Source organism: Pseudorca crassidens, chromosome 1 (genome assembly GCF_039906515.1).
Source record: "Pseudorca crassidens isolate mPseCra1 chromosome 1, mPseCra1.hap1, whole genome shotgun sequence".
Classification (NCBI taxonomy): domain Eukaryota; kingdom Metazoa; phylum Chordata; class Mammalia; order Artiodactyla; family Delphinidae; genus Pseudorca; species Pseudorca crassidens.
The window spans coordinates 144,811,022-144,882,452 of NC_090296.1; the positions used below are offsets into that span (position 1 = coordinate 144,811,022).

General features: G+C 41.5%; 2 protein-coding genes across 3 annotated transcripts in view; one reads left to right on the plus strand and one right to left on the minus strand.

The window, feature by feature from the left end:
* The first annotated feature begins 9,529 nt into the window (after nucleotides 1-9,529).
* On the plus strand, nucleotides 9,530-60,288 carry TICRR (TOPBP1 interacting checkpoint and replication regulator). 2 transcript variants are annotated; one of them, XM_067696598.1, is made up of 22 exons: nucleotides 9,530-10,301; nucleotides 14,952-15,231; nucleotides 16,283-16,527; nucleotides 17,846-18,080; nucleotides 18,986-19,115; nucleotides 22,730-22,869; nucleotides 23,705-23,923; nucleotides 26,392-26,543; nucleotides 27,153-27,250; nucleotides 28,292-28,385; nucleotides 28,476-28,555; nucleotides 28,728-28,964; nucleotides 29,485-29,578; nucleotides 31,177-31,234; nucleotides 34,281-34,427; nucleotides 50,837-50,927; nucleotides 51,944-52,005; nucleotides 53,422-53,556; nucleotides 54,173-54,330; nucleotides 56,110-58,282; nucleotides 58,408-58,533; nucleotides 59,406-60,288. In XM_067696598.1, the coding sequence occupies exons 1-22, from the start codon at nucleotides 9,639-9,641 to the stop codon at nucleotides 59,516-59,518; spliced, it is 5,730 nt and encodes a 1,909-aa protein (XP_067552699.1). In that variant the 5' UTR covers nucleotides 9,530-9,638; the 3' UTR covers nucleotides 59,519-60,288. The 2 variants fall into 2 exon arrangements, with proteins under 2 accessions (XP_067552699.1, XP_067552709.1); XM_067696608.1 differs by having other exon boundaries at nucleotides 16,289-16,527.
* A 6,525-nt stretch (nucleotides 60,289-66,813) lies between these two features.
* KIF7 (kinesin family member 7) overlaps nucleotides 66,814-71,431 on the minus strand; it is a 16,829-nt gene continuing 12,211 nt past the window's right edge. Inside the window, 7 exon segments of the mRNA XM_067696624.1 lie at nucleotides 66,814-67,707; nucleotides 67,911-68,057; nucleotides 68,143-68,341; nucleotides 68,507-68,713; nucleotides 69,433-69,648; nucleotides 70,765-70,941; nucleotides 71,135-71,260. Of these exon segments, the coding sequence (XP_067552725.1) occupies nucleotides 67,334-67,707; nucleotides 67,911-68,057; nucleotides 68,143-68,341; nucleotides 68,507-68,713; nucleotides 69,433-69,648; nucleotides 70,765-70,941; nucleotides 71,135-71,260 (1,446 nt within the window). The 3' untranslated portion in view covers nucleotides 66,814-67,333.

Sequence of the window (71,431 nt, forward strand, 5' to 3'; positions counted from 1 at the left end):
TATAACAGTTTTATGCACATTGCTTTGGTTTTATCAGGGAAGCTAGGCAGGCTGGCAGTTCCCAGAAGAGGTGGGGAAGCCACCGTCTTCTCTTTGTACCCAGAAATACTGCCACCAATGGATGGTTTCCTCCAGAGGCCACCAGCTAACCCTGGAGTACTGACACCCTGGGCGGAACCGACGGCTGGGTAAATGGCTGCTGTGGAGGAGAAACAATGTCCTAAAAGACCCACCCTTTACCCAGACCCACCAAGGACACCTATTCTTCATGTCACTGCCAGTAAAAATTCCCATCTTGAGACTCAATCCAGTTCAGTTAGAATCTGTGGAGGTGGGACCAGCTTTGGGTATTGTTTAAAAGTCCCCAGGTGCTTCTAATGTGTAACCAGGGTTAAGAACTACTGGTCTAGTCCAACCTCCCCATTGTAGAGATAAAAACACACAGGGGGAAATAAAAACAATCTCAGAAAGGTTAAAAGAAATAAATATTTAAAGTGACAAGGAGAATTTAGTGCAAAATAGGTGCCCCAAAGAGGGAAGCTATTATTATTTCATTATTTCTATTATTGCTCTAGACAGGGCTGGCTTCAGGGACAGGCGACTTGCACAGCCACACAGGCCCTCAGGCTTGGTTTAATGCTCTGCTGTTGCTGTTTTGAAATTTTTAATTTTTTTTAACAAGGGGGTCCCACATTTTTCACTTTGCACTGGCCCTGGCCCAATATCGTACAGCTCTTGAAAGCAGAATGGATCATCACCCCTCTAAAGAAAGATGAGGAACACACTCAGAGCTCAGAGGCTTGCTGGGTGTGGGGCTGACCTGGGTTCATTGCCCAAGGAGGTTCCTTCTCCTGTTCATTCCATCACAGGGAGAAGGCTGCCTTTGCATCTCTTGGAAGAAGCAGTGTAAGAGCTTCAGAGCTCCCTCTCACTATCTGTGAGAGGCCCTCTGAGCCTCAGTTTCTTCATCTGTAAAATGGAGGAAATAATGCCTGTGAATTATTGTGAGGAGTGTCCAGAAGCATGACTGTCCCTCTAGATGCTGGAAACATGTGACTTCCCATCCCTTTATTGGGAAGAGGGGGATCCTTGTGCTCCCAGTACAACCTTGTCAAGTCCTTTTTTTCCCCCCTGGGAGGCCCATCATTAAGTTCCCAGACTTCAGCTTTTCTCATACAAACTAAGAGGAAGTAGTTCTGGGGAAAGGTTTCGTTCTGGAGCAGGGTGTGTATGCTTCAGAGCCCTTAGTGAAGTGTTGCTGCTACTGCCCTCTGGTGGTAATATATCTGTATCTGCCCAAATTCCTAACATCCTTCCGGGAAATATAAAAATGCTTGATAACACACTACAATTCAATTAAAAAAATAATTTATTGCTACTCTGCTAGACACTAGGGATGCAAAGATGAATAAAACACAGTTCTTGCCCTCATAGTTTAGAATGTGAAACAAACTCCTAAAGAGGTAGCTTGAATTATAGTGCAGTGTGATATTTTAATAAAAACAATGACTCCCGACTTCTGGTTCCAAACAAAATGGAGTAGACATATTTATTCCTAGCCTTCCCACTAGTAAAAGCTAAATATCCCCCTGGACATTCCACATAAACAAACAGAAGAAGACTCTGAGAGGTTGAGAGAAGAGGCAGACTGGCTAGGGCTCTCTTGAGACCCAAGAAATGATATGGCAGTGAGTACCCTGGGTTTCCTTTTTGCCTTTTATATCTAACTGGATACTGGAGAAGCTGGCAACCTAATACGTCAATGGAGGCAGGCAAAAAACAACAAAACAACAACAAAGCCTGCTCTCTCTAGTCAAAAGACGAGGAAAGAGGGCTTCCCTGGTGGCGCAGTGGTTAAGAATCAGCCTGCCGATGCAGGAGATACGGGTTCGAGCCCTGGTCTGGGAAGATCCCATGTGCCATGGAGCAGCTAAGCACCACAACTACTGAGCCTGCGCTCTAGAGCCCGCGAGCCACAACTACTGAGCCCTTGAGCCACAACTACTGAGCCCTTGAGCCACAACTACTGAAGCCCGCGTGACTAGAGCCCGTGCTCCGCAACAAGAGAAGCCACCGCAATGAGAAGCCCGCGTACCGCAACGAAGAGTAGCCCCCACTCACCGCAACTAGAGAAAGCCTGCGTGCAGCAGTGAAGACCCAATGCAGCCAAAAATAAATAAATAAATAAATACATTAAAAAATAATAATAAAAAAATAAAATGAACTGCTTAAAAAAAAAGAATGAAACAGAGGCTATCACTACAAACATTGCAGACATCATAAAGATAATAAGAGGATACCGCAAGCAACTCTACCCACATAAATTTGATAAGTTAGACAAAATGGACCAATTTCTTGGAAAACACAAACTACTATAAATCACCCAACATAAAATATATCATTTGAATAGCCCAGTAACTAATAGAGAAGTAGAATTTGTAATTAATAAACTTCCCAAACTCATTTTGTAATATTTAGTTGTGATAAAAATACAAAATATAAAATTTATCCTCCTAATCCTTTTTAAATGTACAGTTCAGTAGTGTTAACTGTATTCACATTGTTGTATAACAACTGCCCAACTCATTTTATGAAGCCAGTGTTCCATGATACCAAAACCAGACAAAGTTAATGTAAGAAAATAAAGCTACAGACCAGAATTCTTTGTGAATATAGATGCAAAAACCTTCACAAAATATTAACAAGGAGAATTCGTCCATACATAAAGATAATTATATACTATGACCAAGTGGGATTTATTCCTGATACCCAAGGCTGGTTCGATATTAAAAAATCAGTCAAGGGACTTCCCTGGTGATCCAGTGGTTAAGGCTCTGCACTCCCAACGCAGGGGACAGGGATTTGATCCCTGGTCAGGGAACTAGGATCTTGCATGCCGCATGGCATGGCCAAATAAAATTTAAAAAAAGAAAAATCATTCAATGTAATCTACCATGTATACATACAAAAGTCTCATGATCATATCAATAGAAGCAGCAGAAGAATTCGACAAAATTTAACACCCATTTCTGATAAAAACTCCCATAAAACTAAAAATAAAGGGGAAATTTCTCAACTTGGCAGAGAACATCTACAAAACAACTAACAACATACTTAATGGTAAAAGGTTGAATGCTTTCCTCCTAAGATCAAAAACAAAGCCAGGGGCTTCCCTGGTGGCGCAGTGGTTGAGAGTCCGCCTGCGGAGGCAGTGGGACACGGGTTCGTGCCGCAGTCCGGGAAGATCCCACATGCCGCGGAGCGGTTAGGCCTGTGAGCCATGGCCGCTGAGACTGCGCGTCCGGAGCCTGTGCTCCTCAACGGGAGAGGCCGCAACAGTGAGAGGCTCGTGTACCGAAAAAGAAAGCCAGTATGTCTGCTTTCATCACTTTTACTAAGCCAGCTCAATTAGGCTAGAAAAGGAAATAAAAGGCATATAGCTTGGAAAGGAAGTTGTAAAACTGCCCCTATTTGCAGATGGCTTTATGGGTTACCTAGAAAATCCCAAGGAATCTACAAGAAAAACAAAAAACCCCCAAAACTCTCATAGAACTAACACATGAATTTAGTGAGGTTGCAGGATACAAGATTAACATGAAAAAATGGATTGTTTTTCTATATGCTAGCAATGAATACTTGGAAACTGAAGTTAAAAATACAATACCATGTGCAATTGCTCAAAAAAAAAAAAAAGACTTTAGGTATAAACCTAGCAAAACACATATAGGACTTGTATGTTGAAAACTACAAAACAAGTTTTCTTTTTAACCAAAAAAATCAAAGATCTAAATAAATGAAGAGACATTACCATGTTCACATATGTATTGGAAGACTCATAGTAAAGATGTCAATTTTCCCCAAATTGATCTATAAGTTTAAAGCAATTCCAGCAAGATTATTTCTAGATATAGGTAGGCTTTTTCTAAAATTTATATGGAAAGGCAAAAGGAACTAGGAGAGCTAAAACACTAGGAGAGCTGCCACATTATCTTACTATAGACAGAGGTTGTCTCCTCCCACTTTAGGCCGATACTCAATGCCTGCATTAAATTCTTCATGCTTTAGGGACTTCCCTGGTGGTCCAGTGGTTAAGAATCCACCTTCTAATGTAGGGGACGCGGTTCGATCCCTGGTCGGGGAACTAATACCCCCCATGCCGAGAGGCAACTATGCCTGTGCCCGCAACTACTGAGCCCACACGCTCTAGAGCCCGTGCGCCACAGCTAGAGAGAAGCCCGAGTGCTGCAACGGAAGATTCCCACGTGCCGCAACTAAGACGCGACACAGCCAAAAATAAATAAATAAATAAATGTTTAAAGAATAAAATAAAGTCTTCCTGCTTTAAATACCTAGAATGGTTTCTGAGTCCTGCACTGAACCCTCAGCCCTTTTTTTCCAGGCAATTCTCATCATCTTGATTTTAACCACTTACAGCTCTGTATATCCCCTAAGCTGACCCCATCTCCCACCCTTCCTTGATCTCCCTACAGTGTCTTCTGGAATGGTAGTGTACCAGGAACAAACTCCCCTATGTCCTCAGCCCTTCACCTTCCTGCTCTACTGGAAACCTGGCTAATGCCTGCAGATATTACTTCCAGTGTAGTTTCCTCAAGTAAGGGCTGTTTTCCCTTTCACACCCCTTATTCCACCTGGCCTGCAGGTGGCAGTAGCTATCCTCCTTTCCCCTTCTCCATAAAACCCCAGCCTCTGACATTAGACTATACCCTGCCTCCTTGTCACAGTCATCTGTAGATCTCTTCCTCTTCACTGAACATTTTGGCCACTGGCTCACTGTCTCTCTCCACCACTGCTCCTGTCATCATTCTTTTGTTTGTTTGTTTGTTTTTGTTGTTGTTGTTTTCTTTTATTTTTTGCAGTGCGCGGGCCTCTCACTGTTGTGGCCTCTCCCACTGCGGAGCACAAGCTCTGGTCGCGCAGGCTCCTGGGCCCAGCCGCTCTGCGGCATGTGGGACCTTCCCAGCGGGGGCACGAACCCGTGTCCCCTGCATCGGCAGGCGGACTCTCAACCACTGTGCCACCAGGGAAGCCCTGTCATCATTCTTGGTAACTTCAGCATCTGTGAAAATGATCCATCCAACACTAGACCTCTCGGTCAATCATAACAATCTCCCCAAATTCCCCAGCCTCCCTTGCAGCTAGAGGTAGTGCTATGTGACCCATTGAGACTTAAGTCTAAATCTGATGGTGGGGTGGTTTCTGTGAAAGCTTTGCTTTCCTGCCGTGAGATCTGCTCTTTTCTTCCTAACTTGAATATGAATGGGGTGTATGCAGCCTTCTTGTGATTATGAGCATGTGGAAAAGGCAGGAGGATGGCACACTTGTTGGTCCTGACATCATTCAACCAAGGAACTCACACCAGAAGCCACTTACCTCCAATCTTCTTGTTATGTAAAGGGAAAAAAAGCTGTTTTTTAAGCCATTGTGGTCAAATTTTCTGCCCTCGCAGCTGAAATAATTTATAATCAGTAAACATCTCCCTGGCGCACATCCTCAAATCCCTCACCTTCCTCTTTCACCTATTGTTCTTGTCCAGCATCACCAAATCCTGGGGTGTCTAAGGCGGCAAGTCATTCCCCAATATCCGTTCTCCCCTTTTCCCTTTAGTAATAGAACCGCAAAGTTGTCACAGAGCCCATGGTCACCCAGAAAAAGGGAGGAGCCCATCCTTCTCACCCACCCAGACATCAGGCTACTGCACTACTGCAATCCTCTCCCTCCTCAACCCTTTTCTGTATCATCAGATTTTCAGTCTTTCTTTTTTTGGCCATGCTGCGCTGCTTGCAGAATATTCCCTGACCAGGGATTGAACCCACGCCCTCAGCAGTGAAAGTGCCAAGTCCTAGCCACTGGACCACCAGGGAATTCCCCTTCACTCACTTTTTTTTTTTTTTTTTTTGCGGTACGCGGGCCTCTCACTGTTGTGGCCTCTCCCGTTGCGGAGCACAGGCTCCGGACATGCAGGCTCAGCAGCCATGGCTCATGGGCCCAGCCGCTCCGCGGCACGTGGGATCCTCCCGGACCGGGGCACGAACCCGCGTCCCCTGCATCGGCAGGCGGACTCTCAACCACTGCGCCACCAGGGAAGGGGAGGGGAGCCCCCACTCACTTCCTGATCATTCCCAACCACATACATTGTAATGTCTCCTACCTTAAAAATACACACACACACACACACACACACACACACACACACACACACACACACACACAAGCTTTCCCTGGCTACCACCTCATTTCTCTGCTCTCCTTTATGAAAAATCTGTTGGCCGGTGAGAGCAGTGAGGTAGGTGTCATGGTCAGTGGGTGTGTGACAGAACTTGCAGAATGGGAGAGAATGGTTTGAAAGTAACTACCAGAGGCAGTAGTGGAGCATTCTTTTGAGAAATACTGCATTGCCAACACTCCTGATGGCAGACAGGATGGATGATAGTTTATGAAAAGAGATGGACCCTGGAGAATGAATTGAAAAATGATTGACTGGGATTCTGAAGAAGTTTTAGGAATACTTTAACCAATTAATTTTGCTTATATTCTTGTTTTCTTTCTTTCATATGTACAAGAGTGATAAATGATTTTTTAAAAATTATGTCTACATAAATCTAAAGGAGTTCTTTCATATATAAACCCCCCAAATTTGAAGTGATTAGAAAACATTGGGTTATTATAATTGGCTAACTTTTTCTTTTAGTGTGACATAAAATAATAAAATCTCACTACCTATATTATCCTACAGTTGATAAACAATAAAAACTCAGATAAATGTTTACCTGCTCTATGAAGCCTCTGCGAAATACTGTCTAGTACACAGTGAACACTCAATAAACTAGCTCTCACTATGACGATCTTCCAGTGGGGGTGGGAGTGTAGTTTTCTAGTGTCTAACTGGACAGACCAGTGCCTTAACCTTTTCTCTGGTAAGATTTTAAAAAAATTAAGGACATGTATATCTCTATTTTTCGTCATGATTTTGCATTTGGCTCCAATTTTGGAGCACTTTAGTCCAAATATTCCACCACTGTCCCCAGTGATGTGGAACATTTCCTCTGCTGTTTATTTCACAGTATAGATATAAGCATTTAGCAAGTTGCTGTTTTGATTGATATGTGACCTCTTTAAAATAGGAATCATTTTACTTTTGTCACTACAAGAAAGACGCTCAGCTGCTGAGTTTTCACTTAAATTAGTTAAGCAGTATGGCAAGGACGTTTTTTACTTTTATTTTAAATAAAATGTCTTTTAATTAAAGAGACTTTGAATGTGTTTGGGCCACAAGCTCACCCCCCTCTATTTCCCATTTATCACTAATGCCCACCATGTCTCATTTCCTTTACCTGTCTGGTGCCTAAAGGCATCCAAATTTTCCAGCAATGATAAAATGCTTCTCTCACACCCTCATCCTTCCCAGCCTGGTGTGAGGGTGGCATATCTGGAAACCCCAGCTCACTGTGATGGTTTCTTTTTGGATGGTTTCTTCTTTTGGAAATACTAAACATTCAGTTTAGCATTGAACTGTCTCTTAAGCATTCTGTGTATTTTTGTTTTTAATTCCTCCTAGGGAAAAATATTATTCTTCCTTTACATCCATTCCTCACTTCCACTAACAGTAGGCAGATAGGCAATAACTTTTCGTTAACTAAATAAAAGGGTAGAAGACAGGGAGCGAAAGAAAAACAAATATTAAATAAACAAACAATCTTTAAGGGAGATTGTTGAATGGAGAGGGAAGAAGAAATGTGGATTAAATAGCCAGATCCTGTCACTGTTTTCAGTGAAGACCTAACCAATCAACCTTACTCTTAAAAGTATACTAAGTCCCTCCTTATGAAGCTGGTTTTTCAATCTAGGTTGCAAGCATTGCACCCTGGGAACCTGCTTTTGGGAATCTGAATTTGATTCCATTTGTGGTTCTGCTGTGTATAAAATCATGGCAGAGATTCTTCAATTGCTCTGAGGTTCAGTTTCCTCTATTTATAAAAGCATGAGTTTAATAACTCTTTAGAAGTTTACTTTGGCGAATAGGGAGCAAAATCCTGTCCCAGGGCCTTTGCATTTGCTGTTCCCTCTTCCTGAAACCCTCTTCTCCCAAATGTCCACGGTGCCTCTCTCCCTATCCTGCATACTCCTACCTACTTCATATTCTTTTTTCCACTTAATTCTTCTCCAAAGATTTTATCACCACCTAACAGATTATATCTTTTACTTATTTGTTTGGCTCCCCTTATTGGAATGTAAGCTTCCCAGAGGAAGTATAGTTAGCTCTTTTGTTCCCTGTAATGACTATTTGTTGAATGATGAACAACACAATGGGTGTGTACAGTTTTAGTAAGCACCTGACACATTAAGACTAAAAAATGTTTGTGACTCTAAAATGACAGTCGGTGGATCAGGAAAAGTCCATGAATAAAATGAATTGACAATCTACGAAGTATCATTGGTGGTCTTTCTTGAAACAACTGGTTCAGAGAATCTCAGGATTGGAAGGATATTTAAAGGTAGGCCAGTCCTAGCTAGAGAGAGTTTAAATTCTCCTCTGCTGTTAGAACCAATAATAGGGATTTCTCCCATCTAGAGTCACAACCTTCTCTACAATTGAGGATTCTTCTATTTGCAACAAAAAGATCCTTTTCATTAAGAATATTCCCCCCCTCCTCGAATGTAAAAGTAAAATAAAAATATAGAACTTTAGAAAATTAAAAGAAAAAAAAACTTTTAAAAATCACCATCTCGTTACCCAGATACAATTAAAAACAACTTTCAGTACACAGTATTATCTTAACAGTTTAAAAATATACACATAGGCAGATAGAAAATTTGGGGATCTCATTGCATGTGCGGTTTTGCAGTTTTTTCCATCTAACATTACATATAAAAACATTACTTTAAAAAGCTGCACAATGTTCCCCTTGGGGGTGCACCATGCCTTATTTAATCATTCCCAAGCTGTTTCCTTTTTTTCTCAAATTAAACTTTTATCCTGATCTTCGATTACCTTCTTCAAGAGAAACGCTTAGAAATTACTAGGGCAAAGGAAGTGAACTTTTAATTTTTAATATTTTTTTCTTAAATTACAGAAAATTTAAGTCTTCCCCATCAGATCCCGCTCCATAGAAAGTCTAGGGTGGCTTTAAACCAGTTCGATTCAAACCATCCCAAATTCTCTTCCCCTACTATTTTCAGATCTTAGTAAACCTCTCCCCGTACCATCGCACGGCTCCAGTCCTCCTTCGTAAAAGAGAAACTTAAAGCCACAGGCCCCCAGCACCGCCTCTTTAAATTTTAAAACGAAGGCCCACGCCAATGAACGTTAAGTTTCTCTCGGAACACAGCGTCCCGCCCGCCGTCCCGCAGTCCACCAATCAAGCAGGGCTCTTCTCCATCACCCTTCCAATCAGAGCCAAGGATGAAAGTTGCTCACGTCCCTTACGTAAGGCAAGCGACCAATGGGAGCTGACCTTGGGGGTTAGCTCCGCCAATGCCAGCAGCCCTTGGAGAGCGCGGGAGGCTTTCGACCAGGGTTCCTGAGAGAAGCAGAGAATGGCGCTGGTTCTTTGAAGCGAGGGTCTAGGAGAGAGCGGCGCCGGCCCCGGCTCTAACCCTGAGGCGGCTGCGCGGCCGACATGGCCTGCTGTCACAACGTAATGCTGCTGCTGGACACCGCGGGAGGCGCCGCTGTTGAGAGCCCAGTCCGGCGGGTCGCCCTGCGCCTCCTCACCTACCTGAGTTGCAGGTTCGGCCTGGCCAGGGTCCGCTGGGCCTTCAGGTTCTTTGACTCTCAGGGTGCGCGGAGCCGGCCTTCCCGCGTGTCTGACTTCCGCGAGCTGGGGGTCCGCTCCTGGGAGGACTTTGAGGAGGAGCTGGAGGCCAGGCTCGGGGATGGCGCCCACGGCGCCCACCTGCCGGGCCCGGCGCCCAGGGCCACCCACACGCACAGTGCCCTTATGGAGACGCTGCTAGACTATCAGTGGGACCGGCCCGAGATCACATCGCCCACGAAGCCGGTTCTGCGTAGCAGCGGGAGGAGACTGCTGGACGTGGAGGGCGAGGCCAAGGAGGCCCAGTCTGCGCTCGGCGGCTTTGTGAACGCCGTCTTCCTCCTAGCCCCCTGTCCGCATTCGCAGAGGGAGCTGCTGCAGTTCGTGTCCGGGTGCGAGGCCCAGGCCCAGCGCCTGCCGCCTACTCCTAAGCAGGTGATGGACAAGTTGCTGCCCAAGAGAGTCCAGGAAGTCATGATAACCCGAAAAATCACCTTGTACTGGGTGGATACCACCGAGTGGCCTAAGGTAAGATTACACAGCGAACTCAGATTTTAGTACGTGGTGCTGGTGCTGATGAACCAGAACTTGACAGCATCTGCAGAGCAGCCCGTGGACCCAGAATGAGACTAACATGACCAACAGGTGTCCCTTCAGAAGGAAAGTTCTGGGGTCACAAAGAGGGACATTCATCACAACGGGATAGGTAGGTCCTCGGTACCTGAGTAAACGCGTTTGAGGTCCTTCACAATTTGGGCCCTATCTGTCTTCCCAGACTTAATCTTTCCTACACACGACCCTTATTCCATACTGTTGAAACAGTTTAATTGGCCAACAGGCCTTGACGGCTTGTTTTGTCTTAGCAGTGAAACGCCACTGCTCTCTCTTCTGTGCCAGTTTAAATCACACTCATTCTTTAGGGCCTTTGCCCACATGGCAACTACTCAATCTCAACTTCTGAATTTCCAAACACTTTTGTGGCACTTACCCTTTCTCCATTATATGTTCCAGTCGTGCAGTCCCTCACCTTCCATCTAGCCTAGAAATAACCTTAGAGGCAGGCACACACATCTCTGTATCTCCTGCAGATGTGTTGTTGCTTGTTATAGGTGTTCAGAAAATATTTGTTGACCAAATGAACAAATTCTTATGTACTTACAGTCCTAAATGGCTAATTTGGACTTTCGTTGAGGCAGTGGAGCTCCTGCTCCAGTGATAAGTATAAATTTCTACCTCCATCATTTTCTTTCTGTCACTTCACTTTGTCAATAAATAACTTCATTTGAGGAGCCACTACATTGAGTACTGACTACATTGTTTTAGCTGCTGGGGATGCGGTGGTCAGCAAAGTGGAGTTTACCTTCTGGGGGAAGATATATTAGACAGGTATGGTTAACAGATTAAACAGATAAACAAGTGATAGGATTTCAAATAATGCTCTCAAGAAAATAAAGCTGAGTAAGGGGCTGACGGTGGGGCAGAGGAAGTAGAAGTAGGAGACAGTTGTAAATAGGGTCGTAGTCAGGGAAGGCCTTTTTGAACAGAGGACTGAATGGTGAAGGAGGAGGATAGTGAAGGTTGGGCAAGAACTTTCCAGGCAAAGAGAAGAGCCAGTGTAAAGATTTGAGCTGGAAATGAGCCTAGTTTGTTTCAGAAACAAAAAGGCAAGGAATGCTGAAAACTAGTAGGCAAGGACAAGCACAGTAGGAGAGGAAGTTAGAAGGTAGCAGAGGCATATCTGTAGGGCCAAGGTAATAAATTCGGATTTTGTTCTAATAGTTGGGAAAGTGGCTTAACCAGGTGAAAGATGTGATTGCATCTGTTGGAAACATATGTCACTAAAGTAGGGGTGGGTTAAATTGCAAGGTTGCAAATGGGAAATGAGCAGATACTTAACACAAGTAGTGATATAGTGGGTTAAAATTTCCAAATTGCTTTCACATGCAAAGCCCAAGGAAGACTTAGCAAATGCAATGTAAGGCAGCAGTGGCTGGTCAAAAGAAAAGGAAAAGGCAAAAGTGTTTAAGGGAATGGTAAACATTGACGGAGAAAATGGAATCCTAAAACTTAGTTTGTTTAAGGCAGCAAATCAGGTGTTGGACACAACACATAAGGGCTCGATTTGGGATAGTTGATATTAAATCACATCAAAGACTTTATGCTGGAATTGTATTTTATCAGATATTGGCTAGAAATAAGTCTTAGCAGATTGGGCTTGGAGATTCTTTTTTTCTTTTCTGAATGGCATTAAAATAAGTAGGTTGACAGGATCTTTTTAAAGATTCTTCCAGTTCACACATCCCATCATCTGTGGAGATGGGTCTTCTCTGAGGCTTCTTACATCTATTATGTTGTTTCCCATAAGAAAAAGCCCATCAGATAATCTTAAGCTTTTCTGGAATTTTTTTTCTGGTGTAGATCTGTCTTTTCCTGTTCAAAAGCCTCTGCCTAGCCGCACTGTGGAGGCAAAAGGGAGACTTAGGTTCTGTCCTTGGGGAGCTCTCACTATGAGGTAGAGAGAAGAGAAGAGAAATTCCAGGGTCTGCCATGTGGAGCTTACAGTCTGGGAAGTAACACTGGGAGAAACAGACTCAGGGAGGAGGGAATCCAAGCACACATAACTCTTGCAAAGATATAGGATAGAAGGGAGCATAAGAGACCTCTCTCACATTTTCCACTTTATGCTAACCCTGATTTACTCAACAGATACCTGTTGTTGAACAAACTGCGAGGTATGCTGAGTACTGGGTGCGCCATTAGTGAGCCAGATGGATGTGGTCCCTGCTGTCTTGGAGCTTATAGTCTTGTGGACGTTTATAAATCCCTAAATTTGAAACTACCACTAGGACTTGTCTGTTACTTAGCCCATAATGTACATAAAAAAGAAAAATGTAGCCATAATCTATATACTGGTTGTGGGTTTTTTTTTTTATCATGTTCATATATTTTTAATCAAAGCTTATGTCCTTTTCAACTCCTTTTAAAGTTTTACTTTTCATTTGCCAAGCAGTTTTTTTTTCCTGGCTGGTCCTCTGACTGAAATAATTTCAACAATTTTTTTGTTTCCCTTTGGCAGAAAATCCTAATCAGGATCTATGATAGTTGAACTGGCTTACCATTCTCCCCCTTGGCAGTGAGCACAGGTGTGGATATATGGGTGGTAACATCAAATACTAATTGATTAATCTATCACAGCATTTTCCAAACTGATAGGCATAACCAAAACAAAAGTTTGGCAGTACATTACTTATCTTCACTACATGTGATAGTTTCTGTTGTGCTCTGATATTTTCTTTCCTGGTTTTTTTCTTTAACACTGATCTTAAACGATTCAGTTGATTCATCATAGGGTCCATCCAAGTTCATCAGGATCACCATCCTCATTTTAAAAGCACTACCCAAGAGAGTCGTGGGTTCTTAGACTGGACTATCATTGCCTTGCTGTGAACTTGGGCACCCTTTGAACTTCAATATAATAGAAAGTTTGGAGAGGACCTAGAAGACCCTTCTAGTTCTAATTTTTCACATTCACATAGCAATTTGTGGTTCACAGTTGTCAACTCACCTGTGGAGTAGGCAAAGCAGCACGATCAATGTATTCTAGGGTAGGTGCGCCTTTATGTTCCCATAGTACCTGCATATTGTCATGGTACATTGTGATTCTGAGCCAAATATTTCGTGCTATTGCTTTTTTACTCACCCCACCCTTGACTTTAAGATCATAGAAGACAGGGACTATGTCTTGCTAGTTCATGGTATTATCATCCTGAGTCCTTGGACTCTTTAATCAATAGAAATTGATAAGAGGCCAGATGAGAAATTCAGGCAAGGCTTTACTGGGACTCGTGCTGCACAAGGGAGTAAGAACAAGAAACAGGGGCCCTTCCTACTCCCCAGAGAAGGGCAGGGGCCTGATTCCTTAAATGGGGGTGTAGTAGGAGCAGATTGGTGGGCTGGGCAGGAGGCGTAGCTTAGGTGATCTGTGCACCCCCTTGGTGCTGTGTGCAGGGATCATGCTCAGTACCCTGCTTTTGCTCTCAGCACCTCAGAAATGGCAGTTGATTTGTGGCCTTTTTGTATCCTATTGTTCATAATTGCCCTGACTGCATGCAGTTATTTTTAGTCCCTTATAGTTTCTTTGTATTCGTTTGTTCAGGTGCAAGCACTCCAATAAAGGGTCCCATGTCCCAGCCTATCTCAATGGCACGTAAAGGTTGCTCAATAAAAGTTTGCTGAAAGAAGGTTGGATGAAGAGTCAGCTATGTGTGAAGGAGTGAGGAATGGCTTTTACAGAGACAGCAGGGTTTGAGCTAGGTAATGAAGTATAATAAGCATCCAGTTGGTGAAGATGGAAAGGGAATACACAGCAAACAGAACTAGCAAAAACATGGAAGCATTGTAAAATGTGGCATGTTCAGGAAACAGCAAATGGTTCGGTGTGCCTGGAAGGTAGGGATGGGTGAGGGAAGGATAATGTGTTTGGAAATATTGTTTAGAGCTGGGTTGTAAAGGGCTTTATGGCTATACTGTAGGGCAGTGGGAAGCCCTTCAGAGTTTTTACAGAAGTAGCATGATTGGATATGTAGTTTCGAAGAATACTTCTTAAAACAAAGGAAAGATTGGAGGCAGAGCACAGACTCTGTAAGCTTCAGTAAGAGTCCAGGGTTTAGTGAAAACACTGAAGATAGAACTGAGAAGACCTGTTTGGTCTCCACACAGACCCGTGGGTGTGGGCAGGGTGGGTGAGTCTCTGGTGATCACCTTCTAAGGGAGGTGCTCCTGCCTCTCCCTGTGACACTTGGCTGCTGTTGTGTTGTGGAGGACGATTTTTTTTTTATTAATGTGTAATGACTTTGCATTCCTTCTAACGTTTTATGATTTATCCCTCGTGAGTTGCATCACTTCTGTTCCTTGACAGAAGATAGAATTGAAGTGCTATTTTCACTAAATAGGTGCTTTCTTGAAGGCATATTATATAGCAGTTATTCAAGGCATATTATATAGCAGTTATGCAAGTAATGGGATGCTGGCCATTATTTGTGTTTGGTTCAACAAATACATTAATTGTGTAATTTGATCCTTTAATGTACATATCAACTTTACTTTCTCCTGATTTCCCTTTGCTTTATGAATGCCTAACTTACAATAACCCAAGATTCTTTGTAATTTTTATTTTAGTTGTGGGAATCTCCAGACCACCTTGGGTACTGGACAGTATGTGAACTGCTCCACCATGTAGGAGGCACTGTCTTGCCATTTGAAACTTTCAGCCAGGATTTTACTAAAGCTGGGGAAACACTGCTTGGTAGTGAAAGAAAGCTATCAAGGGAAGCTCACTTCTCTTCATGGATTTCAACTCTGCCAACTGATTCCACTTTAAACTGTTTGCTCTATAATTCTCCTGAGTATGAGGCCTCATTTCCACGGGTGGAAGGAACATTATTTTTCCCTGTTGAAGGTAAGCAAATAATACTTGGGGCCGGGGGCGGGGGAGGAGTGGTGATGGGGTGGTTGGTCTGGGTTTCATTCATTTCTGCAAGTCAGGCCCATGAATTCTTTAGAATTTAGAATTTCCAGCAGCCTAGGCATTCCATTAACGCTTGTCATTGAAAGATATCTAAGCAAAATCAGAGATACCACAGGAAAGGACTAAAGTTTGGTACAACTGTAAGCCCATGTAAAAAGGACAAGTGAATGTTTTTAAAGAGTTTCCCAACTTTTTGCAAAGAAGGATAATATTGTTCAGGTGCCCAAGCAAATGGGTAGTAAGGTTTCACTGCTTCATAAAAGAGATTGATAAATTGAAGATCATAGAAAATCAGTGATTGACTCAGAGAAGAAATAACAAATTAGTCAATTGAAGCAGAAAATGGTGCCTGGTACCAGGAAGAGCCAGCATGTCGGAATCTTCATAAATTTGCTTTATCATATGATTTGCTATATAGTGAATCTAATTTCTGAATCATTATGTAGTCACATAAATAATACCATATAGAGATATGTACATAAAACTATATTATACACTATGGACAATTTAAGGAAATTTCAAGAGTAGTTTTGAAACTTTCAGCCAGGATTTTACTAAAGCTGGGGAAACACTGCTTGGTAGTGAAAGAAAGATGTTAAGGGAACCTCATCTCTCTTCATGGAAAGCAGTTTTGTCTTACATGGTCTTTAGAATTTAAACTCGTAAGATAGGATGCACTGTATTTTATGGATTTAAGAAGCAGTGGGTTTTGTGTGTGTTTGTACTGCTTGAATACTTATTTCTAAGTCATAATTGAGAAGTTCTGATATCAAGTCACACCATTGTAATTCCAGTCAAATACAGCTTTTCCTATAAAACTGAATGAACTTAACTATGATAGCAGTAGAATGAGGGTTGAAGGGTGAACTAAGTGACAATACTAGTACCTCGGCTGGCAATCTAATTTTTTTTTCTTACTATTAAATCTCTTATTAGGAGCTACTTCTTATATTAGAATTTCAATATTCTTTATTTCTAACAGGCAAAGAGATTCAAGATCAAGAAACATGGACAGTTACTCTAGAGCCCTTGGCCATACATCAGAGACATTTTCAGAAACCAGTCAGAATTTTTCTAAAAGGCACAGTGACCCAGTGGTCCCTCCCAACAAGCTGCACTTTGGGCACTGATAGCTGGATGCTACAAAGTCCAGAGGATAACAAATCAACTCAAAGGATGTTATTTCAGCAGCTGGTAAACAGGCTGACTGCTGAAGAATTACATCTGGTAGGTATCTTCCACGTGGCAAGTTATTCTGGTCTAATAACACACTGGTAAAGTGAAATAAGTGCATTTATGAAATGCCAAGGAGTGCCCTACATAATACAGTCTCAGTGAAACAGATGATATTTTTGCAAGTCTTATAGCATCGTGACAATGCTCATTAGTGAAGAAACAGCTTATAAAAATTGCATGTACCTTGAATCCAATTAAACCAAATTATATTCACATAGGGAAGAGGCAGTGAGCCAAATGGAATGATTATATTAGGGCAGTGAAGTGATGGGTGGTTTCTCATTTTTTAAATGTTGCATTGTGTATTTATTACTTTTACGTAATAAATATATTTCATTTTTTAAAAAAACTCTACATTGTAAAATTAGATATACTAGTGTCCAGTAGTTATACAAATTTAGTAATGTCTTCTGAAAAGGAATACATACATACCCAGATTTGATATAAATTTAGTAATGTCTTCTGAAAAGGAATACATACATACCCAGATTTGATATAAAGGTGATGCTAATTTTTTAACTACCAGTAATTCCTTACCTTACTTTGCCTTTTGCTTTTGTAAGCTCAGAAAGCTTTTATCTTCTGGATTCCACTGTAAAACATTCCAGAGAAAAACTGGGTAGTCATTTGGACAGTTGTTATTCTAAGAGTTGTGTGCTCTGACAGAGCACTGGAGTCAGGGCGTCAGGTGACCTGGATTAGATCACAGCTCTGCTGCCCACCATGTGATCTGAATAAACCCCCTTAAGTGGTAGAATTGATTCTTGGTTAAGAGCATGGGTTTCAAATTCATACACTCTTGGCTTCTGCCTCTTATTAACTGGGTGACAAACAGGTTGCTTATTCCTCAACCTCAATTCCTCCTCTATAAAATGGGAATAATAATCTTTTTTTTTTTTTGCTGTGCCTCATGGCATGCAGGATCTTAGTTCCTCAACTAGGGATCGAACCCGTGCTCCCTGCAGTGGAAGCACAGAGTCTTAACCACTGAACCGTCAGGGAAGTTCTGATAATAATCATTTTTACTTCAGAGTGGTTATGAGAATCCATTGAGTTATAATAAGTACATAATAAGTGCTTAGTAAATATTCTTAATAACCTTAGGCTTTTCTTATCTGTAAATTGAGGGATTAGGATTAGATGATCAGTAAATTCAATGCTAGCACTAATATCCGTGAAGTCTGTCTTTTCCAGTTTTCTCTTTTATATTAATCATTGGGTGAAACTATCATTCTGTTTTTTACTAAACTACATGCCTTTTTAGACATATGTCAACAATATTCCCAACTAATTAGATCTTTTTATGTAGGTTACCAGTGTGGACCCTGGTGAAGGCTGGCCCCCCATCACTGGAGTTATTTCCCCCTTCTCTGCCAGTGCTACAATTCTCACTGTGTTCCACACCAAGGAGACTGAATTTCAAAGACATTTTCTCCAAACAGTTGTGGCAGAGAGCCCCCAGGATTCAGCTTCCCTTTTTTCTGAGGTTGTGGATGGTGTATTGAATCAGATTCACAATTCACTTGAAGATCCTGCTACCTCAGGTAAGCTTCTGAAGCAATAACTACCATACTCTAGGTTAGTGGTTTACCATCTTTTCTAGCAATATAACTTTTTTTCAATGTGCTCTTAGTAGAGCCCAATATCTGTTATAAAACAGATAAAAGTAGGCTACAATATTTCTGGCACTTTAAATCATTATTTATAGAAATCCTGAAGCAATTCTGAGGAGGCCAAAGGCTCTGTGAAACCATTTTGAAATCGAAGGTATTTTTTAATATGTTTAATAAAGACTACATGTAAAACTGTTATGATTCTGTCTTTCACTTTTTGCACTGTTACTGATATGATACAAACCTTATTTATGCTAGATAGATATAATCAATTTGATAGTTCTTCCATTCACATTTACTCAATAGATTTATTGAGTGCCTGCTGTATGTCAGGCTCTGTTCCAGGGGCTGGGAGTACATTAGAGAAGAAAATAGACAAAGGTCTCTGTTGTTAAGAAACTTATCTAGTCAGGGGAGACAAGACAATAAATTAAATAAGGAAATTATATAGTATGTTTGAAAGAGTTAAGTGCTATAGTTATAAAGCAGAGAAAAAAGAATAGGAGGGTTGTAATTTTAAACAGGCCTTGTTAAAAAAGTGATATCTGAGCAAAGGCTTTGAAGGAAGTGATAGGGAGAGAACATTGTAGAAGCAACAGTAAGTGCCAAGGTTTGTGTGTCTGGTGTGTTTGAGGAACATTCAGGAAGCCTGTGTTTGCGCATTTTTCATAGACAACATAGGCCTGTTGGGATTGGGGGTGCAGCTGAAGGAACATTGTTAATGATGTCCTTTAGAAGAATGCAGTCAGTCCAAGGGAGGAGCAAGTGCTTGGAATTCTCTGCTTTGCTTCTAATGCCTCTTTTCCTCTTCCATCTCTGCTTCTTTGTTTCTGTAGCTCCGCCTACTCCAGAATGGGCCCAGCAGGAGCTTGGCCGCACAGCTCCCTGGAATTCCTCTGTTGTGGAGAAGTGGTTTCCTTGCTCTAACTTTAGTGGTGCCAGTTCAAATTTGATGGAGTCATTTTGGTAAAACTTATTTTTTTCTCTGGGTATTGATTATTGAAGTCAGCTCTCAGTTATCTGCATGTGAGTTTGTTGTTGTTTTTAACAGACCACCCTTTCTGAGTACAGTCCAATAATATTAAAAACTAATTACAAATGGAGAATATTGTTTAATGGGTATAGAGTTTCAGGGTTTTTTTTTTTTTTTATTTTTGCGGTACGCGGACCTCTCACTGTTGGGGCCTCTCCTGTCGCGAGCACAGGCTCCAGATGCGCAGGCTCAGTGGCCATGGCTCATGGGCCTAGCCACTCCGTGGCATGTGGGATCTTCCTGGACCGGGGCACGAACCCGTGTCCCCTGCATTGGCAGGCGGACTCTCAACCACTGTGCCACCAGGGAGGCCCCTAGAGTTTCAGTTTTACAAGATGAATCCTGGAGATGGATGGAGATGATGGTATTATGAATATACTTAATATCACTGAACTATGTACTTAAGAGTGATTAAGATGATAAATTTATGTTGTGTATTTTATCAGAACTAAAAATTTAGAAAAAGTTAATTACGAAAACAAAATACACTCATAGATGTCAGAAAATATTTAGTATTAAATCTCAATAAAAAAGGAAAATAGCAAACTTGAATAATGCAGTTAAATTTATACTTAAAGGAAAATTTAAAGTATCTTTTGAAGAGAAAAATTAAAAACCAATTAGCTGAGACTGACACACTTAATACAAGAGAGTAAACCCAAAAATTTAAAAAAGAAGGCAATATTAAAAATAATAAATAGAAGTCAAGAGAAACAAAAGATGATTCTTTGAGAAGCCAAATAAAATAATCTATAGCAAGATTGAGCTACTTGTATGAGCAGTCATAAATAATATTGGAAATGTAAAAGATATGGCAGAAATTCAAAATATTAAGAAGTTGAGGTTTATTTTTTCCATAAAGATACCCAGTTGTTCCAACTCCATTTGTTAAGACAATCTTTTTCTCAATCACTGTGGCACCTTTGTCAAAATCAGTTGACCACCAACGTGCAGGTCTATTTCTGGAAAGAGTCTAGTCCAGAAATTATGTTAATAACACATTATCTTGAGTACTGAAATCAGGTAGTCTGTGTCCTCTCAACTTTGTTCTTTTTTTTTCTCAGAATTGCTTTGGCTATTTTGGACCCTTTGCATTTCCATATAAATTTTAGAATCAGCCTGTTTCCACACACCCAAAAAAAGCCCGCTAGGATTTTTGATTGAGTGTGTATTGAGCTTATAGGTCCATTTGGGAAGAATTGACATCTTATAATAATGAGTCTTCTGATTCATGGACATGGTACAGCTCCAAAGGACTAAGAGCATAACAGGTACACCTTCCCATATGAGATAGCAAAATTTACCATAAAGCTGTAGTAAATAACATAGTGTGGTATTGGTGCAAGGATCAACAGATAGACCAGTGGAGTAGAAGCAGCAGGGAAAGAATAGACTATTCAGTAAATGGTGGTGTTGATGATTGGCTATCCAGAATAAAAAAGATAAAAAATTAGATTTCTACTTCACAGCATACATAATGATAAATTCCAAATAAACTGAAAAACCAAACATGAAAAGTAAACACTTTAAAATTGTAAGAAGGAGAAACACTAGAGAAGATTAGGCTAAGGGTGGATTTCTCAAATAAGACCTAAAAAATTCAAAGCATGAAGGAACATATATGACTATAATGAATTTTAAAATGTTTATATGATGAAGACTAGTCATAGACTCGGGTAGCTGTAATCCATATAACCAGCAAAGCATTAGTATCCAAATTAGTACAGATCTCCTAAATATAAGAAATCCAATAGAAACTTGGGCAAAGAATGTGAACAAGCAGGGTTTCCCTGGTGGCACAGTGGTTAAGAATCCACCTGCCAATGCAGGGGACACGGGTTCGATCCCTACATGCTGCAGAGCACCTAAGCCCATGTGCCATAACTGCTGAGCCTGCGCTCTAGAGCCCACAAGCCACAACTACTGAGCCCACACGCCACAACTACTGAAGCCCGTGCACATAGAGCCCATGCTCTGCAACAAGAGAAGCCACCGCAATGAGAAGCCTGCACACCGCAATGAAGAGTAGCCCCCGCTTGCCGCAACTAGAGGAAGTCCATGCTCAGCAACAAAGACTCAATGCAGCCAAAAATAAATAAATAAAATAAATTTAAAAAAAATTGTGAACAAGCAATTCATATGAAGAAATCCAACAGAGCAGTAATTTGGAAAGATACTCAGCATAGGCAAATGGAAATTAAAACCACAACATGGAAAAACCCACCAGATTCTATTTTATAACTATTAGATTGTGAAAAATTAGCATGTGGGGAAATGAGCACATTTTAGATGGTAGAAGTGTAAAATGGTTACAACCATTTTGGAGAACAATGTTCCTAGTAAAACAGAAACTTCACATCCTCTGACACTCAGCAATTCTACTTCTAGGTGTCTGCACTGAAGAAATTTTTGCACAAACACAAGGAGAGCTGTGCTAGAATATTCATTTCCAGTGGAAAGGACTAGCAGACTCTCAGCAGGGAAATGGATAAATAAATTACAGTATAGTTATACAATAGAATATTATACGTAGATTAGTAAAACTGAATAAACCAGAGCAACACGTGAAAAATATGTTGAGTGCAAACAAAATTGCCAAAGGATGGTGTTGTATGATACCATTTTCATAAGATTTACAACATGTGAAACAGCAGTTTGTTCGTTTTGTTACATATATATGTCTCTGTAAATAAGGTACACACGAATCTAGGAATACCTCTGGGAGGAAGGGATGGGAAGAAATTGGGTGAGGCTTTCTCTGTGTCCATGAATGCTTAATTTTATTTAAAAAAAAATCTGAAGCAGATACAGTAAATTAACGGGGGGGAAAAAGCAACCCTCACTGCTCAAGGAAATACCAGCACACTTAGGAGAATTAGGCTGCTTCAGACCTGCTGCTGGTATGAACTAATTCAACTAATGGCACCATAACTTTCTCCTACTTTTAAGTCAGATGATATCAGATAATGGAAGATAATGAAATAGAAATAATACATTTTGAAAGTTGTGCTATTTTCATTATTTCCTTAGTGACTGATATTTAGCTGTAGGCGGGAAAGCAGTTAATAACTAATCATCTCCCCTGCCCTATTTCTTTCCCTGCTCATCAATCCCAAATTAGTTTACTAGAGTGTGAAATAATTATTCAAAAGTTATTCTGATACTCACTACACTGTATTACATCATCTTGTACTTTAATATATGGAAACTGGGTAAAAATTGTGGAAGCCCAGAAGTGAGTGAAATAGTTAGCATAATTAGACATGTACCCTAGGACATGAAGAATCTTATTAATAAAAGTCAATACTGTATGTAATAATACATTAATGGTTTTGTGAACAGGTAGCTTCTGCCCCTGAATTTGTACAAATCATAAATGAGAAGAGGGACATTTTCCCTCCTGAGAAAAAATACTTGTGAAGGCATCTTGTGGAGACATCTTTTGATTAGCTTTTAAAAGGATAATGAATATTGTTGTTGCTGTTTTTAAAGCATTTTGGAAAATCAAAATTTCAACTTTGTACTAGACATCTTGACTTATTCACAGGTTACTACAGGCTGCGTCATCTAATAAGGAAGAGCCTTCCAAAACTGAAAGTGAATTGACACGTTGCCTCTCTGAGCTCTACCAGAGAAAGTCTCGTGAAGAATATACTGTGTCCAATCAAGAAGACAGCAAAAAGAAGCGTAAGCACATAGAAAGGCTGTTTCTTACAGTCTTTTTTGACAGTGTGTTTTAAAAGATTGATATTCCTTAAAATGAAGTTGAAATGGTAACTGAATAAAGAAGGACACGTTCTTATATTTCATATTTTAAAGTAATTATATTAGTACAGTAGTGATTTTAAAAATCTCCCACAATCCTACCTTCTTTTTTTTCTACCTTCTTAATGAATTAAACCATTTTTGTTTTTAGTTATAACAGAAATTTAAATACAACTTTGTGTGCTGCTTATAATTACTTGTTTATCTACTACTTTGCTTTTTTAGTTACCTCATTGCTTAACAAAATTTGCAAATTTCTTATGTTGTTGAACATGTAGATTGTTTTCAGTTTTTACCATTATAAATAATACTATAGTGTACATCATGCATATGATTTACCTTTGAGTGATTTCCTTAGTATAAGTTTCCATGAACAAGTTATTCATGGAAAAGGGAGCTCTGGATGCAGACTGCTTAATTGCCTTTCAAAAGAGTTTCATCACAACTCTGTGACTACTGGGTAACACCAAAATGAGTCAGTTCGGCATTTGTCTGTTGTCTGTTTGGCATTAGATGTAAAAATCATCTAACCACCTTGAGATACTTAGTTCCTAAACTTCAGTTTAAAAAAGAGCTCTTTTCTACCCTGTGTTGTAGGTAGAAAGAGATGCAAGAACTACCTAATTCAGATCATTCTGAATGGATATACTTCATTTCAATACTCCTTCACAGAATATTTCATCTGAATTAAAGTAGTTCTTGATTCCACAGACGTAAAAGTTATTTTACTTTCCTTCCCACGATGTCGTTTTGGTAGGAGGTGTCCCTCGTACTCCAGTGAGGCAGAAGATGAATACCATGTGCCGTTCCTTAAAGATGCTGAATGTTGCAAGACTGAATGTAAAGGCTCAGAAGTTACATCCAGATGGCAGTCCAGACACAGCTGGGGAGAAAGGGATCCAAAAGATAGCCAATGGAAGAACAGCAGATAACTTGGGAAACAAAGGAAGAACACTAAGAAGTTCTAAACCTAAAGGTATTCCTCAGTTCCATTGCATTTTGGTATCTAAATTCATGTTTACTCTTCTGTACTCTCATATTTTTAAGTTTTAATCATATCCCTCGCTTAATGAACATTTATTGGCTATCTACTGTATGTCCACAAGTGTGTTATGGGGAGTACAGTAAATAAGATAGCCTTAGATTTATGATCCAGCTACAAAGAATAATAATGAACATATATATATATATACACATACATATACACAACGGATTGGTAAAATGAATACGTAAGAGAGCCAAGAGACTGTAACAGAAAATACTTGTTCATTTTGGAAGTAAAGACATACTAGGAGTCAAGAAAGGGAAAGTCCAGTCTTGAGCAGAACAGGCTGAGAAGGCTTTTACGGAGCCAGTGGAGCCCAGGTTAGACTTTGAAGAATGAGCAGAGTTTAGAAGGCAGAAAGGTAAAAGAAGTGTGTGCTAGATGGAAGATTAGCATAAGCAAAGTCACAAAGAAGGGCTGTGTCTTGGCCCTTTAAGTGGTTAAAGAAGTTTTATACATTTGTGAATGAAGAGAAGGGAAAAGGTTCGTGAATAATCTAGGGTTAGATTATTGAGGTCTTTCAAAGTCAGGCAGAAGAATTTAGTCCAGTAGCTTTTATTTTCCTATTTGTTCTTTTTTCTTATTTAAAAATGGATTGAACTACAGTATGTTTCTCATTCTCAGGGTACATTCTTAGCTCACACTGACAGTGCCAGTACTGTGGGGTGATTGTGACAATAGCTTATGAACTTTGGGCGATAATTACCTGATGTCACCTTTGAGTCCTTTTGAAAATTCTGGAATGAAAGTTTTCTGCTTCTTTAAACATTTTTTTTTTCTTGTGGAATACTGGATCATAGATGATAATCAGTTTGAGTGAGATAGCACATCTTCGATGAGCTAGTATGGTATACCAGAATGCAGATGGGAGAGCAAAATTAACAGTAATGCAAGACAGTGTGGCATTAGCATAATTTCTGGACTAGATCCTTTCCAGAAATAGACCTGCACAACAGTGGTAAATTGATATTTGACAGTAGTGCCCCCAACAATTCAACAGGACAAGGATAATCTTCAACAGATGGTGCAGGAATAACTGGATATGTTTATGGAAAAATTGAACTTAAACCTTATCTCTTAATAGTATTTTGAATTTGTTTTATTTTCTTGAATCATCTTTGTTTTTGTTGCTCTCTCATTTCTTTTTTTCCTACTTAATTCATTTCTGTTTTTATCTTTATTGTTGCCTTCTTTATTATTTGGATTTACTCTTTTGTGTTATTTCTTGTGTTGGACCCTTAGCTAATTCGGTTTTTGAATTTTTCTTTAAAAAGATAATTTGTCTATAAATTTTCCTTTAGGTATAAATTTAGCTGCATTATATAAGTTCGCTATATTCTGTTTTCATTGATAGATCTAAATATTTTCTGACATCTGTAATAGAAAGGAGTGTTTTATTTTTGTAATTAGCTTTTAATTTTTTTGGACTGTGCACAATGTGTTCTGTAAGATATTGAATCTTTAATATTTGTGGAAACTCTATGGCCTAATATGTGATTGTTTTGTTAATATTCCATGTGTACTTGAAAATAATGTGTATTCTCTAATTTTGGGGTACTTGGTTCCATACATATTCATCTTGATATTTGAATATTCAAAATCCTTATTAATTTTTTTCTACTTAAAAGAATCTATAACTGAGATGATTGTATTATAGTCTTCCACCATGTAGATGTCTAAATTTCCTTGCAGTTCTGCCAATTTTTGCATCATATATTTTGAGGCTTTCTTTTTAGGTCCATACAAAATCATTTATGTTTTCCTTGTGATTATACCTCTATTCCTTTATTTCCAATGTTTCTTTGTCATGTGTTTTGGGTATGTCTTTTGTAAATAGCATAATTTTTTTTTTAAACCCAACCTGACAGTTTCTATCTTTTATTTAACCAGCAAGTGTATTCGTAAAATAAATATTTATAATTATTATGATTACTGATAAGCTAGGGTGTATTTTAGTGTCTTATTTTGTGCTTTCAATTGTTTTTTTCCTTTCTAGCAGGCTATGGGATTAATCAAGTTTTCTTTATGCATCTTTTTCCTTTCTGCTAGGTTTGTATAGTTTATTTCTTCTCCATTACTGGTTATCCTTAAATTTATAACATGTACACGTGATTTGCAAACCCTTAAAATTAATCACTATCTCTGAACTTTTCAACCTCAGCATTTTTGACATTTTGGACCAGGTAATCCTCTGTGAACTATAAGATGTTTAGCAGCATCCCTGGCCTCCACCCCATTAGATGCCAGTAGTACCCTCCCTCTCCCCACAAGTCACTGCCACCCAGACATAGCCAGATGTCCCCCTGGGCAGCAAAACTTCCCAGTTTATAACCACTGGCTTAAGCAGTACAGTGACTTCAGCTGGGTCTGATGATCAATGTGACTTTTTTTTCCCACAGATTTTAAAACTGAGGAGGAGCTACTATCTTACATACATGAAAATTACCAAAAGACTGTGGCCACAGGAGAAATCGTGTTGTGTTCATGTGCTCGGAACATGATCTCAAACATTAAAGCATTCCTAAAGTCCAAAGGCACCAAGGAATTAGAAGTAAGGGAATCCGGATATTGTTGTTTGTCATAACAATGTTAATTGCTTGTTGGTGGGTCTGGCTCATATGTCTTGGAAAATATCTGTTATGCAGTGCACATTTCAAAAATGATGAGTGAGGGGGTGAGCACAATTCTAGGTCTTGGAAGATGGACGTAGTCCACTGAGAAGGCAGAAATCAAGGAAATGGGCCAAGTGGGAGTAATTACATGTACTTCCCTTCCAGTGAAAGCTCTATCCTCATCTGAGTTGCATGTTAGCTGCATGAATTAAGCCAGTGGTTCTTAACCCTGGCTGCACTTTAGAGTCACCTGGAACATTTCTTTAAAATGTTGATTCATTTTGCTTAGACTTCTCAATCACTACTTTATGGAATCTTCCTTTTATGAAAGTTCAAATCGGCAGGCTTGCTGTATCCATGCCCACTTGCTCTCAAATACTTTTCTACATGTTCTTTTAAAAAATATAAAAGAATATTACACTATTTTTCATTCAAATGAAAGAAAGAGGATGTACTTCCCTTCTTAGGGCATTAGTCAGCTGTGAAGAAATTAGAAATAATGATAAGCATTAATATTAATATTCTCCTATGTAATTTTGTATTTTCAGATGAACTGCCTACATCAAGTAAGAAACAACCTCTTGAAAACTAGCAAAAGTCTTCGACAGAATGTAGGAAAACTGGATAAAGACGATAAAGTCAGAGAGTAATTAACTACCTTTTTAATTTTTCTTAAAGATTTATTTATTATGATTTTTAAAATTTTTGGCTGCATCGGGTCTTAGTTGCAGCATGCGGGCTCTTCCTTGCGGTGTGTGGGCTTCCTTCTAGTTGTGGCACACGGGTTCCAGAGTACGTGGGCTCTCTAGTTGAGGTGCACGAGCTCAGTAGCTGTGGCGTGTGAGCTTAGTTGCCCCGCGGCATGTGGGATCTTAGTTTCCTGACCAGGGATTGAACCCACGTCTCTTGCATTGTAAGGTGGATTCTTTTCCACTGGACCAACAGGGAAGTCCCCCTTTTTTTTTTTTAAACCATTACTCCAAAACAGAACTTCCAAGATTTACTTGTATCAATTTAATTTTTCATTTTTAAAAAATTCTTTTCCATTATGGTTTATTATAGGATCTTGAATATAATTCCCTGTGCTGCACACTAGGACCTTATTTATCTTTTTTAAAAAATTTTTGAGTATAGTTGCTTTACAATGTTGTTGTTTATCTATTTTATATATAATATAGTTTGTATCTGCTAGTTCCAAACTGCTAATTTATCCCTCCCCCACGCCCTTTGCCCTTTGCCCTTTGGTAACCATAAGTTTGTTTTCTGTGTCTGAGTCTGTTTCTGTTTCATAGGTAGTTCATTTGTGTCATATTTCAGATTCCACACATATAAGTGATGTATGTTTTTCTTTCTGACGTACTTCACTTAGTATGATAATCTCTAGGTCCATTCCTATTGCTGCAGATTGAATTATTTCATTTTTCTTTTCAATGGCTGAGTATATATCAGTTTAAAATAGATTGCCAGTTGCTTGAAGAGGCTTTTGTAGCTGATTCTCTATAACGTTCTAATGTTCAGTTTGCAACACCTGTTTACCTAATAACCATATTGCTATTTAGAAAGCAATGGCTCTTCTTTTTGGTTGTTGTTTCTTATGTAAACAGATCTCTGCATAAGGAAGGAACTTTCATTTCAGTTAAGTGACACTCAAAGCAGATATAACCAAGCTTTTTTTTTTTCTCTCAAGGTGCCAGCTCCAGGTATTTCTTCATTTGGAGATGTGTCGGCAGTGCCCTTCAGTATATGAACATATAGGTGAAATGGAGCAAGTAGTGGAGGAGGCAAGTATGCTGCTTAGTGCCACTGGGGATGTGCTGTAGATGCATTCAGCTTCCTGCAGAGGCCATGTGGTAATTTTCTAAAATCTTCAGGTGACAGATTTGCTGCGCATGGTGTGTTTAACTGAAGATTCGGCATACCTAGCAAAGTTTCTGGAAGAAATTTTGGAATTGTAAGTTTGATGACTACTAATTTAAATTTAAAATAATTTTACCAAGAACTTATATAGGTATTGTCTCAGAATTGTAGCATTGTAAGGACTATTTCTCATGCTGGGTGAGGAAGGGAGTAGAGAGGGTGGAATGGTGACTGACTGTTCCATATTTAATTAATCTATTCCACAGGTATATTGATTCAATCCCAAAGATACTTGGACATCTTTACCACAGCCTAGGATTTGTGATTCCTCAGAAGCTGGCTGGTGTCCTTCCTACAGATTTTATCAGTGATGACTCCATGACACAGGAGAGCAAATCACCCCTTTCTGTGCCTCTTACGTCAAATGCTCATAGGTCAGTGTCGGGTGGCACTGAATCTGACCAACTGGAGGAGCTTCGTTCCAGATCAGCTAAGAAGAGAAGGTAGGAGCTCAAGGAATTAAAGGAATTACTTGCACTGTTACAGTTCTGGTATAGGGTATGTTTAAGCCATAGTCCAGTTGTCTTTGTCTATAATTTATTGAATTAGTAGTTGCCCTTATGTCTGAATCACAGAAGCCAATTATTAGAGTTCTTAACAAGGAGCATCTGACACTCTTTATGTTATCTGGGGAATATATAGTCTTGTATTGTGTAGTCACAGTCCCCTCTTGACTCTCCACATGGGGTCTCCAAGAACTAGGAGCCTTCCATGAGATAAGCTTAGGGTTTCAGCTTACTTTGTATATTTTCCATGATGCTCTACATTGTTCATAACTAGTTAAATTTATAGTTGTTACTTTTAGAAATTCTGGGATTGACTTGTTTTACTGTAAGTTCAGGGCAACCTCAAGATAACCGACTTTTATTTAAGTGTTTTATTTTAAACTCTAGTTCCATTCTGATATAACTAGCTGTAACCTGTATTCAGTGTATATTGACTGTTTCTTTCTATTTTTAAAAGGAAAAATGCAATAAGACATAAAAGCATTGCAGAGGTTTCACAAAATCTGCGACAAATTGAAATTTCCAAAGTATCCAAGAGAGCTACGAAAAATGTAAGTCATTTCCAGGAGATAGAAAGTGGTATCACTTTGGGCCTGAGTTCATACAATAAATAAGAATGAAACACAGTGTCTTTACTTTTAAGAAATGAGCATTGGAGGATACAGAAATAAAATTAGGTATTTTTATGAATGTGTCTACAAACTGTAATCTAAGGAATAAAGAAATATAAATTTAAATATTAATCATTTTTCCCAAAAGTGTGACAGAGGTAATATTAAGGGGAAAAAATAGTAAAAGTTAGGAATGAATAAGTTAATTCAAAATCTTTAATGTAGTTAAGAAAACTCATGAAATAATAACATAAGCAAAAGAAGCCATTGAAAAATAATGTACAATCATAATAGGACTTTGTGTATCAGAAAGTACTTTTCAGTAAGTATGTTTTACGTCAATAACAAGTTACAAAAGCAAACAAAAAAAGTCGTGAAGCCAGGTGGTAATTATTTTTCTGTGGCAGTAGATGTTAGGACTTGTTAGTTGCAAAAACAGAAATCCAGCTGGAGTCTATTTACTAAGTAGAATTAATGTCTTACTAAGAGAAGGAGAGAGACAAAAAAATGCATTGAAACTTTTAAACTACATGAATTATGAGAAGAGTTAAAATTCTAGGAGAACTAGCTTTAGAAGCATTAATCATTACAATAGTGGTTTGTTTCTAGAGATTTATAGCTGTGCTTTAGTACTGGAGGTGGGGTTTCTTTGGAAGAGTTAGTGGTGTTCACTTTCTTATATGAGTGAATAAGATGCAAATCTTAGATATCTTGGAGATTTTGTTCAGAGAGTATGAAGTCCAAAAGGTATCAGACCACCTCTCTCACTAGATTTTACACGATTAGCAGTCCTTTCTAGCACTCCTTTTGTAAAACTTTTGTTTCAGATTGGCCTAGAAAGTTAACTTCTTTAAGACCAGATTTACTGAGATCAGGATTTGATTTTGGTTAAAAAAGAATATCATTTGTTAAGTTTCTGCTCCTGTTTGGCTGTTTATTCTTTAATGATTGCAGTGGCATAATTGAAAAAAACAGCAACAAAATCTTTAAAAACAATTCTCTGTTTAGATGCCATTTGAGTTTAGGCACTTGAATCCTCTACTATAATAGCAAATAAATAGCAGGTGGGTATTTTTTTTTCTGCCCGCCACACGGCATGTGGGATCTTAGTTCCCCAACCAGGGATCGAACCAGCACTCCCTGCAGTGGAAGCACGGAGTCTTAACCACTGAACCACCAGGGAAGTCCCCAAATAGCAGTTTTATACAGAGACGTTCCTAAGAGTATATAGCCATCCTCTAATATTATGGGGTTTCCCTGATGTTTTAGTTATAAAAGGTGTACAGAAACATTGTTTAAAAGTTGAAATTATATAAAGTTAAATGTTAGTGCCTCTTCACCATCCATTCTTCAGAAGTAATCGCTGATGACAGTTTGTTGTGTATATTTCCAGGCCCTGTTTTTGTGCATTTTACAACTATTTCTGTTACAGATTCCTACAAGTGGAATTGCAAGGATCAAAGGGTTTCTTGTGGAATTTTTATTCTTTTAAATGAATTCCTATTTAAATTTTCTTATTGGATTTTCTCATCTTTCAGGAGAATTCTCACCCTACTCTTCAGCAGCCTCCACCCCCAGTGAAAGAAACGGTACAAGGTATACTTTGTTTCCTTGTTGTACTCAGTGACAGTTTTATTTTGATTACATATATTTAAGCAGTTGCATATAGTTAAAAATTATAGTTTTTTGTAATTGTTGGTTTATGAAATATGTCCATATACTGTGTGCTAGAGGAGTAGGATGTTCACATGGTCTCAAAATACTGCATTTTGTAAAATAACTGGTCTCAAATTTTTTAATTAATTTATTTTTTGTTTGTTTATTTTTGGCTGCATTGGGTCTTCATTGCTGTGTGTGGGCTTTCTCTAGTTGTGGCAAGCGGGGGGCTACTCTTCGTTGCAATGCGCGGGCTTCTCATGGTGGCTTCTCCTGTGGAGCATGGGCTCTAGGCACGTGGGCTTGGTAGTTGTGGCGCACGGGCTTAGTTACTCCGTGGCATGTGAGATCTTCCCGGACCAGGGCTCGAACTCGTGTCCCCTGCATTGGCAGGTGGATTCTTAACCACTGTGCCACCAGGGAAGCCCTAAAATATTTTTTTAATGCCATTAACATGAAAGCTGAAAAAGAGAAGAGGCAGTGGAGCTGGTTTAGATAAAAGGAATTTAACTGTGACATAAGTGCACTACATGATCCCTGCTTGGGTCTTAAATATAGGGTAAAAAGCTATAACGGATATTACTGAGACGATGAGAGGAAATTTGAAGATGGTTTAGATATACGCCCTTGTTCTTTGGAGATACATGCTGAAATACAGGAAACTGAAGAGTTGTGATGTCTGCAACTCACTCTCCAGCGTTCTGGGGTGGGCAGTTGTACAAACGTAGAGAGAGAGATGGAGGGAGAAAACAAATGTTGACAGTTGGTGAATTTTAGTGACAATTCTATGTGTGTTTTTTTGGTTTTGGTTTTTTTTAATATTTATTTATTTGGTTGTGCTGGGTCTTAGTTGCAGCTCGCCAGCTCCTTAGTTGCGGCACACAGGCTCCTTAGTTGTGGCATGCAAACTCTTAGTCGCAACATGCATGTGGGATCTAGTTCCCTGACTAGAGATCAAACCCGGGCCCCCTGCATTGGGAGCGTGGAGTCTTATCCACTGAGCCACCACCAAAGTCACCATGATTCTACGTTGAAATTTTCTATAGATATTAAACTTCTCCAAAATTTGGGAAAAATGGAAAACAGATCAAATTTGGCTGTCAGGCCGTAAATCAGTTTCACAGACAGCCTAAGGCAGGTAACAGAGGCTTTTATAATGGAGATAGAGAAACATTTTTTTGAAACTTTGGTGTGCATTATTGGCGTCCTTAATGTTTATGTCATTGATGGGTAAAAAAGGCTCCTCCCAGTTTGTGGATCCTGGTTTATTTGGTTTTTATTTAAGTGACTTGCAATTAGAATTTTTTTTACTCTTGGTGAATTTTTGAGTAGCCTCCACCAGGCCATCTTGCTTAAGATTAAGATTAAAATGCTAGCCTGCTGGCTTTGTCAAGTATTTCCTGACTCTTCAGCTATTTTTCCTAACTTTGAGTCTAGATGGTTACAACTCTCATGCTCTGAAGTTAGGAAGAGGATTTAAAATATAGTAGTTCCCCCCTTATCCACAGGGGTTACGTTCCAATACCCTCAGATACCTGAAACTTCAGATAGTACCAAACCCTATACTATGTTTTTTCCTATACATACATACCTATGATAAAGTTTAATTTATAAATTAGGCATGGTAAGAATTAACAATACCATAATAAAATAGAACAATTATAACAATATGCTATAATAAAAGTTACATGAATGTGGTCTTTCTCAAAATATCTTGTACAAATTTAATGCCTTTTCCATCTTAACTAAGCACTTTCGTGCGTTGTAGCCATAATTTTTGCAGTTTGAGTTGTGACAGCAAAACTAGCGTGAATTTTTCCTTCACAGTTTCACAGATAGACAATTCACTCTTAGCATAGATCATAGCAGCCTTAACATACAATTTTTTTTTCCCTTAAGTTGAGAAACATTTTATTTATAGGAAGCACTTTATGACTTCTTTTCAGCATATCCAAGTTGCCAGCATCACTACTTTTGTGCTTTGGGACACAAGAAGTATTTAAGTAAAATAAGGGTTACTTGAATATAGCACTGCTATACTGCTACAGTTGATCTGATAACCCAGCTGGCTACTAAGTGCCTAACGGGTGGGATGTGCTGGACAAAGGAATGATTCATGTTTTGGGTGGGACAGAGCAGGATGGCATGAGATTTTATCACACTACTCAGAAAGACACACAACTTTAAAACTTATGACTTATGTATTTCTGGGATTTTTCATTTGATATTTTCAGACTGCAGCTGACTGCGGGTAACTGAAAATGTGGAAAGTGAAACTGCAGATAGGGAGGGACTACTGTATCCCAGCAAATTAGTAATATACTCAAAAGAAGAAAAATGAAATCTCTGGGATTGAAAAGAACAGTTTCTCTGCTTGACGCTGAAATACAAAGCAGCAAAAAGTTCCAATGTGAGAAAAATATCGTAACACTGGGATATATTAAAAGGACTATGATTTACATTATCCAACCTCTCACTTAAGGATTATGTCCATTTTACAGTGAATAAAACTTCTAATTTAAGTGATGTGGGCCTTCCTTGTATTCCTGAAAGGTTGGGTTTAAATTAAATTTACAAATGTAAGTAGTTTCTAAAAACTTTTTTTTAAGTTTTTTTTTTAATATTTATTTATTTATTTGGTTGCACCAGGTCTTATTTGCAGCACGTGGGCTCCTTTAGTTGTGGCAGGCAGGCTCCTTAGTTGCGGCATGCACGTGGGATCTAGTTCCCTGGCCGGGGATCGAACCCAGGCCCCCCGTGTTGCGAGCGTGAAGTCTTAAGCACTGCGCCATCAGGGAAGTAAATAGTTTTGATATACCATGTGAGTGTACTATTTAAGGAAATCCTATTAGTAAATGTGAATATAGCAGTCAGCCTGTAAAATAGCTTCCTCAAGCAGATTCTCTGTTTTGGATATCTTTCTTTTCCCACATGTGGCTTTTATTAATGATAATATTTGACTTTCTTTTTTTCTTAATGCTTTCAGAAGTGACCAAAGTTCGAAGAAATCTCTTCAACCAGGAAATGATTTCTCCTTCAAAGAGATCTGTAAAGCGGGGGTTGCCTAGAAGCCATTCTGTGTCAGCTGTGGAAGGTCTAGAGTATAAACTTGACAACTTCAAGAGGACCAAAGGTACTACATTTTAGGATAACCACGAGAAGGGGATTCTTGGACCCAAACCGGTCTCCAGACTCTTGTTGCAGAAGCTCATTAATCTCATGTTTTCCTCTCCTCTTTGGTTACCATCAGTTAATTTTCCACTTGGGGTCTCTCCCTCCAAGTTTAGATGAAGAATTAATCCTGGTCTTTCTCATTCCTCCCTTTCTGGTTACCCCTACAGACAACAGACAAACATCTATTTTATAAAACCAATTAAACCAAAATGAAAGATAGTGACTAGCAATTTTCTAGTCTTTCGGTGTGTTGGGGTTTTTTTTGCTTTTTTATAATTGAGACCATTCATGTATCATAAAATCAACTTTTAGTGGTTTTCAGTATATTCACAAAGTTGTGCAACCATCATGACACATTCCAGAACATTTTCATCATTCCAGAAAGAAGCCCTGTACCTACCCATTAGTATCACTCTCCATTTCTCCCAGTCTTCCCAGCTGTAGGCAACCACCAGTCTACTTTCTGTTTTTATAGATTTCTTATGGATATTTCTTTTAAGAGGAATCATATTATGTGGTCTTTGTAACTGGCTTTTTTTACTTTACCATAATGTTTTCAAGGTTTATACGTGGTGTAGTACGTCTCAGTACTTCATTTCTTTTTATTGACAAAAATATACCATTGTATGGACAAACTACATTTTACTTATCCATTCATCAATTGGTGGACATTTAAGTTGTTTCTACTTTTGGCTATTGTGAGTGATGCTGCTGTAAACATTCATATATAAGATTGTGTGTAGACACATTTTTAATTCTCAGGCATATGCCTAGAAATGAAATTGCTGGATCATATGGTAACTCTATGTTTAACTTTTTAAGCAATTACCAGACTGTTTTCCAAAGTGGCTATACCATTTTATATTCCCACTAACAGTGTATGAGGGTTCTAATTTCTCCACATCCTTGCCTCCACCTTCCATTGTCCCTCTTTGATTCTGCTCATCCTAGTGGGTGTAAAGTGGTGTGTCATTGTGGTTATGAGTTGCATTTCCTTGATAACTAATGTTGCTGAGTTGCTTTTCATGTGCTCGCTGGCCATTTGTATATCTTCTTTGGAGAACTCTTCGCCCATTTTTATATTAGGTTGTTTGTCTTTTCACTGTTGAGCTGTAAGAGTTCTTTATATATTCTAGATACCAGCCCCTTATCAGATATACAATTTGCAAATATTTTTTCCCCAATCTGTTGGGTTTTCTTTTCACTTTCTTGATAGTGTTCTTTGATACATAAAATACTTTTAATTTTGATGATATCCATTTTTTAAAATTTATTTTTGGCTGCATTGGGTCTTCATTGTGGTACGTGGGATCTTTAGTTGCGGCATGCAAACACTTAGTTGCAGCATCTGGGATCTAGTTCCCTGACCAGGGTTCATGCCCGGGCCCCCTGCATTGGGAGCATGGAGTCTTAGCCACTGGACCACCAGCGAAGTCCCAATTTTTTTTTTTTTAAATAAATTTATTTATTTATTTATTTATGGCTGCATTGGGTCTTCATTGCTACACACAGGCTTTCTCTAGTTGTGGCGAACGGGGGCCACTCTTCATTGCGGTGCATGGGCTTCTCATTGTGGTGGCTTCTCTTGTTGTGGAACATGGGCTCTAGGCACACAGGTTTCAGTAGTTGTGGCATGTGGGCTCAGTAGTTGTGGCTTGCAGGCTCTAGAGCGCAGGCTCAGCAGTTGTGGGACACGGGCTTAGTTGCACCGCAGCATGTGGGATCTTCCCAGACCAGGGCTTGAACCTGTGTCCCCTGCACTGGCAGGCAGATTCTTAACCACTGCAACACCAGGGAAGTCCCCCTAATTCTTTTTATATTTTATTTTTTTTTAACATCTTTATTGGGGTATAATTGCTTTACAATGGTGTGTTAGTTTCTGCTTTATAACAAAGTGAATCAGTTATACATATACATATGTTCCCATATCTCTTCCCTCTTGCGTCTCCCTCCCTCCCACCCTCCCTATCCCACCCCTCCAGGCGGTCACAAAGCACCGGGCCGATATCCCTGTGCCATGCGGCTGCTTCCCACTAGCTATCTACCTTACGTTTGTTAGTGTATATATGTCCATGCCCCTCTCTCGCCCTGTCACAGCTCACCCTTCCTCCTCCCCATATCCTCAAGTCCGTTCTCCAGTAGGTCTGTGTCTTTATTCCTGTCTTACCCCTAGGTTCTTCATGACATTTTTTTTTTCTTAAATTCCATATATATGTGTTAGCATACGGTATTTGACTTTCTCTTTCTGACTTACTTCACTCTGTATGACAGACTCTAGGTCTATCCACCTCATTACAAATAGCTCAATTTCATTTCTTTTTATGGCTGAGTAATATTCCATTGTATGTATGTGCCACATCTTCTTTATCCATTCATCCGATGATGGGCACTTCGGTTGTTTCCATCTCCGGGCTATTGTAAATAGAGCTGCAATGAACGTTTTGGTACATGACTCTTTGAATTTTGTTTTTCTCAGGGTATATGCCCAGTAGTGGGATTGCTGGGTCATATGGTAGTTCTATTTGTAGTTTTTTAAGGAACCTCCATACTGTTCTCCATAGTGGCTGAACCAGTTTCACATTCCCACCAGCAGTGCAAGAGTGTTCCCTTTTCTCCACACCCTCTCCAGCATTTATTGTTTCTAGATTTTTTGATGATGGACATTCTGACTGGTGTGAGATGATATCTCATTGTAGTTTTGATTTGCATTTCTCTAATGATTAATGATGTTGAGCATTCTTTCATGTGTTTGTTGGCAGTCTATATATCTTCTTTGGAGAAATGTCTGTTTAGGTCTTCTGCCCATTTTTGGATTGGGTTGTTTGTTTTTTGTTATTGAGCTGCATGAGCTGCTTGTAAATTTTGGAAATTAATCCTTTGTCAGTTGCTTCATTTACAAATATTTTCTCCCATTCTGAGGGTTGTCTTTTGGTCTTGTTTATGGTTTCCTTTGCTGTCCAAAAGCTTTAAAGTTTCATTAGGTCCCATTTGTTTATTTTTGTTTTTATTTCCATTTCTCTAGGAGGTGGGTCAAAAAGGATCTTGCTGTGATTTATGTCATAGAGTGTTCTGCCTATGTTTTCCTCTAAGAGTTTGATAGTTTCTGGCCTTACATTTAGGTCTTTAATCCATTTTGAGCTTATTTTTGTGTATGGTGTTAGGGAGTGATCTAATCTCATACTTTTACATGTAGCTGTCCAGTTTTCCCAGCACCACTTATTGAAGAGGCTGTCATTTCTCCACTGTACATTCTTGCCTCCTTTATCAAAGATAAGGTGACCATATGTGCGTGGGTTTATCTCTGGGCTTTCTATCCTGTTCCATTGATCTATCTTTCTGTTTTTGTGCCAGTACCATACTGCCTTGATTACTGTAGCTTTGTAGTATAGTCTGAAGTCAGGGAGCCTGATTCCTCCAGCTCCGTTTTTCTTTCTCAAGATTGCTTTGGCTATTCGGGGTCTTTTGTGTTTCCATACAAATTGTGAAATTTTTTGTTCTAGTTCTCTGAAAAATGCCATCAGTAGTTTGATAGGGATTGCATTGAATCTATAGATTGCTTTGGGTAGTAGAGTCATTTTCACAATGTTGATTCTTCCAGTCCAAGAACATGGTATATTTCTCCATCTATTTGTATCATCTTTAATTTCTTTCATTAGTGTCTTATAATTTTCTGCATACAGGTCTTTTGTCTCCTTAGGTAGGTTTATACCTAGATATTTTATTCTTTTTGTTGCAATGGTAAATGGGAGTGTTTTCTTGATTTCACTTTCAGATTTTTCATCCTTAGTGTATAGGAATGCCAGAGATTTCTGTGCATTAATTTTGTACCCTGCAACCTTACTGAATTCATTGATTAGCTCTAGTCGTTTTCTGGTAGCACCTTTAGGATACTCTATGTATAGTATCATGTCATCTGCAAACAGTGACAGCTTTACTTCTTTTCTGATTTGGATTCCTTTTATTTCCTTTTCTTCTCTGATTGCTGTGGCTAAAACTTCCAAAGCTATGTTGAGTAAGAGTGGTGACAGTGGGCAACCTTGTCTTGTTCCTGATCTTAGTGGAAATGCTTTCAGTTTTTCACCATTGAGGATGATGTTGGCTGTGGGTTTGTCATATATGGCCTTTATTATGTTGAGGAAAGTTCCCTCTATGCCTACTTTCTGCAGGGTTTTTATCATAAATGGGTGCTGAATTTTGTCAGAAGCTTTCTCTGCATCTATTGAGATGATCATATGGTTTTTCTCCTTCAAATTGTTAATATGGTTTATCACATTGATTGATTTGCGTATATTGAAGAATCCTTCCATTCCTGGAATAAACCCCACTTGATCAACGTGTATGATCCTTTTAATGTGCTGTTGGATTCTGTTTGCTAGTATTTTGTTGAGGATTTTTGAATCTATGTTCATCAGTGATATTGGCCTGTAGTTTTCTTTCTTTGTGACATCCTTGTCTGGTTTTGGTATCAAGGTGATGGTGGCCTCGTAGAATGAATTTGGGAGTGTTCCTCCCTCTGCTATATTTTGGAAGAGTTTGAGAAGGATAGGTGTTAGCTCTTCTCTAAATGTTTGATAGAATTCGCCTGTGAAGACATCTGGTCCTGGACTTTTGTTTGTTGGAAGATTTTTAATCACAGTTTCAATTTCAGTGCTTGTGATTGGTCTGTTTATATTTTCTATTTCTTCCTGATTCAGTCTTGGCAGGTTGTGCATTTCTAAGAATTTGTCCATTTCTTCCAGGTTGTCCATTATATTGGCATAGAGTTGCTTGTAGTAATCCCTCATGATCTTTTGTATTTCTGCAGTGTCAGTTGTTACTTCTTTTTCATTTCTAATTCTATTGATTTGAGTCTTCTCCCTTTTTTTCTTGATGAGTCTGGCTAATGGTTTATCTATTTTGTTTATCTTCTCAAAGAACCAGCTTTTAGTTTTATTGATCTTTGCTATCGTTTCCTTCATTTCTTTTTCATTTATTTCTGATCTGATTTTTATGATTTCTTTCCTTCTGGTAACTTTGGGGTTTTTTTGTTCTTCTTTCTCTAATTGCTTTAGGTGCAAGGTTAGGTTGTTTATTCAAGATGTTTTCTGTTTCTTAAGGTGGGCTTGTATTGCTATAAACTTCCCTCTTAGAACTGCTTTTGCTGCATCCCATAGGTTTTGGGTCGTCGTGTCTCCATTGTCATTTGTTTCTAGGTATTTTTTGATTTCATCTTTGATTTCTTCAGTGATCACTTCGTTATTAAGTAGTGTATTGTTTAGCCTCTATGTGTTTGTAGTTTTTACAGATCTTTTCCTGTAATTGATATCTAACCTCATAGCATTGTGGTTGGAAAAGATACTTGATACAATTTCAATTTTCTTAAATTTACCAAGGCTTGATTTGTGACCCAAGATATGATCTATCCTGGAGAATGTTCCATGAGCACTTGAGAAAAATGTGTATTCTGTTGTTTTTGGATGGAATGTCCTATAAATATCAATTAAGTCCATCTTGTTTAATGTATCATTTAAAGCTTGTGTTTCCTTATTTACTTTCGTTTTGGATGATCTGTCCATTGGTGAAATTGGGGTGTTAAAGTTCCCTACTATGAATGTGCTACTGTCGATTTCCCCTTTTGTGGCTGTTAGTATTTGCCTTATGTATTGAGGTGCTCCTATGTTGGGTGCATAAATATTTACAATTGTTATATCTTCTTTTTGGATCAATCCCTTGATCATTATGTAGTGCCCTTTGTCTCTTCTAATAGTCTTTATTTTAGAGTCTGTTTTGTCTGATATGAGAATTGCTCTTCCAGTTTTCTTTTGGTTTCCATTTGCATGGAATATCTTTTTCCATCCCCTTACTTTCAGTCTGTATGTGTCTCTAGGTTTGAAGTGGGTCTCTTGTAGATAGCATATATATGGGTCTTGTTTTTGTATCCATTCAGCCAATCTGTGTCTTTTGGTGGGAGCATTTAGTCCATTTACATTTAAGGTAATTATCGATATGTATGTTCCTATTCCCATTTTCTAAATTGTTTTGGGTTCATTATTGTAGGTCTTTTCCTTCTCTTGTGTTTCTTGCCTAGAGAAGTTCCTTTAGCATTTGTTGTAGAGCTGGTTTGGTGGTGCTGAACTCTCTCAGCTTTTGCTTGTCTGTAAAGGTTTTAATTTCTCCGTCAAATCTGAATGAGATCCTTGCTAGGTAGAGTAATCTTGGTTGCAGGTTTTTCTCCTTCATCACTTTAAATATGTCCTGCCACTCTCTTCTGGCTTGTAGAGTTTCTGCTGAAAGATCAGCTGTTAACCTTATGGGGATTCCCTGTGTGTTATTTGTTGTTTTCCCTTGCTGCTTTTAATATGCTTTCCTTGTATTTAATTTTTGACAGTTTGATTAATATGTGTCTTGGCGTATTTCTCCTTGGATTTATCCTGTATGGGACTCTCTGTGCTTCCTGTACTTGATTAACTATTTCCTTTCCCATATTAGGGAAGTTTTTAACTATTATCTCTTCAAATATTTCCTCATTCCCTTTCTTTTTCTCTTCTTCTGGAACCCGTATAATTCGAATGTTGGTGCGTTTAATGTTGTCCCAGAGGTATCTGAAACTGTCCTCAGTTCTTTTCATTCTTTTTTCTTTATTCTGCTCTGCAGTAGTAATTTCCACTATTTTATCTTTCAGGTCACTTATCCGTTCTTCTGCCTCAGTTATTCTGCTACTGATCCCATCTAGAGTATCTTTAATTTCATTTATTGTGTTGTTCATCGTTGTTTGTTTCATCTTTAGTACTTCTAGGTCCTTGTTAAATGTTTCTTGCATTTTCTCTATTCTATTTCCAAGATTTTGCATCATCTTTACTATCACTATTGTGAATTCTTTTTCAGGTAGACTGCCTATTTCCTCTTCATTTGTTAGGTCTGGTGGGTTTTTATCTTGCTCCTTCATCTGCGGTGTGTTTTTCTGTCTTCTCATTTTGCTTATCTTACTGTGTTTGGGGTCTCCTTTTTGCAGGCTGCAGGTTCGTAGTTCCCGTTGTTTTTGGTGTCTGTCCCCAGTGGCTAAGGTTGGTTCAGTGGGTTATGTAGGCTTCCTGGTGGAGGGGACTAGTGCCTGTGTTCTGGTGGAAGAGGCTGGATCTTTTCTCTCTGGTGGGCAGGTCCACGTCTGGTGGTGTGTTTTGTGGTGTCTGTGGACTTATTATGATTTTAGGCAGCCTCTCTGCTAATGGGTGGGGTTGTGTTACTGTTTTGCTAGTTGATTGGCATAGGGTGCCCAGCACTGTAGCTTGCTGGTCGTTGAGTGAAGCTGCGTGCTGGCATTGAGATGGAGATCTCTGGGAGATTTTTGCCGTTTGATATTATGTGGAGCTGGGAGGTCTCTTGTTGACCAGTGTCCTGAAGTTGGCTCTCCCACCTCAGAGGCACAGCACTGACTCCTGCCTGCAGCACCAAGAGCCTTTCATCCACACGGTTCAGAATAAGAGGGAGAAAAAGTAGAGAGAAAGAATTAGTAGAAGTAGGAAGAAAGGAAGGAAGAAGGAAAGAAAGAAAGGAGAGAGGGAGGGAGGGACGGACGGACAGACGGTGGGAGGAAGGAGGGAAGGAAGGAAAAAAGAAAGAAAGAAGATAAAATAAAGTAAAATATAATAAAGTTATTAAATTAAAAATAATAATTAAGAAAAAAATTTTAAAAAAAACCGGATGGATAGAACCTTAGGACAAATGGTGGAAGCACAGCTATACAGACAAAATCTCATACAGAAGCATACACATACACACTCACAAAAAGAGGAAAAGGGGAAAAAAATCATAAATCTTTCTCTCAAAGTCCACCTCCTCAATTTGGGATGATTCATTGTCTAAAGGAGGGAAGGAAGGAAAGAAAAAAAGAAGATATAGTAATATAAAATAAAGCTATTAAAATTAAAATTATTAAGAAAAAAATTTAAGAAAAGAAAAAAAAAACGGACGGATAGAATCCTAGGACAAATGGTGGAAGCAAAGCTATACAGACAAAATCGCACACAGAGGCATACACATACACACTCACAAAAAGAGGAAAAGGGGAAAAAATCATAAATCTTGCTCTCAAAGTCCACCTCCTCAATTTGGGATGATTCGTTGTCTATTCATGTATACCACAGATGCAGGGTACATCAAGTTGATTGTGGAGCTTCAATCCGCTGCTTCTGACGCTGCTAGGAGAGATTTCCCTTTCTCTTCTTTGTTCTCACAGCTCCCAGGGGCTCAGCTTTGGATTTGGCCCCGCCTCTGTATGTAGGTTGCCGGAGGGCGTCTGTTTTTCCGCTCAGACAGGACGGGGTTAAAGGAGCCGCTGATTCGGGGGCTCTGGCTCACTTAGGCTGGGGGGGAGGGCGGGGCACGGAGTGCGGGGCAGGCCTGCGGCGGCAGAGGCCAACGTGATGTTGCACCAGCCTGAGGCTCGCCGTGCGTTCTTCCGGGGAAGTTGTCCCTGGATCCCAGGAACCTGGCAGTGGCGGGCTGCACAGGCTCCCCGGAAGAGGGGTGTGGATAGTGACCTGTGCTCGCACACAGCCTTCAACAAAAGCCTTAGCGTCTAATGCCCGTCTCTGGGGACCGCGTTGATAGCCGCGGCTCGTGCCTGTCTCTGGAGCTCCTTTAAGCAGCGCTCTTAATCCCCTCTCCTCGCGCACCAGGAAACAAAGAGGGAAGAAAAAGTCTCTTGCCTCTCGGCAGCTCCAGACCTTTTCCCGGACTCCCTCCCGGCTAGCCGTGGCGCACTAACCCCTTCAGGCTGTGTTCACACCGCTAACCCCAGTCCTCTCCCTGCACTCCGACAGAAGCCCGAGCCTCAGCTCGCAGCCCGGCGGGTGAGCAGACAATCCTCTGGGGCTGGTGAGTGCCGGTCGGCACCGATCCTCTGTGTGGGAATCTCCCTGCTTTGCCCTCCGCACCCCTGTTGCTGCGCTCTCCTCAGCGGCTCCGAAGCTCCCCCCCTCCGCCACCCGCAGTCTCCGCCCGTGAAGGGGCTTCCTAGTGTGTGGAAACCTTTCCTCCTTCACAGCTCCCTCCCACTGGTGCAGGTCCCACCCCTATTCTTTTGTCTCTGTTTTTTCTTTTGCCCTAACCGGGTACGTGGGGAGTTTCTTGCCTTTTGGGATGTCTGAGGTCTTCTGCCAGCGTTCAGTAGGTGTTCTGTAGGAGTTGTTCCACGTGTAGATGTATTTCTGGTGTATCTGGCTCCTAACTGCTGGTGGTTTATGCTATCCTTGAAGTTCCTTGTCTTATAGATGTATCACTTCAATCTTCACTTCTGTCTTCACATGGCTTTCCACTTTGTGTCTGTGTGTTTCAAATATCTCTCTTCTTTCTCTTACTAGGATCCCCCCAGTTCTTTTTAAATGTTAGGTAGAATTCAGCAGTGAAGCCATCTAGTCCTGGGTATTTTTTGGAAGTTTTTTGATAACAGTTTCATTTTTTTTTACTTGTTATAGGTTTATTCAGATTTTCTATTGTTTAGTCTGTTTTCAGTTGTTTGTCTTTCTAGGAATTTGTCCATTTCATCTAGGTTTTCTAATTTGCTGCTATGCAATTGTTTGTAGTATTACCTCATAGTCCTTTTTTATTTCTGTAAGTTTGGTAGTTTTATTCTCTCTTTCATAGTTGTTTGAGTGTTCTGTATTTTTTCTTTGTCAATCTAGCTAAAGGTTTGTTAACTTAAAGATCTTTTCAAAGAGCCAACTGTTGGTTTCATTGATGTTTCTATTATTTTTCTACTCTTGATTTCGTTTACTTCCTGTGTAATCTTTATTTTTTCCTTCCCTCTACTTGCTTTGATGTTAGTTTGATCTTTTTCAGTTTTTTTAAGATTAAGGTTTTGTTATTGATTTTTTAAAATACATGCTTTTTTTTTTATTTACATCACTCATTGAACAGTTTATCACCACTGTCCTTTTTTTAAAAATTTTTATTTTATATTGGAGTATAGTTGATTTACAATGTTGTGTTAGTTTCAGGTGTACAGCAAAGTGATTTAGTTACACATTATCATATATCCATTCTTTTTCAGACTCTTTTTCCCATATAGGTTATTACAGAATATGGAATAGAGTTCTTTGTGCTCTACAGTAGAAGCTTGTTGATTATCTGTTTTATATATTAGTAGTGTATATATGTTAATTCCCAATTCCTAATTACCCCCACCTTTCCCCCTTGGTAACCAAAAGTTTGTTTTCAAAGTCTGAGTCTGTGTCTGTTTTGTAAATGGTTCATTTGATCATTTTTTTAGATTCCACATATAAGTTACATCATATTTGTCTTTCTCTGACTTACTTCACTTAGTATGATAATCTCTAGGTCCATCCATGTTGCTGCAAATTGCATTATTTCATTCTTTTTTATGGCTAATATTCCATTGTATATATGTACCATGTCTTCTTTATCCTTTCCTCTGCCGATGAACATTTAGGTTGCTTCCATGTCTTGGCTGTTGTAAATAGTGCTGCAGTGAACATTGGGGTGCATGTATATTTTCGAATTATGGCTTCTTCCAGATATATATGCCCAGGAGTGGGATTGCTGGATCATATGGTAGTTCTATTTTTAGTTTTTAAAAGAACCTCCATACTGTTCCCCATAGTGGTTTAGGTACCAATGTAAAGGTACCAGTTTACTTTCCCAACAACAGTGTAGGAGGGTTCAGGCTTCTTTTTTGTTTTTGTTTTTGACCACGCTGCATGGCTTGTGGGATCTTAGTTTCCTGACTAGGGATTGAACCCGTGGCCCCTGCAATGGAAGCGCAGAGTCCTTACCACTGGACTGCCAGGGAATTCCCCAGACTTCTTTTTTAATACAGCTTTTTACAGGTACAAATTCCCCTCTAAGCGCTGCTTTAGCTTCATCCTGTAAGTTTTGGTATGTTGTGTTTTCAATTTCATCATCTCAAAATATTTTCTAATTTCCCTTGTGATTTTTTTTCTTTGGTCCTTTGGCTATTTAGGAGGGTGTAAATTTTCACATATTTGTTAATTTCACAAATTTCTGTTATTAGTTTCTAATTTCATACCATTGTAGTTGAAGAAAATACTTTGTATGATTTTGGTCTTTTTAAATTTTTTGAGACTTGTTTTATGGCCTAACATTTGGCCTGTTCTGGTTAATGTTCTATGTGTACTTGAGAAGAATGTGTGTTCTGCTCTTGGGTAGAATGCCTATAGATGTCTGTTATGCCTAGTCGGTTTATGGTGTTCAAGTCTTCTGTTTTCTTTTTGATCTTCTGTATAGACGTTCTATCATTGAAATCAGGGTATTAAAGTCTCCAAGTATTATTGTTGACTTATCTATTTTTTTCTTCCTTCAATTCTGTCAGTTTCACGCTTCATAGAGTTTGGGGCCCTGTTGTTAGTTGCGTGTATATGTTTATAATTGTATCACTTAATGGATTGAATTTTTTAAATCAACATGATGAACTTTGTCTTTTGAACCTTTTTTGACTTAAAATCTATTTTGACAATAATATAGCCATGCGAGCTCTCTTTTGCATACAATATCTTTTTCTGTCCTTTTACTTTCAACCTCTTTGTATCTAAAGTGAGCTTATAGACAGAATATAGTTGGATCATATTTTTAAAAATCCATTCTGCCAATTTCTGCCTTTTTTTTTTAACATTTATTTATTTTTTTATTTGGTTGTGCTGGGTCTTAGTTGCAGCTCAGCAGCTCCTTAGTTGTGGCACATGGGCTCCTTAGTTATGGCATGCATGTGGGATCTAGTTCCCTGACTAAGGATCAAACCTGGGCTCCCTGCATTGGGAGCACAGTCTTAACCACTGTACCACCAGGGAAGTCCCCAATTTCTGCCTTTTAATTGAAACACTTAATCCATTTACATTTAATGTAGTTACTGATAAGGGAGGACTTCTGCCATTTTCTACTTATTTTTTTATATATCTTATACCTCTTTTGTTCTTTCATTTTTCTGTTACTGCCATTTTTGTAGCTGATTTGTTTTGTTTGTTTGTAGTATACTGTTTCAATTCCCTTCATCTTTTTTTCTGTATATTTTCTAATTATTTTCTTAGTGTTTACCTTGGAGATTACAATTAACACCTTAAATTTAAACCTGTTGAATAATACGACTTAGTTCCAATAGTATACACTCTGTTGCTATATATTTCCATCATATTTAGCAAATTTACAACCATTATTTCTCCCGACTTTTTTCTGCCTTTTTCTCTCTTCTCCTTTTTCTTCTAGGACTCCCAGTGTCTGTATATTGTTATGCTTGATGGTGTCTCACAGGTCCCTTAAGCAGGCTTTGTTCATTTTTCTTTATCCTCTTTTCTTTCTGCTCAGATTGGATAGTTTTGACTGTCTTATCTTCAAGTTTATTGATTTTTCTGCCTGCTCAAATCTGAGGTTGAACCCCTCTAGTGAACTTTTCATTTCAGTTATTGTACTTTTCAGCTCAAAAATTTCTGTTTGGTTCCTTTATATAATTTCTGTCCCTTTATTGGTATTCTCATTTTATTTATCATTTTCCTTATTTCTTTTAATTCTTTGTTCTTTTTTTTCCTTGAGCTTGTTGAGCATGTTTAGAATATTTGATTTAACATATTTGACCAGTGATTCCAATGTCTGGGATTTCTCAAGGGTGGTTTCTGTCAAATTCCTTTTTCCTGGACACACTTTCCTGTTTCTTTGTATGCTTTGTAATTCTTTTTTGAGAATTAGATATTCTGAATATTACAGTTGGTTAACTCTGGAGATCAAATTCTCCCACTTCTGAGGAATTGCTGATCTTTGCTTATTGAGGGTCTGTCCATTTGTGCGTTTTCCAAACTGTTTTTTACAAAGCGTGTATTCCTTCTTGTGTGGTCACTGAAGTTTCTGTTCTGTTATCTCTGTGGTTAGCCAGTGGCCTGACAAAGATTTCCTTAAGTGTCTGGCTCCAAAAAGGTGTTCCTGTCCCTCTAAATCTTCTGTTAGATGCAGTGGGGGAAAGCTGCTGCAGCCTGAGAGAGCAGAAATCAAGGCAAATGTCTGCACCAGCCCCACAGGACTCCACTCTCCAAAGCACACTGACTGAACCGTATAACCCCAAATTTGGAAGACAGGGTCCCCACTGTCTGCCCTACCACCAGCCAGCTGCTCCTAGAATGTGGGCCACTGTCCCCACAGCTACAGCAGGGCTGAGCAAAGGAGGCTGGTAGCTGGTTTGTGCACGTCATTTACTTACTAAATATCAGCCTCTCCCTTCATCAGGCACTTCCCTGGTTGTCATAAGTGCCAGTCAGGTTCCAGAGTTCCAAAATAGTTTACTCTGATAATTTTTTTCCCTAGTTTACTAGTTGTTTGGGGGGAGGGACCAAACCCTAGAGCTTCCTACTTCCCTGTTTCATGTGATGTCACTTTTTCTGGGGGTTACAATTAAGTATCTTAATTTATCTAGTTGAGGTTAATACCAACTTAACTTCAGGAGTATACAAAAACTTTGCTTCTGTATAACTCTGTTTTCTATCCCCTTCGTTGGGCTATATTGTCATACAGATTACATGTTTATGCATTGTATGCCCATCAGTACATTTGTAATCATTGCTTTATCTTTTAACTCAAAGGAGAAAAGAATTACAAACAAAAATACTTTTTTTTTTTTTTTTTTGCGGTACGCGGGCTTCTCACTGTTGTGGCCTCTCCCGTTGTGGAGCACAGTCTCCCGACGCACAGGCTCAGCGGCCATGGCTCACGGACCCAGCCGCTCCGCGGCATGTGGGATCTTCCCGGACCGGGGCACAAACCCGTGTCCCCTGCATCGGCAGGCGGACTCTCAACCACTGCGTCACCAGGGAAGCCCCAAAAATACTTCTATTCTGTTCTTTGCATTTACTTGTATAGTTGCCTTTACCAGTGCTCTTTAATTCTTCACGTGGATTCATGTTACTCTATAGTGCCCTTTCCTTTCATCCTGTAGAACTGATATTACTTTTAGGGCTGGTCTGCTAGTGTCAGATTCTCTCAGTGTTGTTTTTTGGGTGTTTCTTTGGAGGTGGAGAGGATGTGCTGATTTCTCCTTCATGTTTGAGTAACAGTTTTAGAGGATATAGAATCCTTGAGTCTTTTTCTTTCAGCACTTTGCCTTTCATCTCAGTGCCTTTTTGTTATCCTATGTTTCTGATGAGAAATCAGCTGTTAATCTTATTGAGGGTTCCTGGTACATGATGGATCACTGCTTTCTTGTTTCTTTCAAGATTCTCTCTTCCCCTTTGGCTTCTAACAGTTTGATTATGATTTGTCTGGTGTGGATCTCTTTGACTTTATCATACTTAGGTTTGTTGAGCTTCTTGGCTACGTAATGTCTGTCATCAAACATCGGAAGTTTTCAGCCAGTATTTCTTCAAATATTTTTTCTGCCTCTTTCTCTCCTCTTCCTCCAGGACTCCCACTGTGCCTATGTTATTATGCTTGATTGTGTCGTATGGGTGTCTGAGACTGTTCATTTTTCTTCTTTTTTCTTTTCGTCCCTCAGACTGGATAATCTCAATTACTTGTCTTCAATTTGTTGATTCTTTCTTCTGCCACCTCATATCAACTGCTGGGCCCCTCTAATGAGTTTTTCATTTTAGATAGTGTACTTTTCAACTTCAGAATTTCTATTTGGTTCTGTTTTTTAATGATATTTCTCTTTATTGACATTCTCTGTTTGGCAAGTCATCAGGCTCATTCATACATTCCTTTAGTTCTTTAGATATGATTTTTTTTTCCTTTGGACATATTTCAGATAGCTAATTTAAGGTCTTGGGCTAATAAATTCAGTGTCTGGACTTCCTCAGGGATGCTTTCTGTTGAATGATTTTTTTTTTCCCACTGTGTGTGGGCCATTCTTTCTTGTTTCTTGTCTCATATTTTTTGTTGACAACTGGACATTTTAAATAATGAGTCAACTCTGATGATCAGATTGCCACTGCTCCAGGGCAGGGTTTGTTGTTACCATTACTGCTTTTGTTTGTTTACTTTCCTGAACTAAGTCTTTTAAGTCTGTATTCTGTCATGTGTAGCCACTGAAGTCTCTGCTTGGTTAGCTTAGTGGTCAGCTAAGGGTTGGACAGAGATTTTCTTACATGCCCAGAACCAGTAAGTTTCCCAGCCTTTGCTGAGGGGCCCTATGTGTGCATTGGCTCATGTCTTCAATACTCAGCCAGACATTTTACAACTCTTTCTGTTTTCCAGAGCCTCAAGGTCAGCCAGAGGTGACAGCTAAGGGCCTTCTTGGGTCCATCCTGGGCATGCACACAGCCCTACCACACATGTACTTTTAGGGTCCCAGGAGTGTGTCAGAAGTCAGCAGAGTCCCTTAGGGACATCTCACTCCCCAGTTTTCCCATCTAAACTTTTGGTCAGCTTGTGGTTTGCCCCAAGTGTTATCACCACCTCAGGCAGCTGTGATGTTTACAGTTGCTGCTGATTGTTTTCAGTAAATGCTCCCTGGAAAAAAGTTGTTTGCATTGGATGAGTTCTGAGTCAGGTCAAATAAAGACAGGCCTTGTGAGTGGGATTTTCCAGGGAACCGCCAGACAGGCCAAATTGTTATCTGGAAATGGGGCTTTGGAGGAGCTTGGATCCCATTCTGTTCCATCCAGAGGCTCCTGGGCTGTTGGTTTTCACTGTAATTATGGGCTTTTGGTTCTCAAGGTTACCACAGGCCTAGGGAGAGGAGGTTGGGATTGGGGCAAGTTAAAGTTCCACAAAGCTTGCTATTCTTAATGAGATTCAGCTGCTTTTGTTGAATAAATACTCCCTGGATTGTTCCAAACTGGTTAATTGCCAGAGTTCTGGAAAAATTGATTTTGAACTTTTGCCAGTGTTCTCGTTCCTTTAATGGAGGAGAGTTTTTTTAAGAGGTCCTTACTCCACATTCCTGCTGACATCACTCTTCTTTCTAGTCATTTTTATCTCCCTTAAAACCAGTCCTCCCATGAGTAGCTTGCATACCTACTCTATTGAGAAAACTTATGCCAGAGCATAAGTTAGATTTATCGTTATATTAAATATCTTATTGTATGACACATCAGCATTTTCACATGCTTTATTTCATTTAATCATAAATACAAGAACCACCAAGTAGGTGCACAGATGTGTTAGCCCAAATAAATGAGAACTTTTCACTTTTTCAGGAATATTATCTTAAAATTTTATAATATTTTACATTGGCTTATTTATTATTAAACTCCAATAGTGTTGATAAATTGTTATATCATGTTAAATTGAGTCTTATGGTTAGACCTTGGTCCAAAAGACCATTAAGAGCCACTCCGGCTAAACATTAGACCATATTTAAGTTCAAACTGTTCCCTTTGCCTTGCTCTTCCTTCTTGATAAGATTATGTGAAATTTATCCTTTTTACATTTTAGGTTATCGCAAGCTGCTAACCAAGAGTGTGGCCGAGACTCCAGTACATAAGCAAATCTCCAGAAGGCTGCTTCATAGACAGATCAAGGGCAGGTAAATGACATCCTTGTCTATCTTCTTCATACACCTGCACAGCCCTCCTAATCTTATGGGCCATGTTTACCTTCTCATGACCTTTGTGATTCTAGTCTCAACTGTGTTGCTTATAACCAAAGAGCATTCTGTAGATTTTATGGGGGCTGGAGATCCATACAGAATGCACTCTTTGTGTCTCGCCTCTTTCACTTGGCATAATTATTGAGATTTATCCATGTTGCATATATCAGTAGTTCCATTTTATTGCTGAGTAGTATTCCATTTGAATACATACTGCCTGATTTAAAAATCTATTCATGTGTTGACCTGGGGAAGGAGGGAGTCTCACTGCCAGGCAAGGCTGGAAGTCTGGGATCCCAACTTGGCCTGTGGTGGGACCACAGCTTGCCATGGCACTTGGAGTAGGGCAGTTCTGGTCTGAAAGTTTCTGTCTTGCTTGGCTGCCTCTTTCCTGGTTCTTTGGCTAGGAGAGTTAGCTATCCTTAGGGCAGTTTTCATCTGCACCTCTTGGTGTATCGGGGTTGTCAGGTTGTCGGGCGCCCAATCCAGGAGCTCCGGGGGCTTGCTGCCCTGTCTCTTCTCAGGTCCTAAAGTCCCAAGCCTCTTCTCTCCACCTTTGAGAGTCTTATGCTTCCTTTATATGTAATATCCAGGGTTCTTAGCTGTACATAACAGGGAGAATGGGGAGAAGTGCATCTACTCCTCCTTGTCAAGGCTCCATTTGGACATTATTTGTGTGTGGATTTTACACATTATGCATGTTTATCTACAGGGTAAATTGTAAGAAGTGAAATTTGTGGGTCAGAAGGTATACATATTTTTAACTTTATGTTGTCAAACTGCTTTCCAAAAAAAAATATTCTTACCATTTCATTCTTGACAGTAATGTGTGAGAGTGCTTGCCAAAGACCACTTGTGGTCTTTGTTACCTTGTGAGGTGTGAACCTGTAGCTCTTTGACATGCGTCATTTATGAGTGGTGTTGAATAATCCTTGTACTTGCTGTTCCTCAAGGTCCTCTGATCCTGGTCCTGAAATTGACGTTGTTGAAGAGTCCCCGGAAAAAGGAGATGATGGTATTACCTCCTTTTGTTTTTTTTTTTAGGGTTCTCAGTTTTTGTGTTTCCTCTACTTTCTGTGAAAGCTATTCTATACTGGTATTATCGCTCGGCATAGCCTAAGATACTTTACAGACATTATGACAGCTCTGGGCCCACAACGTATATCAGTACATATTTACTGGTGAATGGTCTTTTACATAGAATGTACTGAGAGTTTCTGGAGAAGAAATATTGTTACACAAGAGAAATGGGATTCAGGGTGAAAGCTAAACTACTACGTTAATATAAAGTGCTGTGGCTTTTTTAAAATATATATATATATTTATTTGTTTGTTTATTTTGGCTGCACTGGGTCTTAGTTGCAGCATGCAGGATCTTTTACTTGTGGCATGCGGACCCTTAGTTGCAGCATGCGTGCGGGGTCTAGTTCCCCGACCAGGGATTGAACTTGAGTCCCCCTGCATTAGGAGCGTGGAGTCTTACCTACTGGACTACCAGGGAAGTCCCCTGTGGCTTATTTTTAAAGTATACATGATGATGGGGCTTCCCTGGTGGTGCAGTGGTTGAGAGTCCGCCTGCCGATGCAGGGAACACGGGTTCGTGCCCCGGTCTGGGAAGATCCCATGTGCCACAGAGCGGCTAGGCCTGTGAGCCATGGTCGCTGAGCCTGTGCGTCCAGAGCCTGTGCTCGCAACGGGAGAGGCCACAACAGTGAGAGGCCTGCGTACCGCAAAAATAAAAAGTATACATGATGAAGGAGGGGTTTCCAAAAACTAACTTCTTTAAATCAAGTAGTTTATGTTTATTGTAGAAAAATTAGAAAACACAGAGAAGCCAAGAATTTAGTTATCACTTGGTAATCCCACAAATTAGAAATAAGTCTGTTGAGGGAGGAGATATGGGGATATATGTACACATATAGCTGATTCACTTTGTTATACAGCAGAAACTAACACAGCATAGTAAAGCAGTTATACTCCAATAAATATGTTTTAAAAAAGAGAAAGAAAAGAAATAACTATTAACATTTAGCTTTAATAATACTCTTACAGGTGTTGTTTCTATACAAATATGTGTAACATAAATATGAAAACTCATTTTTAAACTTTTTAACAACTCACACTATACAAACCTTTTTTCACTCTACATCATTCTTAAAGGTGGCAGGTTATGAAATTTCTGCAGATTATAGTGGGGGGGGTCAGGGTTTTTTTGGTTTTTGTGGGGGTTTTTTGGGTTTTTTTGGTACTTTGTTGGGGCCACGTATCATATCCCTCTTAGCTTTGTCTCACTTCAGAGATCTCAAAGTCAACAGCTTGTCAATTTTCCATCTTGTACGTGGTGTTACATAAATCTTACCCATTTAATATGTGGGGAAGCGTCAAGCTTGCATTTCTTCTTGTCAGAACTAACTGTGATTAGTTCTTGTAGAATTAAGTTTGAGACGAAGTCCTCGAATCAAGCAGTTGGCATTCAGCAGGAAAAATTCTGGTTCCTTCTACTCTGTGTCTCAACCAAAGTCTCGAAGTATACAACGAGTTCACTCATTCCAGCAAGTCAAGTCAGGTAACAGTGCTTGCCTACCTGTCTTCAGAGGTCCATGCAGATTTGGTGGGAAGTGTTGTTGGGAAAAGAATGAAGTTTGACGTTGGAGAAATAGAATAGGTATAAATATTTGAGGTTCAGAGTGATGACCAGATGAACAATCCATGGCCACCGTTATCAGAGTCATCCGTTTAGATTCCTATGGCTGGCTGTCCACATTATCCTCGTGGGTAATTCATTCATTCAAGAGGAAATTACCTGTAATTTCTACCATATGTTCAGATCCTACAGAAAGGCATCTCCAGGTGGCAGGTGCTGTTTGTCCTTCATTCTTTTATCATTATTAGCTCGGATTATCAGATATGTCTTTTTATATTTGTCTTTGCAAATTAAATTATTTCAGTTGCCTACATCTCCTAACACAGGGACTGGGCTTGATATGCAGTGTTAAAATTCAAGAAGGCAGCAATTATTGGACTGCTGTCATAATTAGGTGGGATCTGCCCCTATTTGCTCTAAAAGAATTATCATCTTTCTCATATGGACTGGCTGTTTTATGGGTATTTGGTGCGGGAGGCGGGTGGGGGGTGCAGGAGTTGAAAAAGGATGAAATATTGTAACTGTTTTTGACTTGCAGACCAAAGAGAAAATTCTCCAATCCAAAGTATTCGGTCTCCCAAGAGGCTTCTTTTCGGGGCAGTGTCTGAGATGATCAGTCCCTCTGAGAAGGGTTCAGCTCGAATTAAAAGGCCTTCAGGAAACACATTGGATTCTGAAATACCTATAGCTTATCAGGTATAAAATTACGATGATGTTTCAGATAGTATAGTTTGGGGAGCATGTAGTCGTGGACAAGGAAAACCACTGAGTCCAGTAGGGAAGAGAAGATAATAACAGAGATTTGAGGTGGTTGGGGTTGACTTGAATGAACGATTATTGGGTGTATGGGGACTTAGGTAGCAGTTGGGCTGAGGCCAAGGTGGCAGGAAGGAGATAGAAAGATCTCGCCCTACTCTCTTGGCTTCATCTTCCATTTATATTGGACACTACGTATATATCCTTCTGAAATGTGCAGTAGCATTCATCTGTTTCTGTTAGATTGCCCACTCGATCCAGTCACCCATGTTAGAAACCTGGGAGTCATCCTGGACTTCCCCCTCTCCTCAGGCCTGGCTACTCAATTAGTCCTGCCCATTTTACTGACAAACTATCTCATACTCATTCCCTCTTCTCCATCCCTGCAGTTCCTGCCCTAGTTCAGTTCTGCCTGGAACACTTCAGTAGCCTCTTCTCTCTCAAATTCATCCTGTCCCCAGAGGTCAGAGGGACCTTTGTGACCCCAGTGGACGCTCCTCTGACCACATCACTTTGCTTGAAGCTCTATAGACTCTTCATCTGTTAAAGCAGGGTTTTCTAAGTTTTCCTAAAATGGAACCCTGTGTTCAAAGATAATAATCTTTGTTTGGAAACCCAAAAACTGCTTAGGATGGAGGAGGATATGGAGGGAACTGTGGGGAAGGGTTTGAAAACCACAGATCTATAGGACCATGTTCATTCTCCTCCGTGGACAGGCAAGGACCTCCATGATCTGATCCCTGCTCAGCCATCTCTGCTTCACACTCCACCTTTCCAGCAGCCTCAGATGCACACAACTGCTGTTTTTTGCTTTTGTGCCTTTGCTTACACTGTTTTCTATGCCTGAAGTTCCCTCTCCCCCACTTTCCCACCTTTTGTCTTCACTTGCTCACACCCATTCTTTTAAGACCTGACTCGCTATTCCTGTTCCCTCTTTCTCCCCTTTGCTGAGTTAGATAGCCAACCGTCCCGGTGCTCCCACATTGTTCCATGCGTGCCCGTCATTGCATTGGCCATACTATATATCTGTCTGTATCCCACATGAAATGCCAACTAGACCAGGACTCCCTTGAGATGATCAGGTAAGATTAAACAATAGGTGTTGGACCTCCTTACCTGTTGGAGTATTTAACTGCATTTTTGCAAGAAAGAAGGGAAGTTTTTTGCTGGAGAGTTTCCTTTCTGAGATGTTATCTTTGAGGCTGTGCCTTATATATCCATATATTCCATGTTCCACCTCATCCCCCCGGGCCTCCTCCCGCACACACATTGCCTAGCACATAGCAGGTACTTAAAAGCACATGTTGAATGCAGATCAACAGCAGGTGATGTGGCTCCGAAAGGTTACTTTAGGCAAAGATCAGAAATAGTTGTCTCATTGAAGAAGATAGCTGTGAGTAGTGGAGTGACAGAGTTAGAGTTAGAGGCAAAGCATGTTTTGGCTGTAGTATGCAAATTATTAAAACTGTTTGTCTTAGGAGAAGAAACTAAGATTGGATACAGCGCTTGGTGCTAGAAAAAGTGGACATGTAAAATCTGGGTCATGTTTTGGAAGTGGAAACGTGTCACTATACGAAATCCAACTTAAGATCATTCCTTTGGCTGACTATATAAATCTTCCAAATTTGACTTTTTAATCATCTTAGACATTATTAAAACACTCTTCAGAGAATATGGGTTATGATGTTCAAGCACTGAAATAAGCATTTTTCTTTACAGACTCCTGAGAAGAATTGCTGGAAATCTCCAGTCTTTTCTAAAGCTACACCAAGAAAGTTCCCTCATACGCCACGAACTCCGTTGCGCACTCCTGAAAGGCTGCAAAAATCCCCTGCAGAAATGACCCCTGCCAAACAGGTCATTTTTAAGGAGTTCTTAAAAGACTCCTCACACGGCTGGCATTCGCCATCTCGACGAAAAGCCACTCCTCAGAAAGGACACTCCCTGGCAGAAGGTCACTCTCCTCTTGAAAAAATACTGAGAACTCCCCAAAGACAAGGTGGCCAGCCACCTAGATTTTTGCAGAATTCTGCTTGGCCACGTTTGGTGAATTCCAGTCCAGAAAGCACCTCCTGTCCGGCAGCCCTGGTTTCGTCAACTGCCCAGACCAGAAGTGAGTGTCTGACTCCCAGCAAGTACTCTCCTCGAATCTCTCTGAGGGCAGCAGCCTCGGGGGTCCGAAGACGAGCTGCCTTCGTGGGCACACCTCCAAGTCAGAAACGCCAACTCCTCCGTGGCTCCGGAGCATCTCAGGCAGAGAAGCTGGTGCAGCCATGGAATGATGCTGTCGGAACCCCAGAGAAACCAGGGAACACAGCTCTGACTTCTCCAAAGAAACCTGTTCCCTCTCCTTCATGTGGTATTTCCGAGAAGACTCCATTTGGGAATTTTTCTATAGAATCTCCTCCCTCTGGAGAACTGGATTGGCAGGAGGCCCAGAAATCACCCAGTGTAGCCACATCTCCCTCCTGTCCTGTTCCCTCGACTTCCCACAAAGCCTCACAGATAGCTAGATCTGACCTCCTACCGCCTCCACCCCCTTCTAAAATTGGGAAAAGGCATAAAAAGACTTCTAAAACAGAAAGAAACTTCCAGGAGGGCCAGCCTAACAGCTCTGCTGTTCTGAGAGTTGCCACAACTGATAACCCAGCTGCCATCACAGATGCTAGAAAGAACCAGAAGGAAGAGACCCTCTCTCCTCCATCTCCTCCTGAAAGACATAGTTACCCTGGGACTAGCTTTGGGAGTCACTGGCATACATCCTCTCCTTTGCTTATTGCAAGAGACTCGGAGTATCTCACTCTCCTGGATGAAGCTGCTGAGCACCATAGCAGTGATAACTTAAAAAGCAACGTTTCACCAGTGGAAGAAGGTGAGGGGTCAAGGATGGGTACTTATGAGAAGCCGTCTCTGTGTAACCCCGGGATTCCTCCCTCTTCTCCTTCCTCTGGGCCCAGCTCTCCCCTGACACCCTGCTACGACCTGCGCTGCACCGCAGACAGGAAGCAGCGCCAGGCTGCCGCCCAACTAGAGAATCTGCAGGCATCAGCCTGGCCCTCCAGAGCCTCTGCCAGCCCACAGACCTATGAGGTTGAGCTGGAGATGCAAGCTTCTGGCCTTCCCAAGCTTCGAATTAAAAAGATAGACCCCAGCTGTCTGTCAGAAGCCGAGCCCCTGCGAAGGGAGGAGAGCTCTCTGGGAGAGGAGAGCTGCCTCCCTGGTCTCAGCGTGCCCAGGGCCAGCAAGTCCTCAGGCAAACCCGAAGCCACCTACCTGTCGCCCCCCTGCCTTCGCCCCTCGCACGGCACCCCCGGCAAGAGCGGGGGACAGACCTATATCTGCCAGTCCTGTACCCCCACCCGCTGCCCCTCTAGTACCCCCTCTCCCTTTCAGACAGAAATCGGGGTTCCTTGGACACCATCCCCCAAGCACAGCGGGAAGACAACTCCTGACACAATTAAAGACTGGCCCCGCCGGAAGAGGGCAGTGGACTGCAGCCTCAGCTCCTCTGCTGGGAGGAGCGAGGTCGGTACAGACCTTCCTGGGGGCGTGTCGCTGCTGGAGCCGGAGGGGAAGGAGCGAGGGCTTGAACTCAGCATCACCAAGACCCCCATCTTGGGGGATTTTGAGCTCGAGGGGGTGTGTCAGCTGCCAGACCAGTCACCTCCCAGGGACAGTGAGCCTAAGGCTGAGGAAGCCTTCTCCTGGGGACAGTTTGGGTTGGGATCTCGGAAGAGACTCCTTTCTGCCAAGGAGGAGGCTGAGTGTCAAACCAAAAGAGTCTGTGACAAGCAGAGAGGAGACTCCCAAGTCAGTAAGAGTGAAGACAGGTCTCCAGGCACGGGTGTGCGACAGCTCCCCTCCATGGCAGGCGACGAGGTGTTTGTTTCAGGTGAGTTGGCTGCCGTGCAGCTCTGTCGGGTGTGTTGGCCAGGAGGCACTGTAGAGACGCCTACTGGGATGGCTGGGGCTTCCTTGTGAGGGCTGCGGGCTGTGCTGACCGTGCCGTTGCTGCAGGTGCCACCCCGCCTCCTGGCTGTGCCGTGCGGAGCTGCCTCTCTGCCAGCGGTCTGCAGGCGCTGACCCACTCTCCGCTGCTGTTCCACGGGAAGGCACCCTCCTCTCAGTGTAAAGACACCAGAGGTAATTTGTTGAAGGTCCTAAAGATGTTACCAGGATCAATCGTCTATCCTTTGGTTAGCTCTATCCCAAGCTAGCTCGGGGTTTTCAGGCACTTGCATCTTGCAGGAGTCGTAGGGACTGCCACAGTTTGGGATGGTTTTATCCCTGCAGTGTCATGTGCCCTTCCCAGAGAAATACCACTTTAGAACTTATGTGTATTTGAACCAAAAAACCCCTCAACATCCTACCAAATTACTTCAGCTTCTTGAAGACAGTGACAGAAGCTGGCACACAATCACGTCCTGCTCGTCTGTGGTCGCTGGGATCTGAGGGGAAAGCAGCACGAGTGGTAGGTGGTGTGTGCAGAGCCAGTCATTTCCCCTCGGGGGTTACCCGTGTTTCCATACATTCAGTCTGAGAATGGACTGGCTATTATAATCAGCCTTCAGACCCTAGGATTCCCCTCGACCCCACCTGGAAAGAACGGGATTCACCCTGTTAGCTGCACTGGTTAGAGAGGTTTCCTCCTTCTGCTAGAACTGCAGCGGGGTGCAGGAGGTGGGGCTCTTCAGTGGCTCTCTTTCCTCAAGACCATGATAGAAATCATGCAAAACCGCCACAGATCTGAGACAAAAAGAACTGCATGGTATCAAACTGAAGTGCCACAGGTATTCTGTGTTTTCACAATTACTTGTTGCTGTCAGCTCCATGCTGACGGTAAGGGCAGAGGGCCTTGAAATAGTATAGGTAGCGTGTCTGTGGGATGAGAGAACCTACAAGCAATGCTGGTTTTAAGTCCATCTTAACGTGTAACCCTCTGCAGTTGAAGCCCATTTTCTTTTGTTCTGTTCTCAGTTACTTCCTGTATGCTAAGTCTTTCTGCCTTTTTCTAGATGAGGATGTGGATGTATTCTCCCCCACGGCAGAAGACTCTCCTTTCAGCCGAGCATTCTCCAGGAGACGTCCCATCAGCAGAACTTACACACGGAAGAAGCTGATTAGCTAGTCAGGATGGAACTGGTTGGGGGACTTATAACTACAAACACTACTGAGCCTGCCCAGAGCTACCGCACTTCTTAACAGAAGTGCTCTGACAGCAGTTTTCTCTGGACGTACAAGGAATTCCAGACATGTATTTTAAAAGAATTCTTAGTAATGTACCCAGAAACTCGGTTCATTTGAGCCAGGGCCCTACTGGTCTGCTCATCATATGTAACCCTCAGTTTGCTGCATGGAAACAGGAATAACCAAGGCTTAATGGAACTTACTTAGGAAATTTAAAACATGAAGGTGAGGTCAGCCAGGTCCCCATGGGCATAAAGAAACTGGGGCCTGGTCCCAAGCCTCCTTTACCATGATCAGCTTTCAGATTCCCACGTGAATGCCTTCAACTTTTCAAATCCCCCTTGTGGAGTCTGTCCACCTCCAAGCCCAGCCCTAACCCACAATGCCTGCCCTACCTTAGTAAGGTGGTATAGCTGGTGGTGTAACTCAGAGGCAGCCTGGGAGTCAGGAACCAGACAAGGAACTGTTAAGATCAGGATCCCATTCCACCCCACCCCAGCTGTGACCATGGCAAGTTCAGACCACTCTGCTTCACTTACGAAATGGGAGAAGGACCCCTACACATCAGTCCCTCACAGAGCTGCTATAGGCCAGGAGCCCAAGACAGAGGCAGTGCCTGGAGGTGGAAGCAGCATCCACCAAACGGAAGACTGGCATGGGGGCAGAATAAATCTTTTGCATTCCCTGTGTAACAATAAAATCATCTCTAGCTACTTGGCATGCAGTGCATTTCTGTATAACATTCCAGCCTGAGGTTAAATGTGACCAGGGTCCAGCTCTAGTGGTTTCTGGAGCAGCCACATCTCAAGGTCTGCCCCGAGAGTCAGCTAGTCCCTGGCACAGTTCCCACCATTCACAGGGAGACTCACCTGAGTCGTGGATATGCCCAGAGCACCCCGTGGACCAGTTTGCTGTCAAGTCTTGGCCAGGAGCTTCGCTAACAGAGCTGATTCAACAGTCTCATGGTCTCTGAAAAACTTTCAAGCCTGTTGTGTTCCCAAACCTGAGTCTTACTATGATCTTGTAAATCAAACTCTAAGTGAAAACTCCCATTTCTCCCTCCAGAGGTTACTGTCATTTATTTTAAAATGGTTTTCGAAACTTGATACTACTAAGCTTTTCAGTCCCCTCCCCCCTGCAATATACATAAGACCATTTAAACCACAACCCTGTTGCCATTGACTGTTCTGTGACAAGCCTTGGCTGAACTTCAGAACCAACAGCACACACATGAGCGTGAGACCAGAATCATCCTTCTGAAACTCAAGCCAAAAGGTGGCAGAAGGAGAGAGACAAGATGGCAGAGTAGGACTTGAGCTCACCTCCTCTCACGAAAACACCAAAATCACAACTGACTGCTGAACAACCATCAACAAAAAAGACTTGAACCTACCAAACAAGATATTCTACACCCAAAGACCAAGAAGAAGCCACAACAAGACAGGAGGAGGGGCACATTAGTGATATAATCAAATCCCATACCTGTGGAGTTTCTCCCACATGAGTGAAAGTTCTGAGCCCCACGTCAGGCTCCCCAGCCTGGGGTTCTGGCATTGGGAGGAGGAGCCCCCAGAGCATTTGGCTTTGATGGCCAGCTAGACTTGAGTACAGGAGCTCCACAGGACTGGGGGAAACAGGGACTCCATTCTTAGCACACAAAATGTTCACAAGCACTGGGGCCCAGGACAAAGCAGTAACTCCACTACAGCTTGGACCAGACCTACCTGTGGATCTTAGAGGATCTCCTGGGGAGGTGGGGGTCAGCTGTGGCCCATTGTGGGGACAACGACACTAGTGGTGGATGCCCCAGGCAACACTCATTGGTGTGAGCTCTCCCAGAGGTTGCCATTTGGCCATCAAGACCTGGCCCTGCCCTGCCCAACAGCTTGCAGGCTCCAGTGCTGGGATGCCTCAGGCCAAACAACCAATAGGGTGGGAACACAGCCCCACTCATCAGCAAACAGGCTGCCTAAAGTCATCCAGAGCCAGTAGCCTATAAACACCCTTTGACATGGCTCTGCCCACCTGAGGGACAAGACCCAGCTCCACTCACCAGTGGGCAGGCACCAGTCCCTCCCACCAGGAAGCCTGCACAAGACTCTTAGACCAACCTCACCCACCAGCAGGTAGGTACCAGTACCAAGTATTAAAATCCTGCAGCCTGAGAAACAGAGACCACAGACAAAGTTAGACAAAATGAGACGGCACAGAAATATGTTCCAGACAAAGGAACAAGATGAAACCACAGAAGAACAACTAAGTGAAGTGGAGATAGGCAATCACCCTGAAAAAGAATTCCAAGTAATGATAGTAAAGGTAACAAGATCTCAGGAAAAGAATGGAGGCACAATAGTGAAAGGATACAAGAAATGTTTAATAAAGAGCTAGAAACTTTAAAAAACAGAGATGAACAATAACTGAAACGAAAAATACACTAGAAGGAATCAATAACAGAATGAGACAGAAGAACGAATAAGTGAGCTGGAAGACAGATTAGTGGAAATTACTGCTGTGAAAGAGAATAAAGAAAGAAGAATGAAAAGAAATGAGGACAGTCTCAGAGCCTGGGACAACATTAAATGCACCAACATTTGCATTATAGTGGTCCCAGAAGAAGAGAAAAGGGGTCTGAGAAAATATTTGCAGAGATAATAGCCGAAAACTTCCCTAACTTGGGAAAGGAAACACTCAAGTCCAGGAAGCACAGACAGTCCCATACAGGATAAACCCAAGCAGGAACACACTGAGACACATATTAATCAAACTGACATAAATGAAAAACAGAAAATATTAAAAGCAACAAGAGAAAAGCAACAAATAACATGCAAGGGAGTTTCAGCTGATTTTTCAGCAGAAACTCTGCAGGCCACAAGGAAGTGGCATAATTTATTTAAAGTGATGAAAGGGAAAAACCTACAACCAAAAATACTCTAACTCTACCCAGTAAGGCTCTTGTTCAGATTTGACGGAGAAATGAAAAGCTTTACAGACAAGCAAAAGCTAACAGAATTCAGCACCACCAAACCAGCTTTACAACAAATGCTAAAGGAACTTACTGAGGCAGAAAAGAAGGCCACAACTAGAAACAAGAAAATTACAAATGGGAAAGCTCACCAGTAAAGACAAATACACTGAAAAGGTAGAAAATCATCCACACACAAATATGATATCAAAACCATCATTGTGAGGAGAATATAAATGCAGGATATTGGAAAAGCATTTGAAATTAAGAGACCAGCAACTAAAAACAATCTTGTATATATATAGACCGCTATATCAAAACCTCACAGTAACCGCAAACCAAAAATCTACAATAGATACACAGACAAAAAGAAAAAGCAATCCAAACACAACACTAAAGATAGTCATCAAATCACAAGAGAACAAAAGAGGAAGGGAAGAAAAAAGACCTACAAAAACAAATCCAAAACATGATGGCAATAAGAACATACATATTGATAATTTCCTTAAATGTAAATGGATTAAATGAGCCAACCAAAAGGCATAGACTGGCTGAATGGATACAAAAACAAGACCCATATATATGCTGTCTACAAGAGACCCACTTCAGATCTAGGGACAGATAAAGACTGAAAGTGAGGGGATGGAAAAAGGTATTCCATACAAATGGAAATCAAAAGAAAACTGGAGTAGCAATACTCAGACAAAATAGACTTTAAAATAAATACTGTTACAAGAGACAAAGAAGGACACTACATAATGATCAAGGGATCAATCCAAGAAGATATAACAATTATAAATATATATGCCTACAAAATAGAAGCACCTCAACATATAAGGCAAATGCTAACAGCCATAAAAGGAGGAATTGACATTAACTCAACAGTAGTGGGGGACTTTAACACACCATTTACATCAATGGACATTATCACCCAAACAGAAAATTAGTAAGGAAACAGGCCTTAAAGGACACGTTAGACCTGATGGGCTTAATTGATATTTACAGAACATTCCATCTGGAAGCAGCAGAATACACATTCTTCTCAAGTATGCATGGAACATTCTCCAGGATAGATCATATGCTGGGCCACAAAGCAAGCCTCCATAAATTTAAGAAAATTGAAATCGTATCAAGCATCTTCTCCAACCACAACACTGAGATTAGAAATCAATTACAGGAAAAAAAAAAACCTGTAAAAAAGTGCAAACATATGGAGCTAAACAATATGTTACTAAACGACCAATGGATCACTGAAGAAATCAAAAAATACTTAGAGACAAATGACAACAAAAACACGATGATCAAAAACCTATGGGACACAGCAAAAACAGTTCTAAGAGAGAAGTTTATAGCAATGCTATCTTACCTCAGGAAACAAAAAATTCTCAAACAACCCAACCTTATACCTAAAGCAACTAGAGAAAGAAGAACAAGTAAAACCCAAAGTTAGTAAAAGGAAAGAAATCATAACAATCAGAGCAGAAGTAAATGAAATAGAAACAAAGAAAACAATAGAAAAGATCAATAAAACTAAAAGTTCATTCTTTGAAAAGACAGGCAAAATTGATAAAACTTTAGCCAGACTCATCAGAAAAAAAAGGGAGAGGGTTCAAATCAATAAAATTAGAAACGAAAAAGAAGTTACAACTGACACCACTGAAATACAAAGGACCATAAGAGACTACTACAAGCAACTATATGCCAATTAAATGGACACTCTAGAAGAAATGGACAACGTCTTAGAAAGGTACAACCTTCTAAGACTGAACCAGGAATAAATAGAAAATATAAACAGACCAGTCACAAGTACTGAAATTGAAACTGTGATTTAAAAACTTCCAACAAACAAAAGTCCAGGACCAGATGGTTTCACAGGTGAATTCTATCAAACATTTAAAGAAGAGTTAACACCTATCCTTCTGAAACTATTCCAAAAAACTGCAGAGGAAGGAACACTCCCAAACTCATTCTATATGGCCACGATCACCCTGATACCAAAACCAGACAAAGATACCACAAAAAAAGAAAATTACAGGCCAATATCACTGATGATAAAAAAAAAATCTTCAACAAAATACTAGCAAACAGAATCCAACAATACATTAAAAGGATGATACACCATTATCAAGTAAGATATATCCCAGGGATGCAAGGACTTTTCCATATCTGCAAATCACTCAGTGTGATACACCACATGAACAAACTGAAGAATAAAACCCATATGATCATCTCAGTAGATGTAGAAAAAGCTTTTGACAAAATTCAACACCCATTTATGATAAAAAAAACTCTCCAGAAAGTGGGCCTAGAGGGAACTTATCCCAACATAATAAAGAATTAAAATATGACATATGACAGACACACAGCTGACATCATTCTCAATGGTGAAAAGCTGAAAGCATTTCCACTAAGATCAGGAACAAGACAAGGATCTCCACTCTTGCCACTTTTATTCAACATAGCTTTGGAAGTCCTAGCCTCAGCAATCAGAGAAAAAAAAGAAATAAAAGGAACCCAAATTGGAAAAGAACTAAAACTGTCACTGTTTGCAGATGACATGATACTATACATAGAAAATCCTAAAGATACTGCCAGAAAACTACTAGAGCTCATCAATGAATTCAGTAAGGTTGCAGGATACAAAATTAATGCACAGAAATCTCTTGCATTCCTATATATTAACAATGAAAGATCAGAAAGAGAAATTAAGGAAACAATTCCATTCACCATTGCAACAAAAAGAATAAAATACCCAGGAATAAACCTACCTAAGGAGGCAAAAGACCTGTACTCTGAAAACTATAAGATGCTGATGAAAGAAATTGAAGATGACACAAACAGTTGGAAAGATATACCATGTTCTTGGATTGGAAGAATCAACACTGTCAAAATGACTATACTACCCAAGGCAATCTACAGATTCAGTGCAATCCCTATCAAATTACCTATGGCATTTTTCAAAGAACTAGAACAAAAATTTTTTTAATTTGTATGGAAATACAAAAGACCCCAAATAGCCATAGCAATCCTGAAAAACAGAGATGGAGGAATCAGGCACTTTGACTTCAGACTATACTACAAAGCTACAGTAATCAAAACAGTATGGTCCTAGCACAAAAACAGACACATACATCAATGGAACAGGATAGAAAACCCCAAAATAAACCCATGCACCTATGGTCAATTAATCTACAACAAATGAGGAAAGGACATACAATGTAGAAAAGACAGTCTCTTCAATAAGTGGTGCTGGGAAAACTGGACAGATACACACATTAATAAAAGAATGAAACTAGAACATTCTCTAACACCATACACAAAAATAAACTCAAAATGGATTAAAGACCTAAATGTAAGATTGGATACTATAAAACTCTTAGAGGAAAACATAGGCAGAACACTCTTTGACATAAGTCACAGCAATATCTTTTTGGATCCACCTCCCAGAGTAATGAAAATAAAAATAAACAAATGGGACCTAATTAAACTTAAAAGCTTTTGCACAGCAAAGGAAACCATAAACAAAATGAAAAGACAGCCCACAGAATGGGAGAAAATATTTGCAAACAAAGTGACCACCAACGGATTAATCTCTAAAATATACTAACAGCTCATGCAGCTCTATATAAAAAAAAAAAAAAATCCAATCAAAGAATGGGCAGAACAGCTAAATAGACATTTCTTCAAAGAAGACATACAGATGGCCAAAACGCACATGAAAAGATGTTCAGAGAAATAAAAATCAAAACTACAATGAGGTATCACCTCACACCAGTCAGAATGGCCATCATCAAAAAGTCTACAAACAATAAATGCTGGAGAGGGTGTGGAGAAAAGGGAACCCTCCTACAGTGTTGGTGGGAATATAAATTGACACAACCATTATGGAGGTTCCTTAAACAACTAAAAATAGAGCTACCATATGATCCAGCAATCCCACTCCTAGGCATATATCCGGAGAAAATCATAATTTGAAAAGATACATGCACCACAATGTTCATTGCAGCACTGTTTACAATAGCCAAGACATGGAAGCAACCTAAATGTCCATCGATAGAGGAATGGATAAAGACATGGTACATATATATGATGGAATATTACTCAGCCATAAAAAAATGAAATAATGCCACTTGCAGCAACATGGATGGGCCTAGAGATTATCATACTAAGTGAAGTAAGTCAGACAAAGACAAATATCATATGATATCACTTATATGTGGAATCTAAAAAAATGATACAAATGAACTTATTTACAAAACAGAAACAGACTCACAGACTTTGAAAACAAATTTACAGTTACCAAAGGGAAAAGGTAAGGGGAGGGATAAATTAGGAGTTTGGGATTAACATATACACACTACTATATATAACACAGATAATCAACAAGGACCTACTATATAGCACAGGAAACTCTACTCAATAATCGGTAATAACCTATATGGGAAAAGAATCTGAAGAAGAATGGATATATGTATATGTATAACTGAATCACTTTGCTGGACACCTGAAATTAACACAACACTGTAAATCACCTATACTCTAATATGAAATAAAAATTTTTTAAAAAGCCAGAAGGTAGCAATTGGGTATTGCAGCTTAAAGGAAATGAATGGTAGGAATCTGCATCTTTTTTAAACAGTTCTGGGCTGTGGCCCAAATTTGTTGACTCCAATTAGAAAAATCAGGACCTGATTTAGAGTTTGAGGTAAAGACTCCTTCACAGAAGGGAGCATTGACATCACAACTTTCAGCAGGCTCCAAATCTCCCTCCAAGCCCAGCTCTGCCCCAAGAGCCTACAGGGGGTTTTTTCTGACATCAATCATCCCTGGGCTGGTCCTTCGCAGTTCCCGCCGGGGCTTGGGCAAGGGCCCGAGGTTCCGGGGCAGACCCATCTCACCCACAGGTAGCATCCGCCCCACCAAGGGTTCAGCGGCCTCCCGCTGCCGTAGCTCCTCAGGGGAACCCTGCTCCTCGCTGCACAGGCTCGAGCGTTTCCATGTCAATGGTAACGGGGCATGTACCAAGTCCCGCATCTCCTCACGGGGGCGGGGCACACCCTCAGTGACGGGGGGCTGCCACAGAGGCTCAGGTGCCGGGTGGGGCTCATCTTCACTTCCAGGGGCTTGTCTGTTCTCCGGGCACAGGGTCCTCTTCTCCCCACCTGTCACTGGGAATAACAACATCCTTGTCAGAAATGGAGTAGCAGCACCTTCCTGAAGTCCTAGCTTTCCAATGCCCCAGTGCAATAAGCAACATGTGAAATGACCCAAGAGCTGAAGTTAGAGTGGTTTCTAAGCTTTCTCCAAAACAAAGAAAACCTGACGTCAGGGCAAGGCATTGGCCAGCTTGGTGACAGCACATAACAATTACCCCTGCTCTGGCCCGCAGCATTCAGACTACTGAGCTTCTGTTTCAGTTCCTGGTTGATCCACATGTGGCGGCCCAGCTCCTTCTCCAGAGCCTGAATTCTGGTCTCATACTGCCTCTTGCTGTCTGCTAACCCTTCACCAAGGTGGTCTGGAGGGAAAAGGCAGAAACAGGTGGCAAGGGGCTATGGGCAGGCGGCAGTTACCACGGCCTTTGGGGCAGGCCTGGGCCTCACCTCGACTCTGCTGGAGGAGGAGCTGGATGTTCTGCTCATGCTCCTTCTGCTGCAGGGTCAGCTGGCGGTCCATCTCCAGGCGCTGCCGCTCTAGAGCCACCTCCAGCCAATAGACCAGCCTCTGCTGCTCCTCCAGCTGCATCTCCAGCTCCGAGAAGGCAATCTGCTGCTGGTGCTGCTCCTCTCGGAGCGTCACCACCTGTCCCAAGGCCCAGCCAGGCTCAGCCCCAGTGCCGGCTCCCTTCACCCAGGGGATCCTCAACCAGGGGCAGCAGGTATTTGGCCAACTAGCCACCAACATCATCAACCTTCTCCCACTGAGTTCCAGGAGGAGGAGTCAGGGGCTCATGGGCCAGTGACCCACCTTGTCAAAGTACTTGCAGAGTAGGGCTCTGGTCTCCGAGGATGAGAGGTAGCTGAGCTTGGCCATGAGGTTCATCTCGCACTGGGACAGCAAGGAGGCCGAGGCCCGCAGCACCCGCTGGCGGCACGTGATGGCCTCGTTCTTGTACTCGATGGCAGCGTCCAGGGCCTCGATGGCCTCGTCCAGCTGGAACAGCGTCCGCTCCTCCTGCGGGGACATGGGACGTGTGGAGGTGGAGCGCTGGCTTCCTGCTCCACGGAACGCCCGCTCCCTGAACAGGTCCCGGGCAGGCTTGCAACAGTCACACGCAGCCATGACTCAGCCCATACATGTCCCCTCGTCCTAGCGCAGAGTCAGCACATGGAGAGAGGGGCCCCTGGCCACTACGGCAGGAACAGGGACACTTCCATCTCAGCCTCAGCCCGGGGGGGTACAGGAGGCTGGGGCTCGCCAAGAGGCTGCCCTCTGGAGCACATGGCCTCTGGCGTGACCTGCACTTGGGAGACCCTGCACTGGAGGGAAGGCGTGCTGGGACCACAGAGGCACCCAGGATCTGCTGAAGTCCGCTGCTCTTAACATGGGCTTTCTCTGCTGTCAGGAGGGCAAACCTGTGTGGCTGAGGTGTGCTGACATGGTCCCAACTCTCATCCCACGTTAGGGAGTTGAGAGGTGTGAGCTCGTGATACATACACGAGGTCAACGTGCCGCAGGACGCGGAACGAGTCCAGAGTCCAGCTGGGCGGGACCGAGGGCAGCCAGGCCCCAGCCGTGTGTCCCAGACATGGGGGCTGGAGCGGTGGGGGGGAGGGCCAGTTCTGTGCGTTCTTGGTGGGCTAACACCCGGGAGGAACGCGTGCGTGTCCAAAAGCAGCAAGGCCCGCAACCCAGCGTGGAGCAGGCAGCCAGGGCCAGCCCGCAGGGCGCACCTCAGGCGACAGCAGGCTGCCCTGCCTCAGCTTGCCGTCAATCTCCAGCCGCTGCTTCAGCAGCGCGTCCTTCTCCTGGCGCAGGGCGTCGATCTCCCCACGGATCTGCTGCTGGCTCTGGGCGCTGCCCTGCCGCAGCTGCCCGCTCTTCTCGGAGAGCTCCTTCTCCAGGTGCTCCAGCCGGCTGGACACACGCACAATGTCCTCGTTGAGGGCCTGTGGGCGGCACAGCTAGTGATTAGGGAAGAAGCAGGCCCCATCCTCCCCAGGGCGACAGGGATGGCCCAGCCCCACCACAGGATGCTGAGGAGTGCTGCTCCACGGGAGGCCTGACTCTCAGCTCTGCATAAGCCGGGGAGTGGGCACCTATGGGACCCGAGCCTCTGAAGAGGGGCCCCCAGAGACGGCCTGGAAGGAGGATACAGACAAGCTGAGGAAAGGGCAGTCCTGACAAGGAGGGAACAACCCGGGCAGAAACAGAGCGGGATGGTGGTGGCCTGTTACGGCGATGACGTGACTCCAGCTTGCGATGGGAATTATGGGAAATCAGTGGCCAAATCCCAAAGGCCCTTCTGGGAACCTGATGTGGGAGGAAGTAAGGGCTCTAGTGGCCGAGGGAAGTTCCAGATAATCCAGCTGAATCCTCTTGGACTCCATGAGGGCAGAAGTGAGTCTGGAACCCTGTGGGCATCTAGCCTGAGCACCCGCTCCTGGAACAGGCTCTGGGCTTTGTGTGTGACATACGCCTTCTCTGATCCTCATGACCACACTGTGATTCCATCTGACAGAGGAGGAAGGTATGGCTCAGAAGCTTCCTGCTCAAGAGGAGGCAATGAAGCCTAGCAGAGCTGGGTGGGGCCAGGTTCATCTGCCTCCAGTGCCAGTGAAGGCTCTTCCACTCTGGCCATACCACCTCTCCATACCTGTGGTTCCCTGTTCTGCCTGCACAGTCCAGAGCAGGTGGTTAATGAGGTAAAATGAATTGTGGGATAGATACTTGGAGAGGTTCTTCTATCCACACAGCAGCACCTGCATCACAGACACCCTAAAGCCCTAGAATTCTTGAGAGATCCATAGGATATAGCTTGACCTGGCTGGAACTTACCTGGCAGGGACATCACCTAGAAGAACCGCACCTGTCTAGAACTCACCTGGCAGTGTTATCAAATGGAGAGATCTCACTTGGAAGGACCTCACCTGATGGAATCTCACCTGGCAGGACCTCACCCGGCAGAAACTCAACTGGCAGGCTCTCGCCTTGCTGGACTTCACCTGGCAGGGCCTCCCATGGCAGGGCCTCATCGGGTAGGGCCTCACCTGGCAGGACCTCACCTGGCTGGACCGCAGGCGCTTGCTCTCCAGCCCCGTCTTCTCCTGCATCAGGGCCTCCTTCTTGGCCAGGATGGCCTCCCGCTTGTGGAGCTCCTCCCCTAGCTCCTCCAGCGCCCGCCGCTGCTGTAGGACCTTCTCCATCTCCTGGTCCAGCCACTTCTTCTGCTCTTCAATCTTCTGAGGGACAGTGGAGGCGGGGAGGGAACTCAGCTTTCACCTCTGGCTGCGTGGGTGGTGCAGGCGGCCACCCAGGTCAGGTGGGGAGAATGGTGTACCCACCATCTGACCCCCCGGGGACTCTAGCAACTGGACAGGCTGCCCAGCCAGGCTGTGGGTGCCCCTGGGGGTGCAGGCTCAGCCCAGGCCCCACCTGCTGCTGCTCCAGGCTGACAACAGAGCCGTTGCTGCCGCTGCGCCGCTTCCTCTGAAATGCCGCAATCTCTTCTGTCTTGATCTTCAGGATCTTTTGCTGCTGCTCGTGCTTCAGCTCCAGCTCCTGGGGATGTGCAGGGTGAGAAGCTCAGTGGGCAGGGCCGTGAGTGGTACCCGCATCCTCCCAGAGCCGGTGATCCCCCAAGCCCAAAGGAGTGCCTACCCTGCTCCCAAGACAGCCCTGTGCAGCAACCCCCAGCCTCGCCACCCCCAAGTCTCGCTGGGGACCCGCAAA

Coding starts and splice junctions, on each gene's coding strand:
- TICRR (XM_067696598.1), top strand. CDS start 9,639: ATGGCCTGCTGTCACAACGTAATGCTGCTGCTGGACACCGCGGGAGGC. Junction 18,081..18,985: donor TGAAGATCCTGCTACCTCAG/GTAAGCTTCTGA, acceptor TTGTTTCTGTAG/CTCCGCCTACTCCAGAATGG. Junction 28,965..29,484: donor AGATCAGCTAAGAAGAGAAG/GTAGGAGCTCAA, acceptor TATTTTTAAAAG/GAAAAATGCAATAAGACATA.